At 50.5% G+C, this 54193-nt stretch overlaps 1 protein-coding gene across 3 annotated transcripts; it reads left to right on the top strand.

Moving 5' to 3' along the window:
* The first annotated feature begins 7313 nt into the window (after positions 1-7313).
* LOC144944056 (sprouty-related, EVH1 domain-containing protein 2-like) lies at positions 7314-53802 on the top strand. 3 transcript variants are annotated; one of them, XM_078872098.1, is made up of 6 exons: positions 7314-7883; positions 31128-31215; positions 33674-33842; positions 34984-35051; positions 45547-45615; positions 48653-53802. In XM_078872098.1, exons 1-6 carry the CDS (start codon positions 7858-7860, stop codon positions 49394-49396), a joined length of 1164 nt encoding a protein of 387 aa, XP_078728224.1. In that variant the 5' UTR covers positions 7314-7857; the 3' UTR covers positions 49397-53802. The 3 variants fall into 3 exon arrangements, with proteins under 3 accessions (XP_078728224.1, XP_078728222.1, XP_078728223.1); XM_078872096.1 differs by having other exon boundaries at positions 31128-31299; XM_078872097.1 differs by lacking the exon at positions 45547-45615 and having other exon boundaries at positions 31128-31299.
* Positions 53803-54193: the final 391 nt, after the last annotated feature.

Raw genomic sequence — 54193 nt, 5'->3', positions numbered from 1 at the left:
TTTTTCAATTGACCGGGTAAGGGCCCACTGAGCTATGTGGCGCATTTTTCAAGAAGCGACCTGGCCACAAAAAAAAAGTGGCTAATCACGTGGACGTTTCGAGCACAGCCAAATGCTCTCGACGCGTGTTTCTAAATGTGGAGGGGGGAATTGGGGAGGACCCGAAGAAAAATCCACGCGACCACGGGGGAGAAGAGAGCACACACACACACTCCAAATATACAGCAGCAGGCGTCCGCGTCCGGGTCGGGATCGAACCCACGGGCTCCTGCCGACTAGGGCTGAATGATTAATCGATTTCAAATCGAAATCGCAATTTGAAACAATGCGATTAGCAAATCCCAAAGGCTGCGCTTTTTTGAGATTTAAAAAGTCCTATTACTTTCTCATTGGAAATGTTTTTATTATTTTATTATTATTATAACTTTTACTTAACTTAACAATTATTATTCTTTGGGTCTTTCGGTAAACCCACGTAGATATACCCAAAGAATATGAATTCCTGCAGTCACGAAAGCTTTAAGTCAAGATGTAACACTTGTTCGATGTTTGATTGTTCATTTCAATTAACACATTTGAATAACTCCATGTTGGAAGCAATTCATATATTTTAAGTTCTCATCCTTGCATTAGAATATCGAGAGCAGTTGATATTTTGATGGTTCCACGTGGTAATCCTCCGTCACATGTTTTAAATCTATTACACAGTGAATATTGAACTGAAGCTTGACTTTAAAAAACACGTAATCGCAAATTAAATCGAAATCGCAATATCTGTCAGAAACATCGCAATTAGATATTTTCCCCAAATCGTTGAGCCCTCCTGCCGACCAGGCGAGGGCGTTAACATCTCCCCCACGGGAGGCTCTCGTCTCTCGCCCGCACCCCAGGGCGTGCTTGTGCGCGTCAACACGTGGTCACTCGCGTCGGAAATCTCACAACGGGGCCGTCCATAAATGACGTCACGCAATTTTGAACGATTTTTGAACCCCCCCTCCTCGTCACACGGCGTCACAAAAAGTCAGACCCTCCTTCAAATATGACGTCACAAAGCTCTGCCCCCCCCCCCATAACCATATTTCCATTTAAGAAAATAAAACATGCTTCAAATCGCTTTAAACTATTGTCATTGTAGTGCGTATTTAATGTGGCGCTGCACTCTGATGTTGTAGGAGAAAACATTTATTAAAAAGTCTATTTAATTAAGTAGAACGTGTTGTCTATATGTATTTAAAATTGCGCATTTTGATGTGATGTCACATTTCTCAAACCCTCCCTCCCTCTTCTCGTCACACATCGTCACAAATGTCTGACCCCTCCCCCCTAGGTGCGTGACGTCATTTATGGACGGCCCCCAATGGGGACCAAAGGGCGGCGTGTTTCATTGGCTTCTCGTGATAACAATGAGTCCAGAGTCCATATCCAGGTTGTATGTGCTTAGTGGGGGCGGGTGGGGGGGCAACGGTTTTGCGAGCAGTAAAGTATTTAAAAGATGACCAGGATGTTGCACCTTCGGTAAAGTCTACACGGCACACAACATCACCCGCACCCTCATTTACCGCCGCGATTGATGACGACGCTTCCAACGACACAGAATCGGAAAGTTTATTATCCGAGTAAATAACCCATTGAGCTTCACAGCTGTTTTTAAAAGGCAAACACGACAGTAGGAGAGGTAGGGGAAGGGGGTTACAAATGAATATATATTATACTAGCTTTCCTACCTGGCTTCGCCCGGGACTTAAATTCACCACGCCCGGCCACCTTCGTCTCCCCGGTGGCGATGTTCACACACCACACCAGTTACTCGTTTGAGGCTGAGTCGACCTAGGGGAGGCCCAGGACCGGTTCAAATAATCCTCACCAGTGGTGGCCGTGAGCGGGAATCGAACCCGGGTTGCCGGGTTCATTGCGCAGCGCGCTAACCACGACACTACCGCTCCCCCCCCACACACACACACGCGCACACACACGCGCACACACACACACACGCGCACACACACACACCCCCACACACACACACGCGCACACACACACACCCCCACACACACACACGCGCACACACACACCCCCACACACACACACGCGCACACACACACACACCCACACACACACACGCGCGCGTCCATAAGTACACATACACGCGCTTGAAGCAAACGCACACAACTTTTAGGGTGCGTACGGCAGTAAACGACTGCAATAATAAAGCAGCAATGCTGCGCGAAGAACGCCTTAGAGCTGCAACACATTTGGATTTCACTTTATCCGCGGAGGGTTGGGGGCGGGTGACATGAGCAGGCACACTCCGTTATGCTTCTGCACACGGGTCACATGACAGATGTGACGTCACAGCTCACTTGCCATGCAAAATATATGCATAATTGCGTCCCCCCCCCCCAAAAAAAAAAACAACATACAAAAGTCTATTTTGATAATTTTGCATGGTGTACAGTCTGGAAAGTACCCACATAGCAAATTTCAAGTTTGTTGCATGTCGGGAAGTACGCTAAACATTTTGAACAGACACAAATATTCACAAATTTTTATTTTATATATATGGAGATATTGCCAAATTTATACAAGGCAATTGCCCAAAGATCTGTACTTTATTTGCCAGATTTTTAAATACCGTTACGGTCTGGCGATACCTAGAGAACAGTATTGACGGAGAACAAGGTACGTGTTGCCGTCACGTGGTACAGCACCGTCACAGAGTCGCGAACATCAGAGGCGCAACCAAACTATTTCCCTTTGAAACTGAACTGCTTTTAGATATTCATAAGCTATCAGAAAATAACGTCTTAGATTCAGTCTGGAATGCATGGATGGTGGTGCCAAAACACCGCATACCCGTTCAGTAATTCTTAATTTCGCCTGTCATTTTTTGGAATAAAAAACAGGAGTGTATTTTACAGTTGAGGACAATTTTTCAGTAATTCTGCGAAATAAAGTGGCCAGAAATTCTCACGTGAAAATTGATGCTTTTAGATTCGCAAATGTTGTATGCAATTTTATCTATTTTTTTATTTCACCAAGTAAGGCACACTGAGCTGTGTAGCTCTTTTATCAGGGGCGATCTGGCTATCACAAATGATAGCTCAACGAAGTGGCTTATCACGTGGAAATGTAGAGCAGAAAAAACATACTCTAAACGTGGAGGGAAAAACCGGAGGACCCGGATAAAAATCCACGCGACCATGGGGAGAGACACACAAACTCCAAATATACAGCAGGCGTCAGGGTCGGGGTCGAACCCACGATCTCCCGTATACCGGGCGAGGTAGTTCACAACTCGCCACTGTGGCAGCCAGGGGAGGGCCAAGGGGGCAGTCGCCCCCCCCCCCTTTAATATGTTTAGGCAGATGTGTTACGTGTGTTGAACTTCTTTCGCACCGTACACAGCCAACCGCGCCAATCGGAGGTTGTGACGGTGAGCGTTTCTTTTACGAAAAAATTTTCCATTAAAATAGCAATTCGTGATGTATATTTCTATGTTTAAATGCATGCAACATTACACCATGCAAACTTAACTGAGAGCAATCGCAGTTGTTCGTGGAAACGACTGCTCTCGACAGCAACACATCGTGCCCCCTCTCAAGTGTTGAGCAGGATGCACCACCGCTGTGCATCTCGGTTCTGCGGATCACTGCCGCGTTCCATCCATCACGTACACCCTGCGCCGTCACAGTGCTGCGCATCGCAACTGCCCTGCATCATCACCATCATCACGCTCTTGTGTGGAACACCTTGACCGGAGTGGTGAGTGCAGGGGCGCAGCTACCCATTGAAACAGGTGGGGGGGGGGGGCTGTGCAAGCTACGACTGTGGGTCCCCCCCCCCTCGCTCCTCCTTTCACCCGGCTGACTTTTACTGAAATAGCCTCGGATGTTTTTAACGCCGTGTACAAAAAAATTACGTAGGCTGTAAATATATCGATGTCATTTTAGTTGCACCGTGCACTGGGTTTCGAGAAAGGTGGTCGTCGCACAGAGTCATCTTACCGAGCTGTCGTGCCCATCGCATGTCAGCAAACAGGCCCAGCGGTTAAATTTCGATTTAAAGCTTTCGTGACTGCAGGGATTCATATTATTGGTTCTTTCGGTAAAGTCACGTAGAAGGGAAATAATGAAATAAACGTCGTGAGAATTTTATTGTTTTATTTTTATTATTTTATTATTTCCCTTCTACGTGACTTTACCGAAAGAACCAATAATACTGGTAGGAACCACCTGGTTCCACCAGCCCCCAGGGGATTATTGTGTCCGTCCGTCCGTCGTGCATCCAAAAATGGAAGGGGTGGGGCTGGGTGGAGTGGGGAGGGGCTGGGTGGGGAGGGTGGGGGGGCTGGGTGGGGAGGGTGGGGCTGGGTGGGGAGGGGCTGGTCACCCCGTGGTGCCCTTATAACCTACTCACGCCGGCTTATGCCCGCCCTCACAGTCGGCCATATTTGCGGAATACACCACGCCGCCGTTGACCCTGGCCATTGACCGAGCAACCCAAAGTTCCTACCAGCTCCCTCCGCAGGACAATGTGTTATGAGGCCCAGCGGTGTTCAGTAACTGACACCAGCAGTAGCGCCACGAGATGTGACGCTGTGTTCATTTTTCGAAAAACATGTTTCTTGTCATTTGTAAAAAAAATATTTGTTTGTCATTAATGGTTAATTGTTGGAATATTTTATTTTGAAGATTGTTTGTCTTAACATGTTTATCTGTTGATTCGGGGGCCCCCCCTTGTGGCCGACTGGGCCCACTGTGCATCGCGTAACGCTGTCACGTACCCCCCGACATAGTTCCGCCTCTGGGTGAGTATTCCACACCAATCACCGTCACGCTGTTCCACACCATCATGCTGTTCCACACCACCATCATGCTGTTCCACACCACCATGCTGTTTCACACCACCACCATGCTGTTTCACACCACCACCATGCTGTTCCACACCGCCGTCATGCTGTTCCACAATACCATGCTGTTCCACACCACCATGCTGTTTCACACCACCATGCTGTTTCACACCACCACCATGCTGTTCCACACCACTATGCTGTTCCACAACACCATGCTGTTCCACACCGCCGTCATGCTGTTCCACAACACCATGCTGTTCCACACCGCCGTCATGCTGTTCCACACCACCATGCTGTTTCACACCACCACCATGCTGTTCCACTTCTATCTCCTTGTCCTCGGATTCCTTGTAAAAAGGTTTCAGTTTGGTGTTTTAACATCTTAACACCTGTTTTGTTGCCAGAAAAAAGGGGAAAAACCTATTCTCATATTTTGGTATTGGCAAGGAGGCCCCATGATGTAGAAGTTCAACATACATGTTGAAAACTGCAGCTTACCGTCACCAAATTATAATCGATTCATAATACCAGAAACATCGATGGCCATTATTCTGGAGAGGTGGCAACCCAAGCACCCATCACACTATCCAGCCGACATCACCCTCACGCTGCCCTGGAGTTCATCACACGTGCGGTGTGGCTCCACCTGGTGGCTGGCCTGGGCTGTGCATGAGTGGCTGTAGTGGTGGAGGGGGGGGGCTTAGTGGTGGCTGTGGTTGTTAGAGGAAGTGGAGGGGAGGGGTCGGGGGGGTCTAATTTCAGAAGCTGGGTTAATTGACAGGAAATAAATAAATACCACACATACACACGTACATACCCCTGGCAGAGTTGTAACCGCTTGCAGATGTGTGTGTATGTGTTGCGCGCTGCTGCGCAGGTTACAGCTGCGGCGTTTATGCTGAAGTTTAATTTTTTGTTTCACCCTTTGGCAGCCATCGGTGTGTTCCTGATCTTAACTATCAACAGGGAACAAGGTGCCATGAGGGTGTTCCCTCGGATAAAAATGACTGCACTCTGAGAAGGCCCCAGGCGTTATGTGCGCAATATAACATCTCGATACGGTGGCTACCTCGCCTGGTGTACGGGAGTTTGTGGGTTCGATCCCGACCCTGACGCCAGCTGTATATTTGGAGCTTGCGTGTCTCCCTCCCCGTGGTCGCGTGGATTTTTCTCCGGGGCCTCCCTCCACATTTAGAATCAACGTGACGCTTTTCAAATATTTGGCTGCTCTACATTTCCACGTGATGATAAGCCACTTTGTTGAGCTATCGTTTGTGATGGCCTGGTCGCTTCTGAAAAATAATTGTATAGCTCAGTGGGCCTTATCTGTTAAATAAAAACAAAGTTTAGTTTCATAAATTCGAGCACGTTATTATAGCATTATAATTGTCTGTAACACCAGTGGTGTGGCAATAAAGTGTATAAGGCGGTGCAACTGCACAGAGGGAGGCCAACGGAGGGCCCCGATTGGACAAGGTGGGAGGGCCCAGGACAGGCACGCTACGTCCACTGATGCTCATCGCCCCGTGCTGCTGACGTGTTCAGAATAGATCTTGATCTTGTTGGTAAATAGTTTAATGTTGACGATGGCGATGCTGGGGTGAATTCTGGTGACCGCGTGTGTAACCAAATCACCCAAGGAAGCGTCCATCCGATCTTGTCAGCGTTGTGGGCCTGGCGAGTGCTTGGAACGGGGGACCCTGGACCCACGCATCGCCGTGGTTGTGGGGGCGACGTTGCTGGCAGCAGAGGGCAGTGTAGAAAGATTCACCGCTGTGCTGTACGCCTATGCTCCCCCCCGCGACGTCGCCGATCCGCACTGACCGGCGTGAAGTATCGGAACATATCGCACACAACGCGCACGGCGTGGGAAGGTCCCTCCCTCATCCAGCAGTGGATTGACAAAACGGACACATCAGTGTCAATGTTACTTTTTTTGACCGTCCGAAATTCCACACTGCACGGTATTGCGAGACTCCATAGATGCTCCGAGCGGAGACCATTTTTTTCGCCCCAAAAAATTATCAGAACATCATCCTCCACCTACACAACCATCTAACCCCCTCAACAGGATCAGCGCACGCGAACGCGTTGTGCCACCACTCATTCGTGGTGTTGGTGGACCACCACCACCAATACTCTACGACCACTCTCCACCACCATCACCAACCATCACCTTCTCCCAGAATCATATTACTCCACTCTACTCCACCGTCAGTCATCCTCGACTACCACCATAAACCCGTCTCCACCACCACCACCACCCTCTTCCACCATCCATGTCCACCACAACAATCCTCCACCCTCCATCACGTCAACACTCCACCACGCACCATCACCTCCCACTATCAAACCCTCCTCCTCCGCTGTCATCAGCCAGGCCCGCGGGGAGGGGACCCCGGGAGGGAGACACGGGGCAGGCGGGGGGAGTGAGCGAGGCAGAGAGAGAGAGGAGAGAGGGGGGGAGAGGCAGGGAGCGTGCTGGCTGTGAGATCTCCGCTCTCCACTTCCGTCCTCCGCGCTCCCCTCCCCTCCTCCCGCATCCCCCTCCCTCCCTCCGCTTCTTCCTTCCTTTTTTCCTTCCCTCGGTCCTTCCTCGCGTCCTTCGTGCAGCCCTAGGAGCGGCAAGATGGAGCATACGGCCAGCGCGACTACATCAGCATCAGCAGCGGCGACGGCGGCACCATCATCAGCAGCAGCATCATCAGCAGCAACAACAACAGCGTGAGGAAGAGACGCGGGGAGGGCAGTAGCAGCAGATCAACAACATAGCAACACAGCGGACAGCAAGGCAACCCGGACAGTCGTGTGCCTTGTGTCCTCCAGCCGAGAGCTCGGAGGCGGGGAGACCGAGACCTGCACTCCTCCTCACCATCAACCTCGTCCTCGTCATCGTCTGGCCGTGGAGGCCGAGAGAGAGAGAGGCAGAGAGGCGAGCGAGGCGGCCAGCTCCGAGCCAGCCCCGCCGGGCGCCCCCCGAGAAGATGAGAGCCGCGGCCGCGTGAAACATGAGCGAAGAGCTTCTTCCAGATGAGTGAGTGGATGTGATCACCATCGCCACCACCACACCACCATCACCACACCACTACCACCATCACCACACCACCATCACCACACCACCATCATCACACCACCACCAGCATCACCATCATCACACCACCATCACACCACCACCAGCATCACCATCATCACACCAGCACCACACCACTACCACAATCACCACCATCATCACCACCACCACCATCATCACACCATCATCATCACCATCATCATCACACCACCACCAGCATCAGCTTTACATCAGCGGCTGTTCGTCACACCACTACCTTTTGACCGACTGTCGCCACCAGTCGGACATCACTCACGTTGTCACATCACCACCATCATCACCACCACCACCACTTTTCCATCAGCACCGTCACCTTATCTTAACGTTACCGTTGCACGAATTGCTACCGTGCATTATTATTAACCGTCGGCCATCACTGTCACATCACGAGTTACATCTTAATCATCACATCACTATTGTACCATCACTACCTTTGCAATTTAGTAATGGTATTATGACCATCGCTACCAAATTCACATCACCACCACCATCATTCCTCCTACCACCACCACCTTTACGCAGCCACCTTCATTCATATCGCCACCGCCACCACCAGCAGCTTTACATCACCAATTTCACATCATCGTTATCTTCATCGTTACCACCTTCACACACCATTGTTATCACCACCACCACCATCTCATCACTGCTAATATCATTCCTATTTTTGTCGTTTATTTTCGCTGGAATTCGCGACGTTCTACGCCGCACGAGTGCCTACTACCGTCGTCGCTGTCGTGTTATCGCTGTAGGTGGTGATGGACGTGTTGGTGGTGATTATGGTACTGCTGCTGCTGGCGATGTCGGTGATGGTGATGATGGTGGTGGCTAACGTTGGTGATGATGATGATGGTGGCGGTGGTTGTTGCGGGGAGATCCATCTTTTCATGATGGTCTTGGTGATTGTGTATGCTAGAGTATAGCTGCTGCTGGTGGTGATGGTGGTGATGATGGTTGTGGTGGGACCCGTGAAGGGAGAATTCGTGATGGTTGTGAGGTTATTTTCCTGATGATGGTGCTTCTGCTACAGCCATTGATGGTGCCGTACTCTGGTGCTGGTGATGTTGCCGATGGTGGTGAGGGAGTCATTCACAATTCTTGGTGTCGTTACGTCTGCCGTTACTGCTGTTTCCAGCTGATGGTAGTGATGTTGCTGACGGTAATGGGAGTCGTGATGATGATGGTGGTGTTCGCTTTTGCTGCTGGCGATGGTATGGATGTTGCTCTGACGACTCCTGGTGATATTTGCTGATGGAGATGGTGGTTTGTTTTGCTGCTAATTCTGCCGAGGGATCCTGATGGTATTGACGCTGCTGCTGCTGGATGTGAACAACCGATCATCAATCACACGGGGTGTTCATCATGTCGGCCCGTGATGGTATCGCTTGCTGGCGATGTTCATGGGGGAGTCTGTATTGCACGAGGGAATTGAGGTGGCGATGGCATTTTGCCGGTGCTGTTTGATGATGATGATGGTGGTGGTTGTTGTTGATGGTGGCGGTGTGAAGCGATGGGAAATCCGTGCGGTGAGGGAAAAGCCGCGGCTCATTCGTGATTGTGTTCGGCGTTGTCGATGTCGCTGGTGATGTTGTTGCTGCTGCAGATGATGTTAATGGGGGTTGATTTGAGATATATCCGTGGTGCGTGTAATCTGCTTATGAGGGGGTAAACCGTGGCCACATTCCACGAAGATGATGATGGGTTTCGGTTGATGGTGCTGGTTGACATCGCCAGTGACGTTCTGTTCGTGCTGCTGCTGCATCTCCTGATGGCAGCAGTGACGATGCAGGTGATGATTGTGGTGGTGTGAGATGTAGCCAGCTGGTGTGTGAGTGTGTAACCTGAGTCATGATGGTGAACCAACCCATGGCCACATCACATGGTGGTCAAGGTGCCACTGCATCTACCGATGGTAGTGACGATGCCAATGCTAGTGACGGCGGCGGTGGTGTCGATGCATGATGTAGGCGATGTCCGTGCGGTGCAGACGTCTGGATTTGTAGCCTGCGAGAGGGAACCCGTTGCCTATCTCTCTCTCTCTTTCATTCATGACTGCGCCGCATTTCTTTTTATTCACAAAAAAACCACCCCGAGGCCGCCGCCTCCTCCTCCTCGAGCTCGGCACCATCGCGATCACGACCACCACCATCACCACCACCCGAGCCCAGGCCGCCACGGGCGAGAGAACGAGAGAAAGAAAAAACACCAAAATCGCACCTCGCGTGCACCCCCCCACCCACCACCATCCTGACTCAATTACAACACGCGAATAATAATGACGGTAATGATAATGATGAACGACGATTGCATCATCGTGCAAACGCAAAACAAAAAATATTTTTTGCGAATAAAAATCGGGCGATGGCTGTGGTTGTTGTTGGTGGTTGTGTTTGTTGTTGTTGTCGCTGATGGTGGTGGTTTAGGGGTGGTAGATGCCGCGGGAACGCGCGCGCGCTCGCTCGCCTCGGTGATGAATTAACGCGGCGCTCATTCACAAAACGACGGCGGCCGGGCCCCGGCTTTTGTGAATGCGCGCGGCCGCCGCCGCTCCACGCCCACCACCGCCGAGCGGCGGGGATTTTTTTGTGTGTTGTGTGTGGCAGCGGTGGTTTGTGGGTAAAGGAGGTGGGGGGGATCGTGATGTGGGTAGCGAGGAGGGGAGCAGGAAAAGCTGCGGGGAAGGGGGGGGGGCCCGACCGGTGCCCCCACCCCCGAGGGCCCCCGAGGGCCCCCTCGGCCCCCGGCCGTCGCCCGCTCGCTTCGTGCGCCGCGGAGGCCTGGCCCCGGGCAGCCGCGCGCGCGAGGAGAGCGGCTCCCATTGGCTGCGCCGCGGTCACGCGGGGTTGTCCATTCATAAAACAGAGGGGCACCGCGCAACGCCGCCGCCGCCGCCGCCTCAATGCAGTTTGTGGTGCTGCTGCTAATGGTGGTGCAATCGTGGTGAAGGTGTCTTGACGATGAATAGATGATTAATAGAGACGGCTGATCATGGAATTATTTCGGGAGCACCACCCACCCACCTCCACCCGCCCAACACTCCGAACCTGAATTCGGGCGAGGAAAAATATTTTACAGAGTCCACCGTGAATATCGACGGATATTGATTGCTGAGCTGATGTTGTTTCGTTGCATCGAATAATCATCATGTTTTGTTCATACCCACCGCCTTGAGATGCGTTGCATTGGGAGGCACGGCGTAAATAATACATGTTGATGATGGAATTATTCCGTACATGAATATCAATTAATAAGCGAATATTAGTTGAATCTCATCATCGTCGTCGTCTTCGTTGTAATAATTGTGTTGTTTAGACTGCGCCTTCCAATGCAGTGCATCTCTCGGGGGCATTTGAGACAATGGCGGTGACACGAACCAGCCGTGGGAAAGTTTGCAGAGCGTCGCCGGTTCGAACCCAGCGGGCCCACCCTGGTTACTCCCATAACATAGTCCGCCACCACCTGGTGATGTCATTCGCAAGTGTAGGCTATTGTGTTGCCGGCGTTATTTTCATAAAAACAATTTTTCGTTAAAGATTATTCTAATATTTATTTTATTACCAAATAAGGCCCACTGAGCGATGTAACTTTTTTTCAGAAGCGACCTGGCTATCACAAATGATAGCTCAACGAAGTGGCTTATCATCACGTGGAAATGTGTAGCAGCCGAATAAAATAAACGCATGTTTCTAAATGTGGAGGGAATGAGCGGAGGAGCCGGAAAAAAAATCAACACAACTACGGGGAGAACATGCAAACTCCAAATATACAGTCAAAGCCATGACCTGCATACCGGGCGAGGTAGTTAACATCTCGCCACCGCGGCGCTCCTGCAGGTTATTATCTGCAAGTTATTCAATTGGAATATACTGAGCAGTCATTGGCAGGACCCCTCCTTCATAATAAAGTGTTTGGCTTAGATCGCGTTATTTATAAATGTGTCGTAACCCTCCCCCACTCGACACGGCCAATCAGCAAAAAAGTGTCACGTTGGAAAAAGACAAATAGTTCACTACTTTAGCCCACCGGTGTGTTGAAGAGTGAATCCATAACATTAACAGTTTTTGAGTACGACGTTTCGCTGGTAATTACATCCAGCATCATCGGGCAATTCGCCTCCTGAAAAAGAGTGATGAGGCTTTCCTGGGTAAATGAGGACATTGCAGGGAAAACAATACAATACCATGTAGACAATATACACGGACAAACGAAACTATATCATGTCAACACTAAACTGAGTTTGTCAACTTGCTTTCAGTTATTCATAAGCTGTCTGAAAATAACGTCTTAGTTTCTGTCTGGAATGTATGGATGGTGGGTACATTTATAATATTTCTGAGTACACTGTACCGCCATGTGTGTGCCAAAACACCATATACCCATTCAGTAATTCTTAATTTTGTTTGCCATTTTTGTAATTAAAAGCAGCAGTGTATTTTACAGTTTAGGACAATTTTTCAGTAATTCTGCGAAATAAAGTGGCCAGAAATTCTCGTTTGAGAATTGATGCTTTTAGATTCGCAAATGTTGCATGCAATTTTATCTATATATTTTTTATCTTACCAGGTAAGGGCCACTGAGCTATATAGTTATTTTTCAGAAGCGACTTGGCCACAAATTATATTATAGCACAACGAAGTGGCTCATCATGTGGAAATTTATAGCAACCAAATACTCTCAACGCATGTTGATTCTAAATGTGGAGGGGAAAACCAGAGTATCCGGGGAAAAATCCACACGACCACGGGGAGAGAGATATGCAAGCTCCAAACATACAGGGGTCAGGGTCTGGATAGAATACACGACCTCCTGTATACCAGGCGATATAGTAAACATCTCGCATACAAATTATGCGTACATTTTCTTGCCGTATGATAGAGGGTCATACGCAAGCACTGCATGGAAACGTGCTGACGTGAACAAATGCGCCACATGCAGAAATATTTGCGACGTGTTAATAGTGTAGAAAAAGTGGCCACGTCTTACAACAAATGTAGCCACGTTGGAATGACGGCGATGGCACGAATCAACAAAAAATGTTGGGCAATCTAACGGCCATTTTTTTGTGCCATTTAAAGTGTCGAAGTGCAAAAAAATAAATCCTGAGCCTTGAAGAATCTGGGCGACCGAAACTCGAAACCCACCCCGATGACCGCAGAGTGGCCCCTGTCGTGAGCACGTTTTGATAATTGTAGGTTTATCAAAAGTTATTCGTCAAAAAAGAAATGGACAGTGAAGATGGATTAACTTGGACTGGAAATGTTGCCGTGTTTTGTTGTTGTTGTGAATTTGTTTAGGAATGGCATTCGTTAACGTCCACGGTGCGTGTGGGGGGGAGGGGGGTGTGCTCACTCGAATACCACTAGGTAACACAATTTTTGTTCCTGAGTAGTAAGTGTTATTTCGTAATTGTTTATGCCTAAAATGTATAGAAAATGGCTATTATTCCCCACAAACTTTGCTTTTGTGACCAGGACAGTGATATTTTGAAATGTATCTATTTTCAGTGAGAAATTTGTGTCTTTTCGTTCACATAGTCAGAAAAAAACAACACGAATCAAAATGTACATGTATTTACACTAAAGTAATACAAAAATTACTACAAAAGATTTAGAAGTGAGTAGTTTTTCGAGATTTACGATTATGCTGTAAATACTTTCACGAATCAGCCCCCAAATGTAGTCTCCCATCATGTTATCATTATATACTGTCCTTGGTAGCGGCGTTCAAAGTCCAGTATATCCTGGTGGAAGCGCTCGCCTTGCTCCTCCGAGTACGTTCCTATGTTCTCCTTAAATTTATCAAGATGAGCATCAAGGATATGGACTTTGAGGGACATCCTACAGCCCATTGTGCCATAGTTCTCAACCAGCTCCAGGTAGTTTTCGACCTTGTGATTGCCCAGGAAGCCACGAACCACTGCGACAAAGCTGTTCCAAGCCGCTTTCTCTTTACTAGTGAGCTTCTTGGGGAATTAATTGCACTCCAGGATCTTCTTCATCTGTGGCCCGACAAAGACACTGGCTTTGACCTTTGCATCAGACATCTTAGGGAAGAAGTATTGAAGATACATGAAGGCTGCCGACTCCTTATCTACAGCTCTGACAAATTGTTTCATAAGGCCCAAATTGATATGCAGTGGTGGCATCAGCACCTTCCGGAGGTCCACCAGCGGCTCCCACTTGACATTGTTCCTCCCCACAGAGAACTCGGTCCACTGGCCAGTCTCACCTGTGGTAGTGCGCCTTGGTGTCCCTGCTGTCCCAAAGGCATAGCAGAGAAACTTGGTAAAACCGCCTTCGAGACCTATCAGGAATGCCACCATTTTGAAGTCTCCCATGACCTGACCTCCCATCCGTACTCATCATACTTCAAGGCGTCCAGAAAGGTCTTGATGCTATTGTAATCCTGTTTGAGGTGCACTGAGTGGGGCCAGGGGAAGAGACGGGTACTTGTTACCATTATGGAGCAGCAGAACGACTTTGAGGCACTTGGATGAGCTGTCAATGAAGAGGCGCCACTCATTCTGGTTACAGGCGATCCCGATTGCCTCGAACAGACTGGTCACATTGTGGCAGAAGCAGAGCCCATCTTGACGAGTGAAGAAGCTGCAAAAAGGTTGGTGACGCTTCCGCTGATCTGCGACTTGCACACTTTAATACATCAAGTTCTACTGCTTGAGCCGAGACGTCAAAAGCTCGGCATTGGACTTGGTGAGACCAAGATCTGTGATCAAGTCGTTGGGGTCTTTTTGTTTGGGGTAGTGTGGGTTTCTCTCCTCAGCTCCACCTCTGAAATTATCATCTGGATCTACAACGTCTTCCTTGCTCTCCGTCCTGCTGTTCTCTTCTAAAGACAGCTGCTCTCTCAGGAGGAGTGGGTACGGGAAGCTCATGGCAGTGTGGCACCGGGGCGATTGATGAAGGAAGGTCCGGATACGTGACAGCAGGTGCATTCTTGCCAGTTCGACGTTTGGAAGGGTCCACCATGCAGAAGTAGAAGTTGCTTGAGTGGTCAGTGGGTTCCCGCCAAATTCTTGAGATAGCGAACTTCAGGGCTCTCTTTTCCCCTCTGTACCATCCTACAAAAATACATTTATTTCAGCCATGACTAATGTATAAGAGATTCTCGCAACATTTTTAATATATGATATTTTTTTCCAATAACATTGAATAACATTTTAAAATTAAAAACTTTTACAATTTTTAAATTTGTCACAAATTTGATAACATAAAATTCCGAACAACAATTGTATATCTTACCTTCCAGAGTTATTTTTATTGCTCGCAGGTGAAATGAGGTGCCCAGGATTTGTCTTGATCTTTGACAGGCATGCCGAAATATGCCTTGTTGGCCTCACACATCGTAGCAGATGCTTCCACAGAGTACTTTTTCGTTCTTGTCTTGATAAATTGGCCGCAGACATAGCAAAATGCGTCTGCCGGATGCTTGGAGCCTCTTGATGCCATCTCAGAAAGATGCAGATATGCATCCACTTAGGCAGCTGGAACTAAACTGAACTGGTGGGCTTACAGCCCCTGTATTTATGCTACTATTTATATTACTGGGAAGTTCTAGAATGTTCTCGAAGTTACTCCAAGTTTACTCAGCACTGAATATATCTTGAATGTTCTGGAAAATATGTAAATTTCAAAATATCACTGTTCTGGTCACAAAAACAAAGTTTGCAGGGAATAATAGCCATTTTCTGTGCTTTTGAGGCATAAGCAATTTGGAAATAACACTTACTACCCAGGAACAAAAGATAAATATAAATTTGTTACACAATGTAATGTCATCTTGCTTTTGTTGAATGGTGCAGGGAGAGGATGCGATGCTGTGGTTTGTTCTGCACTGCAACCTATAAAGCAGAGAGATGTCTCTGCATCACCTAATAGAGGAGTTATTTGAAATACATCTGGCCGCAATACGAGGCACGTTTGTAAGCATATGTGTATCTGTCAGCTTCTTAGGTTTTTTCGGTAAAGTCACGTAGGTCAAAATTAATGAAAATAAAATAAAATAAAAAACAAAAATCACGACGTTTCGGAGGCAACACAAGTCTCCGTCATCAGGTGGGACCGTCACAGCCAGATTAGCTGCATCAAGTTGTTATGTGTGGAGCGCCAGTGGTAACGGTTATGGCGTTGCGCTATGAACCTGGCCGCTCGAGTTCGATTCCCGCTCACAGTCACCAACGCCAGTGACGATTATCTGAACCGGACCTGGGCCTCCCCTAGGCCGACTCGGCTTCAAAAGAGTGCCTGGTACGGTGTGTAGTAAACATCGCCACTCGGGAGACAAAGGTGGCCGGGCGTGGTGCTGGCCACCCACCCCTTCGTGTGCCATGCCGGCCTTCATAGGTGCTCGCTAACAGCGCTTGCCCCAACAGTCTGTTAAGGCTATACGGGAAATCTTTGTATGTATGAATTAACTAATTTTGATGAAATTAGACTTTCTGTGTTCATGTGTCTCATCTCTTCGCATTTCGCAGTCATCTTTCAAATGACGCTAAGCAACACGATCGGCTTCGTGTTTTTTTTGTCTCTCCGCGTCCTATCGTGCCGTGGATGACCATCATGAAAAAACGACAGCGTGGTGTGGATTTTTATACCACAGCGTCGGCATACGGGGGCAAAGGCATGGGGGAAAGGGCTTCTGAGAGAGAGTATCGTGACGCGAGTTACGTAACGTCTCTCAGCCTCTCACTGCAGGGCCCCTTAAAGCCCCACTATGCTGCTATGTGCATCAAAAACGCGCATCTTTGATAATGTCCGCAATTTTGACGTTTGTACTTTTCTATCTACATTTCGAGATGCTGTACAGAAAGAGTGGGCATGTTTTAAATTTATATTTTAAATCCTTTTATCAAGAGGCATGCGGTCATAGGTGGGAGAGGACTCGAGGAAAATATTGATCCTGGACTTGAACAGCGGTAGGAAGGCGACAGCACAGGTTGCCGAGGTTAAAGCAGATCCACGTGGAGCCAACGGAGGAGAAAGAGCGGCTCCCGAACGAGCGAAGGTTGACCACCGGGTACTTCGGCGCTGCAGTTGTGAAATGATATGTAGAAAAAAATAAGAAGTGAATGGGGGATGAGAGCAGTGTGGGTCTTATCGGCCCACCTGATGCGGCTAATGTATGCACGTATGTTGAACTTCTTTCGCACTGTACATAGCCAACCGTGCTAATCGGTGGTGCGGGGGAAGTACAACAAACTAAATACAAAAAGCGGTTCTAAAGAAATGAGTTTTCAATCTAGACGATGATTTAAAGGTGCATCATCGCTCCAGTGGCTTCCTAATATCGTAAGGAAGATCGTTCCAGGCGGCCGCAGAGGGCCAAGGTGATGTTCAACCCTGCCCCATCGAAGTTTGACACAAACCCACAAGCAGAACTGACCACGAGCGAAGGCTTCGCCGTTTGGTGTTCGCACTTTGCAGGCGAATGTGAAAGGCGGTGCAGTTAGCAAACAAGGCACCAATTGACGGAGAACGTCGAGATGCGCGGAGGGAAGGCGAAAGATGGGCAGAAAAATTCGACGGCTCGTCCAAGGGTTAGAAGATTCGGAGGGTCGTATTGGATGGAGGTGGCAATAGGTCGTGAAGAGTGAAAAGATCCTCGGGGGGGGGGGGGGGGTGCTTTGCCCAGAGGTGGGATATTCATGGTTACGAAGGAACAAAAACACGTGATTAATTCATGATAATTGGTGCGTTTTGGAAGCTCTCAGCCAGTGAGCATTACACAATTTGACCACGAGTAACAATAGTGCTAAGTAAGCCCCTTGTTCGAGTCATTTCCTGTTACCATCTCCCCGAGGTCTCCGACCTTTACTGCAGCTCCCCGTCCTGGCATCGCCGGTCCCTCGGTGTGAAGGAGTGGCTTCTCCCCCGGGCTGCGTTTGCTGTTTATCGTTTACCAAACCCCGGACTTTATCCCTCGTATGGGTTGCCCGAGACACACTTGTTTACGCAAGCTTCACTCTCGTTGCGAATTTAACGACAACGGGAGTGCAAACGATGTTCAACAGAAGTGCGGCCACTGAGGCGTTCTCCTTCCTGTGCCGGCACGGCTCTGCCGCCCCACGTGCTTTCGGGCTGCGCCACGTGTTGGAAGAAGCTCCCCTGCACATGCAGCGAAACGTCAGACATCGTGCCAGGCGACACACGGTACAACCCGAAAACACATCGGAGAGTTCACGGGCACAAATCTTAACCACGTAATTATTTCATATCGTTCGCGCCGTATGTAGCCAACCGTACTAACGGGAGGTGCAAAAAAGCAGTTCTTAAGGAATTCGTTTTCAATCTATCGCTGTGGTCGCTGCATATGTATACACACTACGTGTACTTAGTCTGGTACAAGCACTGTGGTGTCACCACCACTCAGTCGCCATTTTTGTATATGTTTGTCTTCATATAGTTTACTCAGCGGTGTCAGTGGTTTAGTAGTTCGGATGCACAAAACTAGTGGCAATGAAACGTACCTGAACTGGAATGCCCCGTTGTTAACTGGGCCTCAAGTGGATTACCTTGTGTGGTGTGGTGAGCATCAACGGAAGGGAGACTTGCTGCAAGGTGTGCGTGGTGTAAGTGACACCATCTCAAATAAAAATTGTTCATTTTGTTCATTTGTATTTGACCAGGTAAGGCCCCACTGAGCTATATAGCTCTTTTTCAGAAGCGGCCTGGCCAGAAACGATGAATTGGCTCATCACGTTGCACTTCATAGCAGCATCGAAATACCCTAAATGTGGAGGGGGAAAAAACGAGATGACCCGGAGAAAAATTCACGCGACCCCGGGGAGAGAGAGAACATACAACTCCAAATTTACAAGGGGTGAGGGTTGGGATCGAACCTACGAGCTACCGTGTACCAGGAGAGGCGGTTAACATCTCGCCACCGTGGCGCCCTTGTGTGCCCTGCTGGCCTCCGTAGGTGCTCACAGGACTTGTCCCAAAGGACTGTACACGACTCACCAGGAAACGTTTGCCCCTCGTTGGCATTGTGATATATAGTCCATACTTTAACATGCTGCAGGAAATAACAAGCACATTTAACAAAAAAAAAACAGGTAACGGGGCCATAGTGCGTTGTGAATAAGTCAACTTTTCCCCCCCGAATTTGACGCCGATGGTGCTATCGATGTCATGTCGTGAGATCAAGCATTCATTCGGATCTTGTAAAACAGTGCAGCCCTTTGTGTTTGAGAACAGCTCATGCAAGTGGATACCACAGAGCTACCTCTGAAATCCTCTCAAGCGCCCTCTGTTCCATGCGGTATGGGACAGCACTTTCCCAACGGCTCTGCCACCGAGACTAATGTTCTGTGCACTAGTTATCCAGTTTAGGTACTAACCAAATGAATTGTGATGGGATTTTTTCGTGGAGTCTAAAAGGAAACTTTTTTTTTTTTTACCAGGTAAGGCCCACTGAGCTGTCTAGCGCTTTTATCCGAATGGACCTGGCAACAAAATAATAGCCCCCCAAAAAAAGGTGGCTGATCACGTGGAATTTTCTAGCAGTTAAATACTCTCAACACACCTTGATTCTAAATGTGGAGGGACAAAACGGAGGACCCGGAGGAAAATCCACGCGACCACGGGGAGAGGGAGACATGCAAACCCCAAATATACAGCAGGCGTCAGAGTTGGGATCGAACCCACGTCCTCCTGTATTCCGGGCGAGGGAGATAATATCTCGCCACCGCGGTGCCCCATCATTGGTGAGCGGGCTGCGACCACCAACTCACTCCACTTAAGAACCCGGCTTAATCTTAGTAGTGCCAGCTCAGCGTTCTGACTGACCTCTGAGTCACCCAGACCGCCTGGGTTTGAACTCGCTAAATTTGTGACTGTGAGTCAGATCCCGTAATCAACAACGATCCCTGCCCAGATTAAGGCATGCTGCACACGCATGTGGACTAATTGAGGTGTGTGTGGGACGTAGCGCTGGCCCGGGGGGGAGAGATGAGGCTGGAGTCTCGCTGCTGACGTTCAAACCAATGTCACCTCCGTTGAGGTCACCACATGTGCTAGATAGACAAAAAAAACTTCAAATGAGAATAAATCCTCAACTGATCCTGGTAATTCGTGACAACACCGAAGAAACAAAAATGCTAATATTTCTTCGGTTATACTCTGTGGGTCTTTCGGTAAAGTCACGTAGATAGAAAAATAATAAATAAAAATCACGACGTTTCGATCGCAACACAAGCAATCGTCCTCAGGTGAAAAACTATAGCAAGAGAGCTGGTGAAGCAGGGTATTATATAATAGGCCTGAGATGGGTGCAGCCCAAGGGTAAGTGGGGGTGGGGTTATTTTTTATTGTTCTATCTATGTGATTTTACCGAAAGATCCAAAGAGTATGAATTTCTGCAGTCACGAAAGCTTTAAATCAAGACTTCTTCGGTTATAATTTAGTCAAAAGCACTGGCAGTGTCATCTGCATATCGCGTTATTTTTAAATGTTTGTTTCCTCTTTGTGTGCCTTTTTTTTGTTTCATCCTCGAAAGACAAAACCCTGTCCGTGCTCTAGCGTACAGGCCTAAGGAAAATATTTAGTTTATTCAGCTTTTTTGTTGCTGTATTTATATTTCGACGACGTGCGGACGCAGGCGGGCGAGCGAGTGACCGATTTTAAAATGTATCTTTTTTTTCTCCTCTTTGCAAAGAATCTTCCACTCGATCCGCGCACGCGTTTCTGCTCAACCGGCGGCTCCCGCGAACTTCAGCCCGTGACCGTTTTTTTGCGGGACGGCAAATCCGGCGACGCGGCGTCGTCGGGATGGGAGAGCCGCGTGGGGGACGCAGGCTCGGGCACCGGCAAGTGCACGAAGCCACCTGCTTTGCGCCCCGTCCACACCGACCACACCCGCGCTCCTCACGCCCACACATTTTTCCCATGCAGAGATGGGCGTGTGTCGGTGTTGAGTGGTTATTCACGGTCTCGGAGTCGGTGTCGATTTTAAGATTTTTGGTGCTGCTGGAACGGTGACGGAGGGAAGGGTGGGAAAATTGAGCACGGAGTCGCTTAACTTTTCAGACGAATCCCCCCCCCCCACAACCTCGTTCGTTTGGACGAATGCGAAAGGTAAAATTATTCTCGCGCGGTTAAAAACCGTTAAATGAATTAATTGCGCAACAAAGGCGCGCAAAACGATTCGCGTCGAGACGCAAATCTCGTCTCGTAATAAAATCCCCTTAAAATATTTTTCCCTCGGCGTTAGTTTTTTTGCGGGGGTGGAAATATTATTTGCACCGCGTCACTGCGACTTAGACAAGGTGGGGGGGGGGGGGCGCTGCGCTCTACGCGTGGCGTTCAAGCGGCGTCTAACCCATCGGTGCGCCCTGCAGGGCTTCCTCGCCGGACGCCGTCATCCCCAGCAAGAGAGTTCGTGCCCTTTGCCGCCTTGTGGTGGGACTGAACGTGACTGCATCTGGATTTTGTCCAGGTGCAGTCTTTTTGCTGTTGCTGCTGCTGCTGATGTTGGCAGTGGGCAATGTTTTATTTTACCGCAAAACAAGATGCACGGTGTAGTCGCGCAAACAGGGGTGATCCGAGCCAGGTTCTTGCGTTGTTTAGAAATTACTTAATCTTAAGTGACCACCATGTTTACCCTCGCCGCATTGCAGCCCTCTGCCAAAGATGAATGAACGCCTTGGCCGGCAGCGGCGGTGGTGGCGGTTACTTATATTTGGCCGTGGGCCTCAGTCGCTGGAACTCGCTCCGTTGCCGCGTGTCGCTTCAGAATGAAGAACACATCACCGGTGCAGATTCAGTTGCTCGTCAAATAAGAGTGAATACAACTTCGTGGCCCTGACTTGGTAGTTTGTAAGAAAGCATCAGCTAGTTGTGCATGGATTCACAACTTTAAATAAATAAATAAAACATCCCTTCAATTTTATTAAAATTGTGCCATCAGTGATATGTCAAGATATGGACGAGCCACTCAGATCTCGTCTCATTTAGAGAACGGCCCACAGAAGCAGTTATTACAGAGCTACATCTGAGACACTTTAAAGTGATTTTTGTTCTATCCTGCAGGAGGCTGCAGTTTCCCACCCACTTTGCCACTGAGAGTCAAGTCCATCGCATGACAAACTGATATTTTATATCCTCGGAGCTGGAATTTAGATACATTAAGTACCTAAGTTAGTTATTGGTGACTGGACTGAGACCATCACCTTTAATAACAGGCGGCTGGAAACCGGAATTCGAGCCCAGGCTCTCAGCGATCCTGGCTCAGCATTTCTGACATCTGGGCCACGTGTCCAACTAATAAATGAATAACTTAAAAGCTCGTACGATTTCTCTAGCAGTATCACAGAGATGTACGGTTTCTACCAGAGTGACACAGGTTGGGGGGAGGGGGCCGTTTGGTGGGGGTGGACAGCTGTGCACACTGACTGACGATTGATGTTGACCCGACGGAGGAGGTAGAAACGGAATCGTTGTTTTGTCTGGCCCCATTCAAAGGTGTAGGCGTGCAATAATTGTCGGGCATTGTGCAAGGTATTTGGAGAACACGATGTTTGCATATGAGGCTTTTCTGTGACTTGCATCTCTGGGGAATTGCTCGGGTTGATTCAGTAAACGCTTTAACTCCAAACGACACGACACCCCTCCCCAACAAGTTCGTCTGTTCTCGGTCCCATCGCGTGCTCGCAGCGAATGTCCTTGACAACAAAGGATGCGGTTGTTATTTAGAAAAAATATATAATAATGGTAATAAAATAAAGGGCCCCATTGAGAAGAGAGAGAGAGAAGCAGGCTGATGGGCTGGTGGGTGTGTTCCTGGGAGGAGGGCTTGGGAAGGAAGTCTCTGCCCACACGGAAACCGCAGGCGCTTGGGCACAGCCTCCCTGGGGAGGATGAGGGCCCTGTAAACAAGCGATGTGGCCGCCCTCTCCGCATCTCGCGGTGGCCAGATGTGAACTACATCGCCTGATGTGCAGGAAGTTGGGTAGATTCAATCCCGACCCTGATGCCTGTATTTTTGGAGTTTGCACGTCTCTCTTTAACCCGTGGTCACGTGGATTTTCGTCCGGGTCCTCTGGTTTTCCCTCCACATTTAGAATCACGTATTTGGCCACTGCTGTAATTTCCCACGTGATGGTGTAAGCCGCCACTTCGTTGAGACACCATGTGTGATGGCCAGGTCGCTTCTGGAAAGAGAGCTTTAAAGCTCAGTGGGCCTTACCTGGTAAAATAAAAAATATTTTGTTTGTATTTATTAAGTTTCCGGTGGATGTGACCGACGTGCCTCCGCGAGGTCACCCCCCGAGGGGGCTCCGCCACGTCGCCACCTGCGCGGGTCTCACCGGAGCAAAGCGGCGTGACCAAATTCTAGCGACGAGTGTTTCTGTTTTTTTTTTAATGATTTCAAACGAAGGTTGAAAGCGCCGACATATTCGCTTTCAGATGATCACCCAGTGCAAGTGAAATTGTCGCGTAACGTCGTGTTGCTATTAGGGATTTACCCGAGAGAAAAACTTGGTAAAAAAGGGTTTATCTTGTCGATAATTAAATGCTTCCCAGGACAGATGCACATTGCAAAGCAACGCGCGTTGGAAAGCGTTCGAGAATCCATGTGCATGGCTGTTTTTTTCTTCCCGATGTTTTATTCGCCAATGTTTCCAATCATGACATGACCCTGTATGTTAGCACGTTGAACTTCTCCCGCACCGTACGTAGCCAACCGTGCTAATCGGAGGTGCGGGGAGATCGGAGAAGCCATCGAAGGGATTCCCTTTGCCAAAACTGTTTCCTTTACCGACTGTCTTTTGGCGTCCGCCGATTTCATTTGCTCTTTGTAAAACATTCCGGCACACTCTCAAAATTCGTCCAGTAATACCTCGATATGCATATATATTCGACAAACACAGTTTGGGTAAAACAAACTTGGAATTTATTACCATTATTTTACACACAAAGCTAAAAATGAAGAATAAATAAACACACTGAAATTAAGCCTTGGATGAAGCCATGGTGTTTGGTGGGCAATGCAACCACGTGACCGCACCGTTGACTACACTGGTAAATGGTCTTTGTTAACAATATTAATGGTAAATTATGAAGTGTTTATAGTTTGAAATGGTGAGTGACGAAGGCTGGGAACGCATCCTCACAGTACTAATGTTAGAAGTTATTTAATGTACGAAGTTTGAATATGCGCGAACGAAGCTCCAGGCTACGCATCCACTTCGTACATCAAGGTGTTACTGAATACCGCCAAATGCTACAAATATACGGAGGGGGTCATTGTGGTGCATTTGTGGCAAGAAATTTGTGTGTAATTAGTGCGACCATATAATGTTACCTTGTATGTATGTAGCACTTATTTTGCGCCATACGTAGCCAACCGTGCTAATTGAAGGCGTGGAGGAAGGACAACAAACTAAACGCAAAAAGTTCTAAAGAAAAGAGTTTTCAATCTAGATTTAAAAGTGCATAGATCCAGTGGCTTCCTGATATCGGAAGAGGCTTCCAGAGTGCCGCAGAAGCTCATCCGAAAGCGTGCAATGCCGTCTTTGTTCGATGGCTCGCCAAAAGCCGCTGCGAAAATGACCAGAGTTCGCGTGATGGTTTATGCCCCTTGACGAGACCGGCGTTGCAGGGTGGCGGCACCCGTGACGCCTCGGGGCTTCCCACTGGAGCGGTCGCGTGAACCGCGGGCGGATGCGGCCTGTGGGGAAGGACCTGCTGCATAATTGTTGGCGTTTTCTTAACATTAATTAAACTAAATTTTGATTTAAAGCTTTCGTGACTGCAGGGATTCATATTCTTGGTTCTTTCGGTAAAGTCACGTAGAAGGGAAATAATAAAATAATAGAAATATAATACAATAAAAATTCTCACGACGTTTCGATGATGATTGCTTGTGTTGCAGTCGAAACGTCGTGAGAATTTTTATTGTTTTATATTAATATTATTTTATTATTTCCCTTCTACGTGACTTTACCGAAAGAACCAAGAATATTAATGAAACTAACTCGGCATGTTCGTCAGTAATATGTATAATAGGTGACGTTTCGAGCAGTGGCCCTTCCTCATAGCACATCTGTGTGTGTGCCAGGCACGCGTAGGGGTGGTGGAGACGGGCATGCGCTGTGAGTAAGAGACATTGCCCGAAAACATCTATTACATTTTTATTGAATTTTAAATGGCTGCGTTATTGACGAATGTGTTGGGGTTTTGTTATTTGAGGTTGTGCACCCAACGCAGTGAAACCAAACGTTGCCCTTGATTTGTCTGCAAGTCTGACGCGTCCTGTTCCTTTGTTACCCGTTCCTCCGTATGGAACACTTTGAAGTTGTTGTTCTATGCCAATGCATCACGGACCTCCCTCGCGATCCTAGCTGGGTAACTGGCTAAACTGGACTTTCCGTGTAGCAAATGAACATTGATTGATTTAAAGGCCGATAAAATTACGTCTGCAGATGGAGCAATTGAATCATCGGCGTGTGTGCATGTGCTGAGTGGATTGCTACATCACGGAAGAATGAGGGCTGGCTTTAAACCAGCAGTGGATTGATCATGGCTGACCACGAGGGTGATAATGATGACGGTCACGACCACGACGACGGCGATGATGAAACCGTGGTGGTGGGATCTGCAAAGCTGCCGTCCTCGCCGCTACTGCCGCGCCGGAATAAACCGCACATGCAACCGAGACTCCGGGGCATTGTGTCAGCCACTCGAACGTAAACTATCAATGGGGCCCATTGTTTCCACCCACCCCCCCCAACTGCAAGTGGTGGCAGCTTGGAGAATAAAGCGCAGCCGGGAATTGGCCGAGGCATCGGATCGGGCAGCCTCACTCGGGGGGGGGGGGGGTGGCCGTACTGCTCGACGCACAGCGGCGGCGGCGCGAGTGCGAGGCCGTGCTGCTGCTGCTGCACGTAGGGGTGGCGGAGACGGTCCGAATGGGCGTCTTGCCGGTCGTGCGCACCGCTCTGTGTTTATTTCCTTGCCGCGGTTTTGGCTTTCCGCCCGCCTCTCCCCCGATACGAGGGTTGCCGAGTAGAGGCACGAAGGGCGCGACGTGACCGAGCGTTCGGCAACTAAGCGGCGCCGATGATCGAATGTGCGTCGGATACCGGAAAGATGAGTGTTGTGTGACCTGTGGTGTGGTGGGTGGGTGAGTGGGCGATGGATGTTGCGGTTTTGGTTGAACGCGGCGCCGGGTGAGTCGCAACGGTGAATCTGGTAGACCGAGCATCCCTCCGCGCGTGGGGGAGGAAGCGACGAGTGAATAATATATATTTTTTAAAAACTTTTTTAAAACACGCTTTTATGAAATGTACTAAAAAGTAAAAAAAATTATGTTCAAGTACTTTGCATAATATATGTTTAATATACTCTTGTTGTAACTGACTAAAAATAAAAGCTTGGGGCGTTTAAATAAATATATTTTTCTGATAGAATGTAGTATTGTCATCAGTATGACATAAGTATACCAAGTTTCGATTTAAAGATTTCGTGACTGCAGGGATTCATCTTCTTGGTTCTTTCGGTAAAGTCACGCAGAAGAGAGATAATAAAATAATAAAAATAAAACATAATAAAATATACCAAGTTTGTAGTCGATACCACATTGGGAAGTGGGTTAAAATTGAGTTACAAGATTTTTTTAGGATACAACAACAACGACAACAGACAGAGTGAGTTCAATAATAATAATAAAAAGCGTGTAAATAAAAAAAGAAGAGCGACAGGGAGACGCCTGACCGCCGGTAAATCGGCGTCTGCCGAATCATCGCTGAGCACGACTCCCACCAAGGATTCATTCTCTTAGTCACGTAGGTAAAAAATAAAATAAAAAATCACTAAAAGTAATATAAGAAATGAAATAAAATAACAATTAAAAATTCCTAAAAGTTATAATAGAAATAAAATAAAATAATTATAGAAATGAAATAAAATACGAATTTTATTTCTATTATTACTTTTAGTAATTTTTAATTTTATGTTTAACCTTCGTGACTTTACCGAAAAAACCTAAGAGTACGACTCCCACCCCCACCCGGCACCGCCGCTCGCCCAATGCAACGTCCGCTCGGACCGCGGGACGAGGGGCGCGTCTCGCGTCGGGGACTTCAAAGACGCACCCGCGCGCTTCCTCTTTGCGTTTCCCCACTAATAAGCCGTTCGTTCGGCGGGATGTGACTCATGTAGCATTCGCGTGCGCCGGCACCCTCCGGCACGCTGTGCGTGGCCGTTATCTAGGAGGAGGCCGTGGATGAGGATTTGGTCGGAATATCGCACTGGCTCGTACCACGCGCGCATTTGCCCGGGAGGTCGACCTGAAACTTTCAGGGGCGTAGCCCTCCCGTGGTGGCGAGATGTTAACCACCTTGCCTGGTGTGCAGGAGGTCGCGTGGGTTCGATCCCGACCCTGACGCCTGCTGTGTGTCTCTCTCTCCCCGTGGTGGTCCCGTGGATTTTTCTCTGGGCCCTGCGGGTTTTCCCTCCACATTTAGAAGCAACATCACACGTTTAATGTATTTGGCTTCTGTACATGATAAGCCACTTTCTTGAGCAATCGTTTGTGATAGCCATGTCGCAAACTATCAATGCGGCTTAAAAAGAGGTATGGGGCCGTCCATAAATGACGTCACGCGATTTTGGACGATTTTCTGATCCCCCCCCCCATCGTCACACGGCGTCACAAAAAGTCAGATCCCCCTCAATATGACGTCACAAAGCTCTGCCCCCCCCCCCCCAAAATAAAACATGCTTCAAATCGCTTTAAACTATTGTCATTGTAGTGCGTATTTAATGTGGCGCTGCACTCTGATGTTGTAGGAGAAACATTTATTAAAAAGTATATTTAATTAAGTAGAACGTGTTGTCTATATTTATTTAAAGTTGCGCATTTTGATGTGACATCACATTTCTCAAACCTCCACCCCCTCGTCACACATCGTCACAAATGTCTGACCCCCCCCCCCCCCTAGGTGTGTGACGTCATTTATGGATGGCCCCTATGTAGCTGAGCGGGGCCTTACCCTGGTAAAATTTTATTTTTTAAATAGTTGAAGTCCTCGTAGAATTGTTGGTCTGAGGTCCCCGCGCCGCGCTCAACCCCAAGTATGGTTAACGGTGTCGAACATGAACCGCGTGTTTACTTTGGTGTAAACTCACGCGGCCCGTGCGTAAATCAAAACCTTCGCAGAGTTTACGCACAAACTCGCGGACAGCTCGCACACGCAGCCGGTCGCCTGTCGGCTGCAGCAATTGTAAACGCGGTTGATGTGTTCGGGCATGGTGTTGATGGCCTTGCGTGTGTGTGTGTACGATGCGCTACGAACCCGGCGACCCGAGTTCAATTTCCCGCTAAGGGCCAACACCATTGACGATTGTCTGAACTGGTCGTGGGTCTCCCCTAGGTTGACTCGGCCTCAAGTGAGTACCTGGTGCGGTGTGTAAACATCGCCACTGGGGAGACAAAGGCAGCCGGGTGTGGTGCTGGCCACCCACACCTTTGTGTGCCGTCCCTGCCGTTATAGGTGCTCGCGAACAACACTTGCCTCAACAGTCTGATATGAGCTATACGGGGGATCTTTGCCTTTGTTTTGTGTTTTTTGCTGTCGCTGGTGTGTTTTGTGAGCTGTTGTATTGAAACGCCGACCAGAAATTAATTGTTGTGACCACGGCCTGGCACAAGGTGCACGGCGTGCGTCTTGTCGATTCTGTTTCAGCGAAGCGTTCTTTGTTTCACGAACAAATCTTTGCCCCCCCCCCGCGCAAAACTTTTCACTGCCACTCGTCATCACGCAAGTGCGGTCTTTCGGCTCAGGCTGCGTGTTCAGAAATGTTTCTCTTCAGCTCACACCATGCACTACTCTTCAGGAGTCGAACCGAACCGCACTTTAGACTATTTATTTATACTGCAGGAGGAATCCGATGATATTTCGAGCTTTTTTTCCCACATATGTCGAGTCAGGACATGGGGTAAGAACGTCGCAACAACGAACAGCACAAAAACACGACGAGAGTGGAAAGCACAAGAATGGTGGACTAATCACCCAAACACATACTAATACAACTACACCATCCTACCAGGCAAAGCCCACTGAGGTGAAAACTTATTTTTCATGTACATTTATAGCACCAAAATAATCTAAATCATCTCAATGCTTGTGTATAAATGTGGGAGGAAAAACCAGAGGACCCTGAGTAAAAAATCCACGCGACTTTAATCTTTATTCTCGTTTAAGATTTATTTCTTTGGCGTAAAATTTGTTTCTTTTTACGTTCATTAAAAGCCCATGGTGTTCAACATTAAAGAGTACGATTTGATTTAAGCATTCACAGGAATGAGTCATTCGAGCTCATGATGCTCAGCAGCAGCACTGTATTTTGTGTTCGGCTGCCGTGATGATGTCATGGCACCTACTTAAGGACCCGGATCAGGAAGCTCTTTTCACACTAGAGCTGAGCTCTTGTTAACACCCGATGATGATGCTGCTGCTGCATGTAATCTCCAGCGAAACGTTGTTAATAAAAAAAATTGTCAAAGATTCAGTTTGCCTTTCAACATGCTGCATCGCACGGTTTCGGATGCTCTTCTGCGGCCGTCTGGAACGCTCTTCCGAAATTATGAAGCCACTGGAGGAATGCACTTTATTAAAATGAAAACTAATTTCTTTAGAACTCCTTTTTGCGTTTAGTTTGTTGTCCTTCCCCTTGCACCTCCGATTAGCGCGGTTGGCTATGTACGGTGCGAAAGAAGTTCAACACACATGAATAACCAAATTTAATGTCATATTTGCCCATGACGTGACAACTTTATTTGATTGGCTGTTGCTGGGTGGTGAAGGGTTATAGTAACAAATGACATTTTATACCGACGTGGTCTAACCCAAAAGACACTAACAATGAATACAAATGTAAAAAGTAAAAAAATTCTTTAATTTTTTCCACTGCTGGATGAGGGCCTCTTTGCTCCATGTCTGTCATAGAGGTCGTTTCACCATACCTCACCGCTCTACTCCTGTCTTGATGACGCCTCTGCGGGGCAAGGCTGCTCGTTGCTGGGCCCGGAACGTTTTTTTTCCGTTGTCTTTGCTGGTTTTGCGAGATCCAAATTTTTTTACGTGCGTTCCGGAAACTAACAGAAACTGGAAGAAGAAGCAAAAAACGCAACAAAGAAATTCCATTATACTCGCAACGGGAGATATTTCCTGGGATTTGTTGCGCCGTTGCAAACCGACGGGCCCGGTCGTCTGAATGAGACCTGGGGTCAATTATGTAATCCCAGTTATGGCGGCCATTGTTAGCTGATATTACCATTACATTGCGGACCACAATTCATTACCAGTCACACAATTACAATTATAGTTGACCCCAGCCCTGGACTGAAAGGGTGGAGCAGCACCCTGTACGCGGTTTCATCGTCACATCATCGCTCCTCCTCCACCTCTTCCTCCCGTGATTTCATCTGCAAGCCGATAGGTGCTCTTACGTAGCGGTAATTTAGTGACCATTTTTTTTTCAGTCCATTGTCTTAGTCTAGTTGACGACTGCCTTCTCTTTGTGCAATCTATTCGACTAAAGCACTTCAACTTTAAGTCGTAATATTCATAGTCACTAAATGTTGATGTGAGGGGCATGTAATTCCCCCCGCCCCTCCCCCCCCCTCTCCGGAGCCCCTCCCCCCACCCCCCTCAATTTTACCAGGTCGGCCAACCTTTGAACTCGGTCATCTATTTGTATACACATATATAGTCGTCTCTAGTAACGTTACGAAATTATCTCAGTCAGCACCTTCGTTCAGACCACAGTTAATCTCTTCTCATCCTCGTTACGCTTTGCTCTTTCACGGTTAGTCATCGTTATCATCATCGTCAAGTGCTACGATGATGATGACGATGATGTAGCACTTGATTTTCATCCACTCGTAGTCGTCATTGACTATAATAATAGTAAAACACGGAATATTTTTGAATTGCGAAATCGACACAGGGGCGCAACGACTTTCCCGATTCTCTGTTTGCCGTTCGCGACGAAGCATTCGGTGGAGCTGGCGGACCTGTCCTCCGGACGACCGCGCCGGTGCACGCGACCCACGCGCTAACCGATGCCGTCTTCCTGCTGCGCGTCTCTTTGAACCCCCTATGTCACGGCGGTGGCGGCGGCGGTGTCGACGGCGGTGGCGGAGCAGCGAGAACCACATTGTCCGCGTGCGCGCAGTGGTGATGACGAGGACGGACGAGGGCTGGGTGTCGCTGGCCGGCGGCGGCCTCAGCCAGGTCAGCATCTCCCGCCTCCGGCAGCTCGACGAGAAGGGCCGCAGCGACTTCCTAGTGCGCGGGGAGCGCATCGGGGATGGCCTGGTGGGTGCGGCGCGGCGCTCGGCCCCTCCCCAGACTGACGCGCGCTCGGACTCGCGGAACTCCCCCTGTGTGACGATCCCCGGCGCGACACTCGTTGCGATTCGCGAGCCCGAGCGCTCTTGGTCGCGCGGCAGCGTTTTTGTACGTTCCTCCATCCGTTGCGCTCGGGTGACGGTGATCACTCCAGCCCCACTCGCTCGCCACCGAGCATTTTCCGTTCTGCGGTTAATTAAAATATCAATAATAATAAATGATAACTATTTGTCAATCTGCACCATGTGACGTCGCGGGGGTGTTGTTTCACCGTACTTTTAACACGCTGGCCGGCGTGGATTGTTGAGGTTGGGTGCCCCAGACCGAATCGGATATCACTCGTCAACTGATGTTAGCTGTGGCCTGGAATCAAGCTCAGGTCGTGCGGTTCGTTGCGTGGCGTGCGAATCACTGCGCCACCACTGCAAATGCCCTCTGTTTGGATTGGTAACCACTGCCCAAAATAAGTCTTGGCCAAAAAATCGCAGCACACCCAGACCAAGTGCAGCAGCACCGTGCAATTCCCCCCCCCCCCCCCCCAGTAATTGGGATCAGATTGCTCGGCCCTTGGGCCACATGTGGCAAGCAGAAACACCCAGAGATGCTCGCAAAAAAATTAATAAAGCCACCGACCCCCCCTGACCCCCCAACCCCCCCGATTTTGAACCGCTCTTTAGAGTCGTGTAAACTCCACTCGCAACAGCTACCGTGGTTTGCATGCATCGGTTTAACCCCCCCCCCCCCGCTTTAAAAATGACACTAATAGCTGCGTAATTTATCTTTCTCTGATGCAATAATTACATTATCCCCAAATGAATTCTCGTGTTACGGAAAGAGACTTCGCTTTCATGTGTGTGTGTTCTTTTCTTTTTCCCGAAGATGAATTGACCTATTTTTCAAAATACTAAAGGACTACAAATGAATATCATAGGCACATTTAGAAGACTACAAAGATCTTCCCGGTGCTGCGATTTATTTTAATAAGAATGAAGCCAACTCCACGTTAATGCAGATCAAATTGTTGACCTATAAGTTATTTTTTTCTCTCCTCTGAAATAAAATGTTTTGTCCCCCTCCCCCCCGTACATGTTGGTTTGGGGCTACTTTGGCTCTTCATGTTATCTAGATTTTTTTGTTGCCGATAATTTTTTTGGCAAAGCAACAACTCTGGGCACAGACCGTCATTACTTTTAAGCGTAAAAGTCTCCCCAGTTGTATCCCTTTGAAGGATGAAAAAGAGAGGGGGTGTTTTGGGTCGACCAAAAGCCCCCACGGTTCGATTGGGGAGCCGTGATTTTAGTTTTTTTTGTTTGCGTATCAAAAGGCACCTAAAGGTGTCGAGAGAAATTTAATGCAAAGGTGGGGGGGGGGGTGAAGTCTTTTTCCAGCTGGGAAAAAAGGCAAATTCACGCACGTGCTAGGCGATGTGTTTTAGGAGGCTTTTGCATTTGTAGAGGGGAAAATATTTTCAATTTTTGCCACGAAAGTTGAAATACGTTAAATGGTTGATCAACATGGAAAATGTATATTTTTTCTTTCGTAAACCTAAGAAAAAAATGGGATTCTTTTATAATTACCCATTCGAATAGGTAACATTCTCTGCAGTAGTTTATGTGTACGAGCCACACATGCCATTCTGTTTACCCTGCTTTGGGACTCTTTAACACCCTACCTGAAATTACATATTAAAGACAATATTTTCTTGCATAAGCTCGTTAATAGAGATGCCTTTGTCCGTTGCTCAACTACAGGCATCTGTGCCAAGTCGCTGTTTAAATCCATCGCTCTGAGATTATTTTCCAATTTCATGGCCGGAAGATCCAGGTACATTTTTACGTGAACAGGAAGTTGACTTGCGAGGAATTTTTTTTCGTTTTTTTTTTACTTTTCACGTCCGTTCATCCAGGAAAGCCTCGCCAGAGTGTCAAGCCTTTTTTTCAGGACGGGTCCTGGCAATTTTTCACAGAAGGGGGGGCGACGTTGCTGCGTCGAATTCCAATTGAGTAATCTTACCGGCAAATTTAATTCCCGCATTGGGATGTGCGGGCGAATAAATCTTAAGTAAAAAAAAAGTGTTTCTTAATGTATTTTTAAATGTTTTTATTGATTCATACATTTTTATTTTATTTAGCTATGGGAGGAAACCAGATAACCTGGAGGAAACGCATCCAGTACGGGGAGAGAGGAGACTAATTCTGCACAAAATAGCGCCTGAGTCAGGAACCGAACCCAGGAACTTCTTGTTGTGAGGGAACAGGTGTTACCGTTGTCGCACGCTGCCCGTCTAACCCGCGTGTGCGCTCGCTCGCTGGCGCGCTTGTGTGTGTCGTGGCGCGGCCAGGTCTTGCTCAAGTGCTTTCTGAAGAAGAACCTGGTGTACACGGTGGCTTCTCCGACTTTCCACCACTGGATGATCGACGACAAAAAATTTGGGCTCTCCTTCCAGACGCCGGCCGACGCGCGCGCGTTCAACCGCTGCGTGCGCAAGGCCATCGAGGACCTCGCCGAAGGTGTGGGCCGATGCGCCGACATCCACGGCAAAAGATAACGCCGTGTTCTTTTTTCGCGTTCGAATTTAATTACCCCGGCGACGTGGTCATTTGCGTCGGGTAAAAATCCGCGTGCTACGTTACGAGAGATGCCGCCGCGATGCAACGTTTTTTTGGCCTACTCTTCCAAGGTACGCCCTTGGAATAGGCGGGAGCAACCCACGCGTTATTCCACTGCAGGCCGCCTGTCTTGTCGGCTCGCTGTGGTGCACCCCTTTAGACTGCTGGTTTCTACCTTCTGGGGCCACGGTTGAAACGATGGGCAGGTTTCTTAAATCTCCTCTCATTGCCCTGGTAACGGCCGTCCATTTTGGGGGGGGGGGGATCACACCACGTGGTTCCCCCGATCACTTCAAACTAAACCAGCAGTGTTACGTCTGACACCGTGACGACAATGCGCGGGGCCCGGGGTGGTCGCCCCGATTCGCCGTCGACCCCTAGGGGGAACGGCTCTGGCCCCGGTCCACCCAGCAGCGAGCATCAATCGAACGCCGCGACGTGGACCCCGATAAGGGGGACCCACGCATCGGGGACCTCGTCCCCCCCACCCCCCCCCCCGCTCGCCCTCTTATCCGGTTGAGATCCGGGGACCCCGATGCCGACTTAAGGTGTGCGACTTTTAGGCTGGGCTCTGCTAGGACCGGTAACCATAACATTTCAACTTTGTACCCTTAAACCATAAACAACGGTTCCCTTATACCAAGGACCCCTACAGTGGGTGACCCTGGAAATCTGAGACTCTCCCCCCCCCCCCCCCCCCCATAACAAGTATGTTAAGCGCCCGGATCAAAGGCGCGTCATAAATGTAAACGAAGGTAAGAATAAGATTGTCGGGTGCAGTTAAGTCATGTGTGGGTACTCCCACCGCTTTAAAGACGTCTGCCCAGCATGGAAGAGTAGGCCAAAAGTATCCTGTGGAGGAGCTCTCCGTCTAGCGAAGGCCCTTCCCCCCAGCAGTGGCATGAGCAAGCAATTGCAGGGCTGCGCCTTTACCCCACAGCATTCTCTCTTTAACATCCCTCCTCACGGTCTGTCTCTTGTCATCCCTTTTTTTGTACCCCCCCCTGACCCCCCAACTCTAACCCCCCCCCCGCCCCCGAAGGCTCCACCACATCGTCGTCAACCAATCAGAACGAGGCTGAAATCGGAGGGGACGATGATGTGTTTTCGGTGAGTTCTGCAAAGTCTTTCGCGATTTCACTTCTCGCTTCGAACGCCTCGTCGGATCAAACCGCCGTAGATGCTGGGGGGGGAGGGGGGGGGTTCGTACCCCGGGCCCGTAGCCGCCATTCACTGTTCGTTCGGCGGAGTTCTCAAGTGTGGCGTGACAACGGCGGCGTCAGCCTGGTCACCGATCACTGGGACACAACAACAACCACAACAAGAACCACAACAAAAAACATCACGCGAAATTAGTTGTTTTGCTGAAATTGGATCTAAGAACTATACATTAGTTTTATCGGTATGCGACAAACTTAATTTTCACGGCGTGTAAAAAGGTGTCCTTCAGAAGTAGTTCTGTGACGTTATCTTCCGGGGGCGTTTTTTCCATTACAATTCCACCGTCCACCAGCAGTCTTCTTATTATATTGATCTCAGCAAAATCTCGCAGAGCCACAGAACGTGTGCAGAGTAGGCTCTTTGCCCCCACCACCTGACCTAACCCACCCTCTACCCAGACACCCCTCACTTTCGTCTCTGCGCCGCGGGAGCAACATGAGCGAGTGCCACCATTAGCTGGGAAAGTTGAAAAGTGGGAGGCAGCACGAGCTTGAGTTTCTCCCTTTCTCTCTCTCTCTCGATTTAAACCTCCGGGTTGCATAATGGGACCCAAACGCGCGGCTTCAGGCGCTGCCAAGCGACGCCTCGGACCTTAAACGCCTGGACCACCGCGGTCGGTGTTTAACCTTCTTTGCGGTCGGGGCACCACAAGGACTCACCTGTTCCGACCGTAGCTTCTTCCCGCGCTCAGAAATAACGCGGGCGTCGGCACGGGCTCGTGAGCTGGCGCAGCTGCAATGGCCGGTCGGCTCCCCCCGCCCTTGTTGGCGGGGTCACCTGGTCCTACGGCGGGCCAGGTTGCTGGCTCCCGCTGTGAGTGTGGGCGGGCGGCACAGCGCAGCGCGGGGGTCGTGGTGCTTGGCGGAGGGTGGGGGGGGGAGGGACTCTTCTTGACCTCTCCAAGGGCAGCGCTCGCTCTACCGGAGCTGCTCGCCGCTCGCCGGCACGAGGAGTTGAGACGTCGCCCGAGCTCGACGGGCGCGTCGCGCACACGAAGGCACTCGGAGGCGAGTCCCGGAAGAGTCGTGCGGACGCGGCGTACATGCAGACACGCGTGGTGCCGGCACTGTAACGACCGGCACCGGCCCCTCGGGAATAGGGTCACTCGCGGAAACGAAAAATGAGCACAGGGGGACAGGGGAGGGGGCGGGACGTGGGCGACCGCCGCACGGATGTGTCGTACGTTACGCACACGTGCGCAGGGTGGAACTGCTTCGCAAGCTGACAGCTCCTCCTGTGCCGGCCGCCCACTACCAGGGCACGTCCGGCTCAGAGGAGGCCCGCTCTGCCAGGACTCTGGGCCCTCATCGGCGCACTGCAAGAGGATTGATGAGACGCCGCCTTCGTCGGAAGAGATGGAGGGGCGGTTGTTTTGCCCCTCACCGTCCGCATGCCGCTACATCCTCGCCCAACATCGCAGCTGCGCAGTTGCTGGTGTTGTAGAGGCTGTGACCCCAACAGTGCAGGCTTCGTACCCGCGAGGTTGAGCGTGCGGAGGACGATGCCAACCAACGGAGCACGCTACGTCCTTGCGCTGATGTCGGTGATGTGGAGGAGCCCCGGCGTCTGCGTCGTCAAGACTTGCGGAACGAGGAAGGTGGTGTGCATCCCCCGTCGACATTGACTTCCAAGGAGGACGTCGTTGGGAGCTCCTGGATGTGATTTGATCAGCGACGAGCGTGCACGCAGCTCGCGCAGCAAGTATTGCTAAAGCGAAGTCCACCACAGGGAGGTCGCGGAGGAGGAGGATCTCTCCGAGAGAGACGGGCCGCTCCATCGCTCCTCCCTGCCGCCATTGGGTTCCCTGCCGCCGTTGGGTTCCCTGCAGCAGCAGCAGCAGCAGATTTAGGCATCATTGGGCAAAACTGGCCGAAGCCGCGCGTCCCATTGTGCAAACTGGATGCTTGCTTACGCCATGCCATTGTTTTACCACCACCGTCCCTTATGCGGACGCCTCCTCGGTGTCCGGGTTCTTGCCACGTTAAGCCGGCCTCGCAGAGCGCCTCAGTCACCTCCTAACCCTGTCGATGGGTCACTCGATAGCGAGTTCAGGTGAGGGGGCGGGGCCATCGGGCAGCCGCCACAACGATGAACATTGCCTCGTGCGTGGCGCACGTGGCGGAGTGCATCCTCAACGCCGTGGGAGACTGAGTACCATGTGATCGCAAAGGGGGCGGCACTTCCAAACAGGCCTCCCAATGCCTTCGGGACATTGCGAGGCTCAGGGTGGGTGCCGTCGCCACGCACGCCTGCAGCGGCTGCACACGTGAGCAGGAGCAGCATCCGGCTGGAGGGGTCAAAGTTGACTGCGAGCTCCGAAGCTGTTGGGCGCCGTGACATCAAAGAGGCCGCGGTTGGACGTTCCAGCCAATGGCTGGAAACTCTTTCTAACCATACAAACACCGTGTTCTTAGCGGTGATTACAATGGGCAGGAGCGTAAGGGAGCCACAAGCCTTACTTACTCACCCCCCCTCCCCCCCCAATTTATCTGGTAACTGAGCATCACGGCTCGATTTCTGCTGAAGGTGGCGTCCACTTTTGTCACCTTCGGCAGGAGTTGGGTCTACCGACGCTGTGGCCGGCACCATTTGCTTCCGAGAAGCTGAGGAGGCCACTCGATTCTTTAGATTATTGCTCGAGCCCTCATGTTTTACCCGCAGTGAACGCCGCGTGGCAGCTTGTTCGTCTCGATCAGCAAAAGTGTCGAGGGGCGAGCAAAGCCTCGTAAGGCGAGGCCGTCCATGTTGGCGGAGGGAGTGCGTTGAGCATTGCTGCTGGGGCGCAGGGGAGCATGCCCCCCCTCCTCCCCCCCCCCCTACAAACCTGAGGACACATTCCACCAGGGCCGGTCGCAACCTCGTGGACTAGAGCATCCAATGTTATCCGTTGCAGGAAAATCTACAAGCCGGCTGACGTGGAAGTACCCGCCCTGCCCAAAGCATTTACTCGGCCATTATCGATTGGATACGCTCACCTCACAGGACGCCGCCTCTGGCGCGGTGTTGACGGCACCTGTGTAGGGAAGGTCCTGCCCCCCCCCCACTCCTCTGGCACGTGCCAGCTTTGGGCACGTGTTGCCAAATTTTAAGAAGAGCTGTGGGTGCACGGCAGCGTTGGAATGGAGAGAGAGGTTTTGTACCTTGGTACAATAACAAACAAAAGATTTTTCCATTCAATGCCGCCATCCACAGGGGATCACGCCCCCCCCCAATCTATGTCCGCGTTGGGCGTCTCCTCGATTCAGGCAGGAGGCCTGGCTCCCGAGAATCTGGGGGGGGGGGGGGGGGGATTTAGGTTCGGCTTTTTGTCCACGCCAGGAATTCCCTCCTGCTTTTGCTGATCATGTCCCAAGTCTCCTCACGGGTAGTGCTTCACAAGGGGGTTAATTCATGCCCGTGGGGGGGGGGGGGGGTGCTGTTTGGGGGGATGTCTCCTCTCCCGTTACTCCACTCCAAGCTGTTCTTATCTTATGTTCCATCACGCGAACTTCGGTCATTCTCGCAGTGGCTCTCGGCTCGCCATCGAACAAAGACGCTCGCCGCATCGCGTGCTTTCAGATGCGCTTCTGCGGTCGTCTTGAACGCTCCTCCTTCCGATATTAGGAAGCCACCGGAGCTGGGCACTTTTACATCAAAATTGAAAACTAATTTCTTTCGAACTGCTTTATTGTTGGCTACATACGGTGCGAAAGAAGTTCAACATACATGGTGTGGATATTTATATTTGTTCTTGTGTATCTCTACCTTGCGTTCTGTATGTATGAATGTTTAACTTTTTTCGCACCGTGCTGATCAAAAGTCAATGTGGGGTTCTGTGTAGCAGGTGGGTTAAGTCAGGTGGCGGGGGCGGAGACCCTTCTCTGCACACGTTCCGTGGCCCTGTGGGATTTTGTTAATATGTATATAATAAGAAGACTGGCGGACAGTGGAATTGTAATGGTAAAAAAGTTTTTTTTAAACCAAAGTTCAGACCCTACATCTTCCTGACTTAGAGGTTCCGTCGCGCTGCTCACTGCGAGATTTGGGGAACCGAATGAAAATGTCTTCATCTCGTGATAGGACGTTGATGGTACAGCCTTAAAGTAGAATTAAAATAAACCTTCACGAAGGTGCACACTGCCACCACCACCACAGTCTCGTGTGTCTGATACACAACTGCCAAATGTCCGCGCAGAGTGGACGTAGTTTTCAAAGTGCCGTCATATTTTAGAGGTGCCGTCGCTCTTGACTCGCAGAAGAGCGATTTTTGTGTCCCATGGCAGAAACGGGGTTCCGTTCGCGGTCGGGAAAGTTCATCGCCGGGGCGCTGTCCTGTATGCGCGCGTCAAAACTCTCGGTCGCGTCAGCACCTGGCGCCGATCGTTGTGGTTTTGTCTGTACGTAGGGTGAACTTCTTTCGCACCGTACGTAGCCAAGCGTGATAATCGGAGGTGCGGTGAGCACGGTTGGTGTTTCGCTTCACGTATAAAGTTGCGCCCTTGAAAAAAATACTCTCACCGTAAAGTATTTCTTTTTCGACCTCGCAAATCATTCACCGGCAAAAATCAAACAAGGGCAAAAAACGATGTCATCGCAAATATTCGCGAGCGGCCAGAGAGGTGCACTGTATCAACACGTGACTTTCATAGCCCTTGGGCAGAGACACTCAATGCCGCCTGGGTGTTTTTTCCAGGACACGTGTGCACACGACGGGAAACATTTGTGGGTAGTTGTTCCAAACTCCGGTAGTTGAATGGAGAAGAGAATCCGTTCGGTGTGAACGGGTCCCTCTGCGCGGGCCCTCTCTGTCAAACGGCCACGTACAAATTTCCACGTGCGTGCGCACACGTGTGTGTGTGTGCTCGCGCGTGCGCTATCCTTAAGCCGAGATTTCCCCTCCTGTGCGGCATCGCAATAATCGCATACTTAGCTCTCCTGGTCCTGCTCCTCCTCCATCACCCCTTGACGTCAGTAGAACGTTTGCAAACCATTGTGTCGAGCTCCCTGTCTGCGTGCGCGACCGCGTCGTTCCGACGCTCGAACAACTTGTAACGGTGGTTAAAAAAAGATTAGCCGAAAAACAATGCGCTCTAAACAGGAAGAGAGCAAAAACATCGCCACCTTGGCCGCCGGTTATTTATATTTGCGGAGTTGTGCACGTGAGCGTGCCGGCACGAAGCCCCGTATCCCATCATTCATTTATTTACTTTTCCGCAAAATTTTCGGGTGGTGACGGCGAGGCCAGGCCGTCGCGTTCCTTGGGAGCGGGGCCCATTTCCCTCCGCTGCCTTCCTCTCCGAGAGCACATGCCACCACCGCTCTCAGGAATCTCCAGTTAAACGGTTGCAGCTGTGCCCCGGCGGCACGCGGCAATGGAATCGTCGCCGTCATCAACATCGTCGTTATTTGTTACAATAATTAATCAATGAAGTCCACCCACATTTTTTTTTTAAGACGGCTGCAACAGTGCACTCTTTGTCACGGGGACCTGCGCTGTGTGCCCGCGCACACTTGTGTAAGCGTGGTTTGTTGATCCACTGCTGGATGAGGGCCTTCCAATCCTGACCAACTCCCCCGGAACCTAATCAACTAGCCAAATCGGCCACTGGTACTAGCTCTATCCCGAACCCTAACTCGGCAAACCAGTTACTAGTACTAGCTGTACCTGTGCAGCCCTATGTCAAGCCACTGCTGGATGAGGGCCTCCCACCTCCGTGGGGGTTATTTGACCGTGATTCACCACGATCGTCAGGGCGGGTTGGTGATGGCTGGGAGCAGAGGCGTGGGGGAATGGAGTGCAGTACAACTATGGCATTGCTGCCTCTGTTGCCCTCAACATCGCCCCCGCAGCCTCTAAACCTGTTGTGCGAGGCAGTCACCCACCCCAAGTGCTACCCCTTTCCACTCGTGGCTAACGTCGGCGACGAATATCCGAACCGGTCCCGGGCCTCCCCGTTTGGCCTTAAATCATTATCACTGGTGCAGCGTGTAAACGTCAGCGCGGGGGAGACACGGCTGGCACCGGGCCGTGTTGCTGGCCACACCGGGCCCCCTCGTGCACCGTGCCGGCTTTAATAGATTGCTCGCTAACAACATCACATGATAGATTCTTTCGCGTGAAAAGCTGCCCCATTATTCAACCGCCCCTCTTAGGCGCAGCACCGCGACCGTGTGAGCCGCTGGTTTGCGCCGAACGTTGGCGACCGCTCTGCTCCAGCGTGTGCACGGGCTTCAAGGGGAACACGGCGGTGGCTTTTTTGTTTTACTTCTTTTTAAGGAGGCTCCGAAAGGACGTGGCTTCTGAACCCCCCCCCCCATCCCTTGTGCGTGCGGCCAATTCGTGTCACTGCAAACAACAGGGCCTTCTGTTATTGGCAACGGAGTTCATCGGATGTTGCTAAAGTTTTTGAATTGCATTGGTGGGTGAAATGAATTGGGCTCCCGTGTTTGGTTTAAGATGAATCCCAAGGCGATAAACGCCGCTAGTTACGACTACAAAGACACAGAGACGAATATGCCCTGTATATCCTTAATAGGCAATTGGGGTGTTCGTTTGATGTTAGCGAGCACCTATTAAAATCGGAATGACGCACGAGGAGGTGTCTCTTTTTCTCTCCCAGTGCCGATGTTTACACACCACACCAGGTACTCATTTGAGGCAGAGTCGACCTAGGGGGAGGCCCAGGACCAGTTCGGATATTCGCGATTTGATGTTGGCCAAGGCCCGGGAATTTAACTTTGGGTCATAGCGCAGTGCGCCGACCACTTTGCCACCGCTTCCCTGGCTAGACAGACACACACGTGCAGACAAAGCCACCACAGATGTGACAATGGAGGTCGCTTCATGGAGTGGCATTCCAGCTTGTTGTTGTTTTGTTCCCCCTTTTTCCGAATCATTTTATCTTTTACCCCGGCACAGCCAACGCATGATAATGATGATGACCTTCGGCACGTCCCGAATGCATTTCCCGTCACACTCAAATCTTAACGTTCCTTAGAGCTACAATGGCAATTGGTGTATGTGAGTGCGTGAGTGCGTGTGTACGTGTGTGTGCGTGTGTGTGTGTGTGGCGATCGGTAGTGTTACGGTTAGCGCACCTCGCTACCAACCTGGCGACCCGAGTTCGATTCCCGCTCACGGCCAACACCGGTGACGATTATCTGAACCGGTTCTGGGCCTCCCTTAGGCCGACTCAGCCTCAAATGAGTACCTGGTGCGGTGTGTAAACATCGCCACTGAGGAGACAAAGGCGGTCGGGCGTGGTGCTGGCCACCCACCCTCTCGTGTGCCGTTCTGGCCTCCATCGTAACTGGCCAACAGCACTTGCCCCAACAGTCTTTTAAGCCTATACGGGGGGGGTGGGGGGAATCTTTGTCTTTGTGTATATGTTTGAGCACGTGTATATTTACACGTGCGTGGGCGTGTATAAATATATGACTGCTCACCCAAAGGATTAACAAAATGCGGGCGGCTATTCTTGCGTAAACGCCCGCGGTGCTCTGCCGTCCTTGCGCCCGCCACCACCTCTGCCCACAGTTCTTTTCCTGTACTATAAAAAAGTGCCTTCACGAGGCAATGGGGGGGCGGCGGCGGGGGGGGGTAGAGGAGCGCTTCATCGTCGCTGCCGGATGGGCAAAAAATGCCGCGAGGCAATCGTCTGGCGGGCAGGCGGGCGGGCGTCGTTTCCCTTCCACCGAGGAGCAGCGCGAGTGGGCGAGCAGCGCGCTCGCCGCCATTTGGTTCGGCGGAAATAAATGCGAGGGGCAGGCCGAAGTCCGGCGTGGACGAGGGATTTGACGAGTTTTCTCGAGGCCCTCGCCTGCCGGGAAAGATCCACGCCGCTGCCGGTTAAGCCTTGGCGGGCGCTGCTTTCGTGGGAAGGTGCTTCGTTTAACAGATACATATTTAACAGATAAATTATTTAGCGGGTAAATAAAGCCCGCTCGTTTGTTTTGCCAGTGTCAAAGCGCTTTCCCTGATTTATTTATTTAATAAATACATAAAAACAGGTGATTAATTATGGAGTTTCCTTGGGCGCGATCGCGCTGCGTGATTTCGTGTCTTGCATTTTAACTTCTTGAACTCCGCTCGCACGTAGCCAACGCAAAAAAGCAGCTATCAAGAAATGAGTTTTCAATTTAGCTCGGTGCCCAGCGTCCCGCTGCGTGTGCTGACCCGAATGAGAATCAGAAACTTTATTGAGACTACGAGAGGAGGGACCCGATGAGCTCTGAAGCTTTTTTTCACAGATGTCCGGTGTGGGCTGGTCAGCGAGTTACAACAGCAAACATTACAAAAAAAGCCGCTAAATATACATAAATGATAAATACATTGGTTATAGAAGTCGGATTTCTCAAGTTTGGGCAGGGCAGCAAAAATGACAACGAAACAGTCCCAGACCGCACCAGGATAACACCGCAGCAGTAGTCCCGCAATCAGATGGCACATCAGCATTGAGCCGTCGATGCAGAGGCAAGGGTCAAAGTTACGAATCACGTTCGCAGATGTGGTCGCATCGAGGACTAACCCGGTGCGAATGTTCAGCTGCTGAACGGGCGACATGGAGTGAATCGTCGGACACCACACAAAGATCCCCCGTATAGCCTTAACAGACTGTAGGGGCAAGTGCTGTTAGCGAGCACCTATGAAGGCCGGAACGGTACACGAGGGGGTGGGTGGCCAGCAGCACGCCCGACCGCCTTTGTCTCCCCAGTGGCGATGTTTACACACCGCACCAGGTACTCATTTCAGGCTGAGTCGACCTAGAGAAGGCCCAGGACCGCGCCAAACAACGCCGACAGCCCCGACGGCGAAACCCCTACGCGGTTGCGCCAACCCACAAACGTGAAACGGCGTTGGGAGCCCCTGCCCGCGTGTTGCCACGCACGACGCGTACGGCGTTTAGCGTCACGTGCCCGGAGCTGGGCGTGCGTCTTCCCGACGGGGCTCTCCAGCACGTGGAGAGAAACGTCGAACTTGGCGCGGAGTAACACGAGCGGTGCGGCCTGCAAACGCGTCGGGAGATGGGCGCTTTAGTTTTCTTTTTTCTTCTTCCTCTTCTTCTACTCTTATTCTCGCTCAAGCGCCTTCAACTATTAGTCGCTCCGAGCCAAGCTGGACTCAGAGGCGCAGATCTGCTTCATCAAGTTCCTCTGTTTATTCGCTGAGCGTGTTGCCCCATTTCGTAAATTAAGCAATTTTTATTTCACCAGATAAGGCCCACTGAGCTGTCTAGCTCTTTTTCAGAAGCAAATGACAGCCCAACGAAGTGGCTTATCACGCGGACATTTCTAGGGGCAGCCAAATACACTAAATGTGTGATGTTGACTCTAAATGTGGAGGGAAAAACCGGAGGACCCCGAGATAAATCCAAGATGCAAACTCCAAATATGCATCAGGGTCGGGATCAAACCCACGACCTCCTGTACACCGGGCGAGGTGGTTAACATCTCCTAGCCACCGCGGGCGCCTCTCTGCCTCACGCCCGACTGCAACGGCGAGCAGTTTCCGCTGCTTCCCCAGCGCAGCCTCGTACGAGATTACGCTACAACGGGCAGGTTTGTGTTGGCGGTTGTTATCAGCCATTCGTTACTGATGAGTCCCGTACCTTCATTCGCACAAACCAACATCAGATAATTCTTCCAGCAATACCGGTACGTGCTTTTTGTTGCCTGCAATCTCTCTCAAAACATACGATGAAGGGGAATGCGTGAATTTTTTTTCTCCCTTGCACGGGCATCGGATCTCTGAGTTTTGCCAGCCCTGGGATTTGAACCCAGCTTCTCCTTGTTTACGTCTCAGGAAGTCCACACGGGCATAGCCTGTGTTGAGGCACACGAGGAGTACTCACTGCGTCTTTCAGTGCGTCCGTGTAAACTACCAACGGGGTGGAGTCGTGGCGCAGCGATTAGCGTACCGCACTATGAAACCCGGCGACCTGAGCTTGATTCCCGGCCACGGCTAACACCAGCAACCTGTCCTGACTCGCGTGGCGGAGTATTGTCACGCAGCCCCCCGTGACCAAGAGGCATGTGAAGTGAAGGCCTTCATCCAGCAGTGGATTGATAAAGGGCTGTAAAACTTACACTTTGCATGCAGGCCGCGAGCGGTGTGGCTCAAGTGTGCGCGGACTCCCGTCTCTTTCAAAGACGTTGGGCCGGTGTGGAAGAGTAGGCCAAATACCTGTCCAGAGGGGCTCTCTCCAGCTCCCTCTGGCTGGAGGCCCTTCCCCCAGCAGTGGCGGGAGCGATAAAATGCAGGGCTGCGCCTTTACCTTCTAAATTGTACAAACGCTAATGCATAAATGCCGCATATATATATATAAATAAATACACATCCTGGGGTTGTCGGTGATTTGCGGCCGCGTGGCGTCAGAACTGATCCCGCCGCGGGTTTTGTCTCCAGCCCAGTGTGGAAGGCACTTCTCCCGCCCTGGCGAAGAAGGACGGGGGAGGGAAGGGACATCAGGCGACGGTGAGGAGAGGGCCTGGGGAGAGGAACACGCGCGCAGTGAAGAAACGCACGCACACACACGCATGCGTGCGTGCCCAACGCACGCACCGTCACGGCCATGGGCACGGATGAAAGAGGGACACGGAGATTTTGTACGGATTAGACGGCAACTGAAAATCCACACCCCCTGTATTTGAGGAGGCCCATCACTATCGCTGTAGGCCCCTGAAATGCGCCGTTCGTGGCGTCACCGTCATTGTGCGTGGTGATCGTGCTCACGCTCGGAAACTAAAAACCGGACGGTGCATTATTATTTTTAAAGGCGGGCAGCATTATGCATTTACATCGCTCCATCGGATGAGAGATCACGTTCTCAAAATTAGTGATCAACGCGCACATTTTTTTGCAGTGACGAATACACACCACTTACAGAATTTCTTTCTGTTTTAACTTGTGATGAGCTCACCGGGTCTTTATTTATTTACGTATTTATTTTATACGACATCGGACGCGTCGCAACGGCGTTCTCTTTCCACACAGAAATCACCGAACGCATTTCCCGCCGTTGCCGAACGGGGGAGAATCCTGCGTGCGTAGAATCTCGGCGAGTAGGCCCAGTTGGCATCACGCCCCTGTGTTTGCGTCCGAGTGTAACACCCCCCCCCCAACTCCCCAGCGATGTCAGACACCACCACTGCCTTCTCGATGAGTCACGTGTGGATGGCGGTTCATGGTCTCCGATGGTCTGGCGGCAGGATGGCCGGGCATCGGTGGTGACGCTGGCGCCTCGCAGCAAAGAAGTTCCTGGGTTCGATTCCCGACTCGGGGCGCCTTTCTGTGCGGAGTTTGTTTGCTCCTCCCCCCTTGTTTTGCACGAGCTTCCTCCGGGGTTTTCCGGTTTCCTCCCATAGCTATATATATAGCTATGGAAGCGTGTTGGACTTTGCCAAGGGTGCGTCTTGTCTCCACTCCTGTTTGTGATTTTTCATGGACAGGATATGAAGGCACAGCCGAGACATGGAGAGTATCCGGTACGGGGGCATGGAGGTGGCGTCGCTGCTTTTTTGCGGATGACGTTTTCATCTTTGCCTCGTCAGTCTGTGACCTCCAGCGTGCACTTGAGCGGTTTGATGAGGATCAGTACCTCAAAATCTGAGGTCCATGGTTCACTCCCGGGAGATGGTGGATTGTTCTCTCCAGGTTAGGGGGGAACAGCTGCACTTAGTGGAGGAGTTTAAGTACCTCGGGGTCTCTTTCGTGAGTGACGGTAAGTGGGAGCGGGAGATCGGCCGGCGGATCGATGCGGCGTTGCGGGCGCTGTCCCGTTCCGTGGTAGTGAAGTGGGAGCTGAGTTCACGAACAAAGCTCTCGGTTTACAGGTCGATCTTCATTCCCACCCGCATTTTTGGTCATGAGCTTTGGGTAATGACCGAAAGGATGACATCGCTGGTACAAGGGGCCGAAATGAGGTTTTTCCGCACCGTTGCCGGGGTCACTCTCCGTGACCGGGCGAGGAGCTCGGTAATCCGGGAGAGCCTCAGAGTCCAGCCGCCGCTGCTCCTCCGCATCGAGAGGAGCCACTAGAGGTGGTTCGGGCAGCCGGTAAGGATGCCCCACCCGGTAGACTCCCCGTGGAAGTTTACCTTGCAGCACGTCCCACTGGGCGAAGGCCCCGGGGCTGGTCCAAGACACGCCGGCGGGACTGTGTTGCTCAGCTGGCCAGGGAACACGTGGGAATTCCCCTGGAAGAGTTAGAGTCTGTCGCCACGGAAAGGGAGGTCTGGACTGCCCTGCTCAACAAGCTGCCGCCGCGACCCTCACCAGGAAAAGCGGACTGAGAAACGAACGAATGAACGATTATATTTAAAAGAAGAAAAAACAACGTAACTGGTATTGGATAAACATTCCCTGGTGCTGAAAATGTATCTGCAAAGTAATTCGGTTGGGTTTGCAGAACACAACATCAACCGCGACTGTGAAAACTTGGCAGGACCCTCCTGAAAAATAGTGTTGAGACTCGGTGTGACTTTCCTGGGTAAACAAGGTTTGGAGTAATAATAATAACAATTTAATTTCTCAGCATTCCTGTGGCCATCACACTGAAAGTTATGAAATAACTATCCGCTGCACTTGATTTATAGAACTAAATGTTGTTTTCTAAAAGGTACGCAGTGTGTTTATGTTTTCATGAGTAACATTTCATATTGTTGCGAAGTTGCTATGTTTCACATATGGGTATAGTCTGCCAGTTGGGTGGGTTGTGGGTAAATATATATGTTTTCCTTGGTAAAAACAGACCGTCTGTTTTTATTTATATGGTTTACTTTTTTTATAATTCAAATTTATAATAATTCAAATTTATAATAATTCAAATGTATAATGCACATTCCATCTTAGGATCCCAATGCACAATGCATGAAAAGCAGGAAGCAACAACAGATCAGGGCAATCGACCAAACTAATGCTATACCCCCCCCCCCCCCCCCCATTGTATAGTCTGCCAGTCGGGTGGCTGGCGAGTAATTGTTTTATTTGTCAATGGTAGAATAGACACGTGCTTTATTGTATTGGTATAAATATTGTTATGTACGTATGTCCAACTTCTTTCGCACCGTACGTAGCAAACCGTGCTCATCGGCGGTGCGGGGGAAGCACAACAATCTGAACACAAAAAGCAGTTGTAAAGAAATGAGTTTTCAATTTAGAAGATTGAAAAGTGCATAGCTCCCAGCGGCTTCCCAATATTGGAAGAGCGTTCCAGACGGCCGCAGAAGCGCATCTGAAAGCGCGCGATGCTGTGACCATCTTTGTTCGATTGCGAGCCAAAAGCTGCCGCCTGGAGGACGACCGGAGTTCATTCGACGGTTGATGCTCCTTGACGAATCCTACCCTCGTGTCTTCTCCTCTAGGCAGTATCTCGTCCATCAGAGCGCAACGCGTCGGCAGCGCCGTATCGACGGGGGGGCGGGGGGGGGTGTTCGTGACGCGTAGGGTGCCCGAGCCGGGTTTTCCGGCCGGCCGTCAGGACTGTGCTCTCGCCGTGTCTCTCGCCGTGCAGGCGCGCGGCAAGCTGGGGCGGCACGTGAGCTTCCAAGACGAGGACGAGGAGGACGAGGCGGCGCAGGGCAACGCGCCCGAGGAGCGCGGCCTCATGGGAGTGCGCGGCGGCTACGACGACTACCGGGACGCGGCGGCGCGCAAGCGCGACCTGCAGGCGCTCCAGGGCCACTACGTGCAGGTCGGCTGCAAGGGGGACGGCAAGAAAGCCGAGTACGAGCGGCCGCGCGGCAGCCCCGGCGAGGCCGAGGCCGAGAAGGAGGAGCGGGGCTCCGGCCGCTTCGGCAAGGCGCCGGCGGCGCACCACCCGCAGCAGCTGCAGCTGTGCGAGCAGCAGCTGCCGCAGCAGCAGCAGCAGGCGCGCGAGGAGGAAGGGGTCGCCGGCGGTGGCGGCGGCGGGGTGCTGCGGTGCAAGTACTGCCGCGCGGCGTTCGACCCGCCGGGCAACCGGCGCGGGGGCTGCCCGGACGCGCCAGACCCTGCCCGTCGCTGCGTGACGGCGCTCAGTTGCATGTGCGCCGCGGAGAGCATGCTGTACCACTGCATGGCCGACCCCGAGGGGAACTACTCGGACCCCTGCTCGTGCGAGACGGGCGGCCACGAGAGGTTCGGCCTGCGCTGGGCGGCGCTGGTCGCGCTCTCGCTGCTGGTGCCCTGCCTGTGCCTGTACCCGCCGCTGCAGGGCTGCTACACGTGCGGGAAGGTGTGCGGCTGCTGCGGGGGCAAGCACAAGGCGGCGGGCTGAAGGGAAAGCCGCAGGCCGTAAGCCGTAGCTTTGGAAGTCTTTCGGAAGCCTCGTGAAAATAGAGAAGGCTCCGTTGATTAGCCTCCGGTTTTAGCCGGGCGAGTTTTCCGCGCTGGCGAGCGCGTCGGCCACTTACGGTAGTTTGTTCCGGCTTTCGGCGACGGGCGAGTCCGAGGGTTGGTCGCAGTCGGATGGGGATGGTCCACTCGCGCTCTGATGGTTACACAAATAGGGTGTAGTGCTCAGTTTCGCGACCGATTTAATTCTAGAAATATTTGCGGAGGGTGTGTAAAGAAGAAAAAAAGGAAACGGTTTTTTTTGTTCACGGAAAATAACGTTTGGCTTCAGTGGTAGTTTGGAATCTTTCGTCATCGCTCTCACCATTTTGAGTACGCATTAATTGCCCTCCCCAGTCGTGTCTCACCAACACAATGCCAGGGTGTGCGTACTGCACGCAAGCCGTTGGGAGAATGCCGTTCTTGTTTTTCTTGACGAGCCCCCTGTACACTTTACTCTGCGCGACGTTCGATCACTTGTGTTGTTTTTCAGCCCCCCTCCAACGTTTGTTGAGTCCAAACGCCCTCGAGCCCGGCTCCTCCCATGTCGATCGCCTAGTGCAGTGGTTCTTAACCTGGGGTGCACGCACCCCTTGGGGGTGCGAGACGTGGCCAGATTTTTGTCAGAAAGTAAATCACCGAGAAGGCAAATTAAGCACGGGCACGTAGGTACAACTACTTTGTTTCATCAAACCCGATGTGTTTATTAACATTGTACTTTTTTATTTATATTTGAGAACCAAAGGAGGGGTGGGGTGGGGGGGGTGCAAGGCTGCAGCAAAGGTTAAGAACCACTGGCGTCGAGGTTTCTTTGGGAGACGTTCTGCTGTGGGTGGACGGATGGATGGATTTAAGCAAAACAAAAGAAGACGTGCAAGAATGGTGTGCAAGTGTTGTGTCTGTCATACTTACTTGTCGTACATAGGCGCACTCGATAAATGCCACAAAAGTTGCAATTAGAACACCCAGGGGCGGTTGTACTCTCAGGCGTCTTGCTGTGAGACAGCGCATCGGTAAAAAATAAATCGCCGCAAATTAAAGGATTTCCTTCCCCCATGCCCCCCCCCCTCAATCTCTTAGTGTCGATGAACCGAAACAACTCACACGGTTTCCAAATTATCACCTCCTACCAGCTGTTAAAACAACTCGCGAGCATTTTGTATAGAGGCCTCGTGTGTATCAAGTAATTCTTCATCAGTTACGACCAAAAAAATGTAAACCCCTGGACTCGGAAGTGTCCATTTTGAGTGTTCAGTGTCGATCGGTATTGAAATGGCCCGAGCCTAATCCTCCTCCGCTGCCATCGTTTTGCCGTTGTCCCCGATTGAACCCCCCGTTCCCAGCGGCGACTGCACTCGGAAGTCCCCATAGAGTGACCCAATTAACCTCGTCTGACAAGCGGCTCTGGGTTTAACCGAGATTTCCAGAAACTTAGCGGAGCCAAAGTCCTTGGATGAACTCCGATGAGCACTCGACGCGGCGCACTCCCCGGCCGACGCTTCACCGTCTATTTTGCGCGTGCGATTAAGAGGCTGCCCTGCGTGAGCGACGGAGCCAAGGAGACGTTGGCTCGCAGTGCCGCCCGCGCGCTCCGATTTTGCCGCACGCCACTGTCGAGCAGCGGTGGCCAGGTTTTTCCTGCAAGTTAATGGGGCCGCGCCGCGCATCCTGGCTGCAGATTTATTAGGGAGGTGATTTGGATATTGCACAACGAGGGCATGCGTACAATAATGCATACGAGAGGGGGGGGCGGTTTTAAATGTGGGTTGTTAAATGTGCGTACACGCTCTTGTTTTCACTATCAACCTGTATAACGGCTCTTGTCAATCCACTGGCGAACAAAGGCATTGATGTTTGGCAGCAGAGGGGGCAGTGCAGCAAAGCCCCCGTTGTTGTGCTGTACTTCTTTGCTCCCACGCCTATGCATTAATTGCATGATTAGCGCACAAATAATGGGAATATAAAAATGAATCTTCAACACGATGTCAGTGCAACTCTTTTAGTACCTCAGTTCTCAACGCGTTTCCGCCTGGAGTGTAAACCTGTGTATGTGAATCCCTTAGGGGGGTGCGTCATTCGTAAACGGATGTCGTTTTTTTTTCTTTTTTCGGTTTGGGCACAATCGGCGTGGAGCGCGCGCCACTGAAGCGCACGCGCTGGCACACCGCCGCGCTGCGTCGGCGTGCTGGCGGGGGGACATCTGGTGTGCGATGAACTCCACGGATATCCGCCAGCGACGTGCTCCACCTTTGCGTTGTTGTTGGAAACTTCGCAGCGGCGTATTTTTTGTGCAGGGTGTTGGACGTGTATGTTCTTTTTTCTTTTTGTTACCGCAGTTCCTTTGTGGTTTACGGAGAAGCTAAGACACACCTGAGATCTATTTTCCGGGCACTTTTCACACCATTAGATTTTTAATTATTGTTGTTGTTGATTTTATTTTCTCCTTACAGTTTATTGGAGAGTTTATGTCTCGCCCGTGGGTTTTTCATCACATTGACACAATCCGTCACGTTGAGTTGAGGTGACCTGTCGTACTTGATATCATAACTTTTTTTAAGCGAAGTATAAACTTTTCAAAAGTCCAGAAAAGGTGCGTAAGATTCGAGAGTTCACTGCCATTTTCTTCTGTTTAGAAAACAACAAAAAATATATTTATTTCTCTTTAAATTAGATGCCCCACATTTAAGAAGGGGTTGTAGAAATTTAGATATTAGACTTGAGAATATGAGATTGAAAAGAAGCTATCTGTAAACTTTAGCTCTGTATGTACTGAAAGAATTTTGTCAAAAATATTTTAAAAGTAGATTTTATAAAGCCAATTGGAAGACGGGGGGGGGGGGGTCTCTGAACTACAAGCAGCCCGGTGTACATATTGTTTTGTAATTCCAAATAACTTGAGACGTTCTTTGACACAAGAGAGGGAGTATGCGCTGTATATAGTTCTATGTTGATGACGATGATTCCGTGTTTATCCTCGGTGGGCCCCTGAGAGAGCGGGGCAGCCGGTTTAAAGAGTGGTAGTTCCTGAGTGAAGGTGACATGAATGCAACTTCGGTTTTAAATTATTAAACGATTTCCTTAGACCTTACTGATGTTTGCGCCTTACAGTTTTAACATTATCGATTGCCTCGATCCTTTCGGTTAGTTTCTAACAGGCTATATCGTCGGACAATGGTTTCGTTTTGTTTTTCTTTCTCTGTTCGAGTCGTAGACATGCGGCGACATTTCCCAGCTCGTTGGGGAAAAAAGCCGTCGTGGTTGCGTAACGTCGCGGTAAGAGGCACTGCGCTTCGTCGAGATTCAGTGGCACAGAGAGCCTACGCCGGATACTATGCCCCAGGGGCCCGTTTACAACCACGTGCTGGAAACCAGCCCCGAGGGCTCGACGCAGGTGCGGGTCGAATGCGGCTCCGATTCTTTCGGGACCGTAACTGCCGTCGGGTTGACGGTCGGCAGACTGGGGCGCCGTGGGTGAGACCATCTCCCTCGCCCGTCACGCAGGAGGCCGCCGTGGGTTCGATCCCAATATCCCGTTGGACTCGGGGTCCCATCGGTGCTCGCCGGTCGCACCGTGGGTAGGAGCGAGCGGGCCCCATGCCTCATCTTGCATGACTAATTGCGGACTCTAATTGTGTTACACCGGGTTATTTTTTTTCTTTCGATTTTTATTATTGTATTGTTTATTTGTATTTTTTTTTAAAGAAAGCATTTATATAGTGACTTGATAGCGTGCGCGCGCACACACACACACACCTTTCTATCATTCGTGTCGAGCGTTTGCATGTCGCATCGTTTCTTTTGGTTAGTAAAAAAAACCTCTCGCTCCGAAGGATATTTGCTCATATTTAAATTAACATTTTGGCAACCGGAAGATAAAAAAAGAAAATAATCTCTGTATAAAAAAAAAAGCCTTTATGTTGCAGTCGTTGTGTACAGTATCCGTATGCTTCCAAATTGAAAGCAGTTTAGTGGTGAAATCCTTTAAAGTATGAGTTCTGTGTTGGTAACCGTTTGCCGTTTATCATAGAGAAGTGAAGTGCCTCCTGTTCTGTCTCCCAGCGTGCCACCGGTGTTCAATCAATACTTTATATCGGCCCTTTATTTGACTGTATTAGAGACACGTGCTATGATGTACATTTTTCGTTTATATTACTCCTCAATTTATAACACTTTGGCTGTACGCTTATGTGTATACTCTAGACAGTGTTACTTGAACGGAATAGTTCATAATTGTTTTCCAATTATGTTGTGCGGTGTTTTATTAATGAACACTACCAAATAAAGTGCTGGTATCTGCACCGGTGGGTCTTGGCCGCTCGAGTGTGATTCCCTGCTGCGGCGCGCGTGCAAGGAGCCGTGGTGGGGGGGTCGGGGAGTCGGCCATCGACTCCGCAAGTGAAAAATGAGGACGGAAAAGTGAAACCGCGGAATGTGATGCTCGGAACTTTCACGCGCGCGGGCAGCGGTTAGCGCGCTCCGCTGCGAACCCCCGAGTTCGATCCCGGTCCACGGCGAACACCAGTGAAGATGATCTGTGCCGGCCCTGGGCCGCCCCTAGATCGACTCGGCCGCAGATTAGTACCCGGTGCGGAGTGTGTAAACGTTGCTACAAAGGGAGGCAAAGGCAGCCCGGATTGGTGCTGGCCACCGACCATCTGCTGTAACGTGCCGGCCTTCATAGGTGCTCGCTAACATCACTTTCCCCAACAGTCAGGTAAGTCTATATGGGGGATATTTGTTT

The sequence above is a fragment of the Lampetra fluviatilis genome, chromosome 33 (assembly GCF_964198595.1).
Source record: "Lampetra fluviatilis chromosome 33, kcLamFluv1.1, whole genome shotgun sequence".
Classification (NCBI taxonomy): Eukaryota; Metazoa; Chordata; class Hyperoartia; order Petromyzontiformes; family Petromyzontidae; genus Lampetra; species Lampetra fluviatilis.
The sequence above is the reverse complement of the archived record's forward strand: the minus strand, read 5'-3'. Positions and strand labels throughout refer to the sequence as shown.

Bases quoted from the DNA above. Each gene is read 5' to 3' on its own strand.
- LOC144944056 (XM_078872096.1), top strand. From the start codon at position 7,858: ATGAGCGAAGAGCTTCTTCCAGATGA. The intron at 7,884-31,127 runs GTGAGTGGATGT...GTGGCGGAGCAG, and splicing joins GAAGAGCTTCTTCCAGATGA to CGAGAACCACATTGTCCGCG. The intron at 45,616-48,652 runs GTGAGGAGAGGG...CTCGCCGTGCAG, and splicing joins GGAAGGGACATCAGGCGACG to GCGCGCGGCAAGCTGGGGCG.